Source organism: Sander lucioperca, chromosome 12 (genome assembly GCF_008315115.2).
Source record: "Sander lucioperca isolate FBNREF2018 chromosome 12, SLUC_FBN_1.2, whole genome shotgun sequence".
Lineage (NCBI taxonomy): Eukaryota > Metazoa > Chordata > Actinopteri > Perciformes > Percidae > Sander > Sander lucioperca.
In genome coordinates this window covers 15,078,123-15,150,211 of record NC_050184.1, presented here as the reverse complement: position 1 = coordinate 15,150,211, position 72,089 = coordinate 15,078,123, and the positions used below count along the sequence as shown (strand labels likewise).

At 40.2% G+C, this 72,089-nt stretch overlaps 3 protein-coding genes across 6 annotated transcripts in view; 2 read left to right on the top strand and 1 right to left on the bottom strand.

The window, feature by feature from the left end:
* The window catches only part of krt8 (keratin 8), a 5,776-nt gene extending 962 nt beyond the window's left edge, over nucleotides 1-4,814 (top strand). The window contains exons 2-8 of the mRNA XM_031286365.2: nucleotides 1,427-1,635; nucleotides 2,389-2,449; nucleotides 2,603-2,698; nucleotides 2,866-3,030; nucleotides 3,268-3,393; nucleotides 3,503-3,767; nucleotides 3,927-4,814. Of these exons, the coding sequence (XP_031142225.1) occupies nucleotides 1,427-1,635; nucleotides 2,389-2,449; nucleotides 2,603-2,698; nucleotides 2,866-3,030; nucleotides 3,268-3,393; nucleotides 3,503-3,767; nucleotides 3,927-4,195 (1,191 nt within the window). The 3' untranslated portion in view covers nucleotides 4,196-4,814. The remainder of the gene's footprint in view (nucleotides 1-1,426; nucleotides 1,636-2,388; nucleotides 2,450-2,602; nucleotides 2,699-2,865; nucleotides 3,031-3,267; nucleotides 3,394-3,502; nucleotides 3,768-3,926) is intronic.
* A 39,178-nt stretch (nucleotides 4,815-43,992) lies between these two features.
* On the top strand, nucleotides 43,993-49,241 carry LOC116040792 (intermediate filament protein ON3-like). Of its 3 annotated transcripts, none has more exons than XM_036008073.1 (10): nucleotides 43,993-44,376; nucleotides 44,419-44,651; nucleotides 46,535-46,743; nucleotides 46,863-46,923; nucleotides 47,042-47,137; nucleotides 47,301-47,465; nucleotides 47,597-47,722; nucleotides 47,841-48,061; nucleotides 48,190-48,244; nucleotides 48,427-49,241. In XM_036008073.1, the coding sequence occupies exons 1-10, from the start codon at nucleotides 44,121-44,123 to the stop codon at nucleotides 48,712-48,714; spliced, it is 1,710 nt and encodes a 569-aa protein (XP_035863966.1). In that variant the 5' UTR covers nucleotides 43,993-44,120; the 3' UTR covers nucleotides 48,715-49,241. The 3 variants fall into 3 exon arrangements, with proteins under 3 accessions (XP_035863966.1, XP_035863967.1, XP_031142296.2); XM_036008074.1 differs by having other exon boundaries at nucleotides 43,993-44,651; nucleotides 48,190-48,242; nucleotides 48,428-48,577; nucleotides 48,632-49,241; XM_031286436.2 differs by having other exon boundaries at nucleotides 43,993-44,651; nucleotides 48,190-48,242; nucleotides 48,428-49,241.
* Nucleotides 49,242-55,048: 5,807 nt separating this feature from the next.
* zgc:171775 (STKc_p38 domain-containing protein) lies at nucleotides 55,049-70,318 on the bottom strand. 2 transcript variants are annotated; one of them, XM_031286439.2, is made up of 12 exons: nucleotides 70,075-70,318; nucleotides 67,408-67,537; nucleotides 65,226-65,284; nucleotides 64,829-64,940; nucleotides 61,797-61,826; nucleotides 61,349-61,396; nucleotides 59,045-59,159; nucleotides 58,853-58,924; nucleotides 58,026-58,105; nucleotides 57,782-57,860; nucleotides 56,737-56,910; nucleotides 55,050-55,509 (listed from the first exon to the last, which is right to left on the bottom strand). In XM_031286439.2, the coding sequence occupies exons 1-12, from the start codon at nucleotides 70,206-70,208 to the stop codon at nucleotides 55,448-55,450; spliced, it is 1,095 nt and encodes a 364-aa protein (XP_031142299.1). In that variant the 5' UTR covers nucleotides 70,209-70,318; the 3' UTR covers nucleotides 55,050-55,447. The 2 variants fall into 2 exon arrangements, with proteins under 2 accessions (XP_031142298.1, XP_031142299.1); XM_031286438.2 differs by having other exon boundaries at nucleotides 55,049-55,509; nucleotides 58,853-59,159.
* Between the last annotated feature and the right edge of the window lie 1,771 nt (nucleotides 70,319-72,089).

Genomic DNA, 72,089 nt, shown 5'->3' with positions numbered 1-72,089 from the left:
AGAGAGAGAGAGAGAGAGAGAGAGAGAGATAGAGAAAGCTATGGGTGTGTCAGGGCTTGTGATACGAGTTACCTTGGGAATGGTTCCTCCCTTGGCTGGGGTGTGGCTCTTTCTGCTACCCTGGTGGCCCCCACCCCTCCCGAACACACACACACACACACACACACACACACACACACACACACACACACACACACACACACACACACACACACACACACATACATACACTGAGTACTGAGTGACACTACCCTGAATGACAAAGCCTTCTTTCTCACGGACACATTTTGAGTGTCCATTGGGAGTATGAGTAGATTGACTTTTATTCATTCAAATCAGCATTTGAGTCCAGCATGTAATACTCAGGAGTGTCTGTCCTCTGAGGCCTTAGCAGTGGGTTAATATTTAAAAAGGCTAGTTGGTTTCATGTTCTGGCCAATGGCAGCTCACTGGCTACATATCAACTATCCTTCTCCCGACGCAATGATTATAAGATAATGTGCATTGTGAATGCTTCATCACAAATCAGACACACTTCGACCCTCCATATCTTCCGTTATCTTGTGGTGACATTCCATTTGAAGGCACTTTATTATCTGTATTTACTTCACTTCAAATGAAGACAACATGATGTTCTTGATTAGATCTCACCTGTAGAGTGCAATGTATTAAGGCAAGGTCCATTGAGTCACATATCTGCCTTCACTGCCTTGCCCTTACTGTTCACAAATATGCAAACTCTCCACCTTTTCATCATCCAATCCCTTCTCCCCTCCTCTCTTCAGCTAATACATCCCCCTCACATTTCCACCTCCTTTCTACTCCCTGCTCTCCCTTCATCACATCTATAACACAGTTAAATATTTACCCTTCTGCATCTGCCTGCGGATCCAACTTCACTTCACCCACTTCTCTCTGCCTTCTTTGAACTTCGCTGTACAAAAACAGGAAGCCATGCAGGAGAAGGGTTAACTAGCTTTATTCTGCCTAAACCGGCTTTTTCCAACCTCATCTTGTTCTCCCTACCCTCTACCTCCTGTCAGGATGCACATACGTTAGGCCTTCCTTTTGGAAACACAGCCAACAACTGCTTACAAAGCTCCAAAGTTGGATAAGAACAACAAAGACTGTAGACAATGAATTGGAGGCATGGCAAGGTTGTTCCTGATAATTGAGTATTAGGTGGTTAACCCAGGGGCGATATTGTTTTGTCAGGCAGAGAATGCAGTTACATAATACTTTTGAAGGGAATTTCATAATAATTCATAGCTGATGACAAGGAATCTGTCTTCACATATTAATTACAGTAAACAAGCATGTAAGTCCCTGATTCTTTGTAAAGGCTTTTTTAATGGTACCCTGCTGATAAACATAATAAATAACCTTACTTTTTCCCCCTCTTTCTGTATCATTCTGTACACATCAGGTTCGCTTCCTGGAGCAGCAGAACAAAATGCTGGAGACCAAGTGGAACCTGCTGCAGGGGCAGACCACCACCCGCTCCAACATTGACGCCATGTTCGAGGCCTACATCGGCAACCTGCGCAGACAGCTCGACAGCCTGGGCAATGACAAGATGAAGCTGGAGGCCGACCTGCACAACATGCAGGGTCTGGTGGAGGACTTCAAGAACAAGTGAGTGTGGAAGGGGCTATGAGGGCTAGAAATTAGCTGTTCTATGCAATATCAGGCCTGATCTGTCCCTTAAAGAAGCATAGGGTTGATCTAAGATTCATCTTTTTCATTTAGGTTGCAAAGGATGAGTTTCAAAATGCATAGAAACTTCATTCATAAATAAAATACAGCCAGGACCAATGTACAACAACTCAGATTTGTGCTTCAAGACTAGCCTTGCAGCACATTGAGTTAATCTTTTTGTGGACTACTCCCTACATCTGTCCATTGACTTGCGTCATACAAACTCTAGGGAATTACAGCACTGAGGAAGCATGTTCCGAACACCCATTACATTACATATGACTAGAGGTAAAAATCATTTTACAGAGTTCCCTGTCAGCAATGCTACCTATAGCTTTATACAAGAGGACACAAGTACTAATGCATGCATGCTGACATGCTTATCTCTAACACAAACAGGTACAATGGTGCCACACATATTTGTCAGTTGTCCACAGGCAAATTAATCGTATCAGCTGAGTTCAGAGCAGCCCCAAGGGAGAAATATCAGTACCACCTCTCACGCTTGGCCCTGAGTCAGACTCTGTGTGAGCCAAATGTCCCAAAGGAGTTCAAGAGTTAGGCATGGACTACTTGCACCTCCTAGTGTTACAATGGCGTATAAACACTCAAAACTAAACAGGAGCATGAGATAAGACTCTTTATGAATATTCAAAATCCAACCAGGACCTGTATTTTATTTCCTCTCAGGTATGAAGATGAGATCAACAGGCGCACAGAGTGTGAGAATGACTTCGTCCTCATCAAGAAGGTCAGCATCAACATTAACTCAACTTGTCTTTGAATAGCAAATATGTTACCCTGTCTGCAACTTCTTTTAGCACCTCTCTCCCGAAGACAATGTCAGTTCTTTGCGATGTCTCATTTCTAACAAACTTTTTTATTGGTTGGTTTTATTTTACAGGATGTCGATGAGGCCTACATGAACAAGGTTGAGCTGGAGGCCAAGCTGGAGAGTCTGACAGATGAGATCAACTTCCTCAGGTCCATCTATGAGGAGGTACGGCACAAAATCATCTCAATGGCGTTGTTTGTTTTACTACTTTCTCTCTACGTTAAGCATCTTGACTCGCCTCTTGTGCTATCCCTGGAAGTAAATTAGCTGGATGGGTTTCCTCAGTGCAGTAGGGTTTACTAATCTCTTTGATTTTTTTTGTATTTCTTCAGGAACTTCATGAGCTCCAGAGCCAGATCAAGGACACTTCAGTCGTTGTGGAGATGGACAACAGCCGCAACCTGGACATGGACTCCATTGTGGCTGAAGTCAAGGCTCAGTATGAGGACATCGCCAACCGCAGCCGCGCCGAGGCAGAGTCATGGTACAAGTCCAAGGTGATTGAGAACTTTGTTTACGTTCATGTTTCTGTCATTTATTTATTTAGAAAGGTAAATATGGCGTCTCTTCAAAATCCTACTTGCCATGAGTATAGGTTACATTTATGTTAAAGAAAGGTGAAAACATTTTTCACCCCAGCAATAACATTCATCAGCTCATGACTCAGTGCATGCAGTCTCCTGATCAATAGGGTTTCCAGTTTGTAATGTCTTGTATTGTTGATGTTTATTTAGTATGAAGAGATGCAGACATCCGCCAGCAGATACGGAGAAGACCTCAGGTCTACCAAGACAGAGATCGCAGACCTCAACCGCATGATCCAGAGACTGACATCAGAGATTGATGCCGTCAAGGGACAGGTATGTGTGGGACCATGCTACGCCATTCTGAGCCATCATATATAGTTTGTTATTGTCATGTAACAACCACGAGAGTGATTATTATTATTTTTCAAAAATCTTCTCCCAGCGTGCCAACCTGGAGGCCCAGATCGCTGAGGCTGAAGAGCGTGGTGAGATGGCTGTGAAGGACGCCAAGTCACGCATTAGGGACCTGGAAGATGCCCTGCAGAGAGCCAAACAGGACATGGCCCGCCAGATCAGAGAATACCAGGACCTGATGAACGTCAAACTGGCTCTGGACATTGAGATCGCCACCTACAGGAAACTGCTGGAGGGAGAGGAGGATAGGCTGGTGAATGGCATTAAGTCTATCAACATCTCCCAACAGAGCAGTAAGTCATCTTTGTCAAAATCTCCTTAATTTGCCTTTGCATTAACTGAAGTCATAAATATCATCTTACTCGATTGGATTTTGTTACATTTTTCAGTTTTAACAGATTCCAGACTTTTCCACGTTAAATTGTTCTCTCCTACTTCCCTTCTCTTAACAGCAAGCTACGGCGGTTATCCCATGGACAACGTGAAGAGCAGCTACTCAAGCGGCTACTCCAGCGGGTTTGGCAGCGGATATGGAGGCGGATATGGAGGCGGATACAGCAGCATGGGCAGCAGTAGCATGGGCAGCAGTAGCATGGGCTTCAGCAGCGGCAGCACCGGCGGTTACAGCACCACCCAGAGCAAGAAGAACGTTGTTATCAAGATGATTGAGACCAAGGACGGCAGAGTGGTGTCTGAGTCCTCTGAAGTCATTGCGGATTGAGCTGTCTAGTTTAGAGGTGTAGCTACCTGTCTGCTATGATCTCCTCTGCCTCTCTGTTAGTTTTATACTTACAGTTCACCCCCACTCCCCTCCAACTATGAAGTAAAATGCTTGCCAGCCATTCTAAGATAGAGCCTAAATATTATTTTCATGAAGCAATAAATGATCCTAACACTACCAAAGATCTGAAAGGGACCAAAGAACTTATCGTGTATGTCTGATTTCCGACTGTGTACTTGAGAAGGAGTTTTGTCTCAGAAAGTGAGATAAAAACTGGGCAAATTGCAACTATGAAAAGAATATATATATATGTAACACATCCTTGACAACTATGCAACAGCAATTCCATACACGAAGGGTTGTTTCCTTCAAAAAAGTTTCGCATAGACAGTGGAGTTGTTAAAGGAATGTGAATGTACTGAAATAGTGCTTCAGTGTTGTTGGTCAACTAATGTCTCAAAATTGCCTGCTACAGTAAGTACAGTAGTGCATGTCTTCCCTGTGCGTGTCCTGTGACTGAAACTGTTCAACCCCTTAGGAGGCTGCCCACATCTAACTGTTGTTCTGAGGAGCTGTTTTTGCTACCAAACCAAATAAAAATGTGTTTACTGAAAGATAATGATGTATTTGTTTTCATTTTTGATGGTTGATTCAAAGAGAAATAAATAAATCTAGTAGTGTTAAATTAACATTTCAATAAATCTGACAGGAATAATCCAAAGTACTTAGAGGGAAAGTTCTTAGTCATTTTCTTTGAATCAAGAGGAAAATTATACATTTATATAATCTGATGTATATGTTTGAAAATATACATGCAATGAACACTTCAGTCAAATAACACCACTGTTTTTTCTTTTGTGATGATGTGCCAAAATTGTACAGTGGCAAATATATTTAGATAAATAACACTTAACTGGCCATGTTTAGATTGTGATAATCCATTGCTTTCTGAATGTACAATACACCTACAGTACTGTACATGTAACATAGTGTGACTTTTAAATATCGAAGTACTAAATAGAGGTAAGTTACAAGAAACCTAAAATAGTGAGTAAATTTGTAGCTAACATTAGTTTAAGAAAAAAACAATAGAAAAATTCCCAATAGGTAACGTTGCTTTAAACCCTGGGCATTGCCTTTAATGTTTTATGACAGGTCATTGGCCTAATTAGCTTCTTAACATCTAGTTAGGAGAGTGCTGACTTGTTGACCTCTGTGTAAGGGTAGGCAAACAAGTTGGCACTCGCTCAATTCTTCTACAGGATAGACGTAACCCTATCCCTAACCCGTGGGACCTTATTTCGTAAAAAATATTTATGGTTGTGAATGTGGAGGGAAAAATTATTTTTTGATCCTGTTTGAATTGAGCCATGGATTACACATATGATATTCGTCAATTTAAAAGATAACTTTGCAAGTGAAGAGAGTCATAGTCACAGTTGTATGTTTGTCGTAGTACCACTTCATTTTGTGTGAAACCTAGGGTGACCAGATTTCCTGGAACTGAAATGTATGAATTCATTCATGATTTGTGCATTACTTCATTCCTTTATATCTTATGAATCATTAGGAATTGACATGAGTTCATAGCCTCTCATTCATGACCTCATGCATGAACAGCACATCAACTAAAGCATTAGGTAAGGTGGCTACATCATTATGCACAAGTTGTGTTCAAATCAGAATTTGTGCAGTGATGACCACATTTTTTGGCAGAAAAATAAATAATCATGATCATGCTTAATACATCATAATTCATAATGATGTACCACGTACCTAATGCTTTAGTTGTGTTGTTCATGTACGAGGTCATGAATGACAGACTATAACCACGTCAATTCCTGATGATTCATGGGATGAATGCAGTAATACATAAATCATTGATTACATAATGCATAATAATACATACATCAATTAATTCATGCATAAATTCATGATAATTCATGTACCCTTACCCTGTAAGTAACAGTGTTACCAGTGTTATTCTAACCAACAACACACACACACACACACACACACACATGTAATCTCATTTGGTAGAGCAGATAGCTTCCCTATTGGAAACATTCATTCCGTAAATTTGTTAGAGGATTGAATTTGCTCAAGAATCAATTTGTTGGCTGAAAGCCTACTGTGAAATTGCGCACAGGTGTCAGCAAAATTGGCCCGTGTGACGAGTAGTGGCTTTAACTTGGGAATGGTCATGAGGTTCCTCTCGTCAGTCCATGTGTTCATGTGCGAAAAGATCCGCTAAACGGGAGCATTTGTGCCCAGTTAAAACCCTTTCACTGTCTATGGTTAAAACGAGACAGATAAGAAGAGGCATTGCAACAATGTTTACAAATATACATTGTAAAGCTGGCTGCACAGATTAGGCCTATATAGACTCAGACCGCTACGATTGACTGACACACACACACACACACACACACACACACACACACACACACACACACACACACACACACACATTGTTAAAATCATACGCTGGACGCTTTATTATAATAAACTTTATTGCAGACACAGGTCCATATAACACATCATATAGTATAAATAGTATAAAAAGAAGGCGATATAAGAATACATAAAAAATTGCATATTAGCCTATAGGATATACAGGCTATTACACCAATGCCGTCTTAACCTAGAAGTGTATCTATAGCAGCTTTTCAGAGGGCTGACTAGGGCTTCAATTATGTGGTTCTCTGACTTGTCCAGGCGACACATACAACTAAACATCAGTTGTCTTAAGAGTGCCTCACAGGTTGGTACTCTAGTGGACACAAACAAATGACTGGCACTATGCCACCTGGGGACACGAAGCAGCAACCTCATTGCATCATTGTATGCTACCTTCAGCCTCTGCATACTCTTTTTCTTATAATCAGATGTGTCAGTGTGATGTAGGTTCTAAACAGAGAGCACTTCACAGAGTCAGAGCACATAGAAAACCTTGTTATAAGCATGTTAGCTTGAGAATAAATTTTACATCGCTGTCGATAGAGGTCTTTATCATCCGTCCAGTCATCGGATATGACATGTCCTAGGTATTTAATTTCCTCACACACAGCAAGAGGACTATCTGACAAATAAAAAGTCGGAAAAGTTAATTTCCTGTCCTCAGCGCTTCTGACTATCATTATGTGGCTTTTCTTAACGTTATACTTTATGTCATGATCAAGGCCATACTGAGAGCACACCTTCAGCATTTGCTGCAGCCCAGCACTATATGGACAGAGCAGGACCAGATCGTCTGCATACATAACATGATTAACAATATTGTTGCCCACAGTATTAACCTATTTAACTGATTTGATAATTCATCCATATAGACATTAAATAAAATAGGAGACAAAATTCCTCCTTGCCTCACTCCATTACTAACACAGAATGGAGCAGATACAACATTGTTCCATTTAACCTGAAATCTTTGATGGGCATACCAAAACACTAAAATTCTCACTAACAATTTAGGGGCACCTCTATCTAGCAATTTTACAAACAACTGTTCATGATTAATTCTATCAAATAAAAAAAATTCCATGCTTTCTTTTGAACCCAAACTGATTGTCAGTAGTAAGGACATACATTTCTAGCTTTGTTAACAGTATTCTCTCCAGTACTTTAGACAAGATACTGGCTAATGCAATATGTCGATAATTGTCAATACTGTTGAGCTTACCAGACTTGTCTTTAAGCACAGGCACTAACATTACAGACATAATAGCATTTGGCAGGACACCATGAACCAGACAACCATTAAAGCTCATGGAAAGCAAAGGGCAGAGCTTATGGCTGGCATTTTTTAGATGTTCTGCAGTAATCCATTCCATACCGCAGGCTTTGTTGTTATCCAACATATTAATGGCATCATAAATATCTGCTGCCCTAACTATCATATCTACTGAGAGATCAATATGTTCATGATTGATTCTAGCTGGGTTACTTTTACCACAATTAAAAAGGTCACGGTAGTGCTCACGTCAAAGCTCAGTTATTTTTTCTGGGCTACTAACACCTTCAATGTCAGCTGGTAAGGGTGTTTTATTGTTATTCATTACTTTGACCTCTTGCCAGAAGTCAGTAAGGTTGTTGTTCTGTAACTTTTTGGCTAGTGAGTCCGCTCTCATTGTGTTTTCATTTTTCTTAATAAAACGGAGTGCATACTTAACTCTAGCATTTGTCCGTTTTTTCATATCCAGCAATACCCCATGTCTAGGCCTACCTGCCTCTGACCAGAGTCTAAAGTCCTCTCTTGCCTCAGCATACTGCTCAGCCACAAACTCGTTCCACCCAGGTCTGATGTTGAGTACCTTACATTTACTTTTACAAAAGAGTTCACTAGAAGCATTGAGACATTTCACAATACCATCATACATGGCACCGAGATTTTCAGCATTTTGCACGTCCTTATTATTCATATTTGATCACATTAGGGCCTCATGAGGCAGTACAATATTATTTAAAAAACTTTCCATTCACAGTGAGTATCCAGCCACCACCTCTTATCTCCACATTTACCAGTGAGGCATGAGCATCAGCTGTGGTCACAATATGGTCTAACCAAGATGTTGTGTGCCACGCTTCACTAACGTAGGTAAAACTTGTGTCAGGCAACAGAGCCTTACTCGATAGAATTAATTTAGACTCATTACAGAACTGCTGCAGGTGTGTTGCAAATAAGGATTTGCTATCTGACATGTCAGCATTAAAATCACCCATGACATAGACACAAGCAGGGCATGAAGTTAACTTTTTTGACCACCAGCCACTGTGGCAGGTGAATGTTTAAATCCACCTGCCACAGGGACTTTTTACCAGCCAGTTTTTTTTTTGCGTCATAAAGGTGAAAAACAGGAATTGCTGTGACTCTATGATCCTATCCTGTCCTATTCATGGTAGCCTACTCGTGAACATTGCGCCGTCATCACGTGCTGTAGTAGGGGGGCCCGCCTTGATAATCCTGAATAGGGGCCGGTGTTGGCTCGTTATGCCACTGCATATAAGAGATGAGATGACTGACAAAATCAGGAGTAGCCTACGCGCACCACAACAACAACAAAACACTGGTGAATGCGCACCATAACACATGAATGTTTTTTGTATAGTTCTTAAAAATAAAAAAATAAATAAAAGGAAACTTGTTTTGGGGAGAATAATACTTATTACTATTAGGCTAATTAATTACTCTGGGCTGAGATTTTCTAGGAACCTTACCAAAAAGGCTCAGGATGCTGCAAATGTTGGTAAAATATGAAAAAGGCTGGTGGATTTAAGACACAAAATAATTTATTGGATGAATCCAATATGAACATATCTGTCATTGTCAGTGGCTTGTTAATCTTTACATTGTTAGTTAATTTCCTATCCTGGCCTTGGACACACATTCATACGGTTTAATAAAGTACTTATTGGACTTTAACTTATCATTGCACTTACAATAACGTAGCTGTCCTCAATTTAGGTCATCCTGTACGTCTCATCTGCGTTTTTTCCTGCATCCACCGCGTGCGTTTGTGTGTGTGTCTGTGCGTGCGTGTGTTTGTGTGTGTGTGTGTGTGTGTCTGTGTGTGTGTTTGTGTGTGATTGTGTGTGCGCATCAATCGCGGGGGAAACGGAGCAGTCCCGCCCGCTGCAGAGAGCCGACAATTTGAAACATCAGCGCTGACTTTAGAGTGAAGAAATGTTCCAGTGTACATTAATGTTAAAATGTATACAGGTTGGCAGGACGGTCTGAAATGTTTTGCACGGTCTTTTGCTGTACGTTTTGTTGGTAAATGTGAGATGTTCGAGTCACACACACGACTCGTCTTCATATCAGAAACTAGGAAATTAACTTTACCCGTTCTCACTCCCGCTTGGTCAGTGGCTGCACGTGGGATGCTGGGATTGTGTGAGTAATGAAAATGCGATAGGGGGCCCCGGCTGTCAATCAGTGTCTTCCAGTGATGCGGGCCCCTGATTGGACCAGGCCCGTAAGCAACCGTGTACCCTGCTTACCGATAGTTACGAATCTGAATCACTCAATTCTCATTGGCTACCCGCCAATGTGGCAGGTAGATTGACAGTTTAACCCGCCAATCAGAAAAGTTACCCGCATTTGGCAGGTGGGCGGGTGCCAATTTCATGCCCTGGACACAAGATGAGCTGTTATCCTCTATGAATGACTGAATAAAAGCTAACCTGTTCAGAAATTCGTCCTCATGCTCATATGATTCATACGGTGCATAAACATTTAAAACAGTAAATTTCTTTCCATTACAATTACACTCTAGCCCTATAGCCCAGTCAACATTTAAACGCACCACCTTCACCATTGAGTCATATTTGATGTTCCACAATATAGCTACACCACCAGCTATTCAGTATACAGTTCAACTTATCCAGATCTTGTTTCACCAACCAGGTTTCTTGCAGGCACAGAATGTCACATTCGTCCAGCATTGTGTCCACAACCAGACGTCTTGATCTATCAGTAGCAGTGTGACTTACTCGCAAAACACGAGTGTTGTATGAAACAACACGCATTTAATATGTTTTGTTCGCTCCCTGTGGAGCAGCTGGTCTTCATCCCGTCCTCGCCCACAAATGCGACAGGCACCCCGGCATCGTTACCGTGCAGCAACCCCTCATACAGAGAGCGAGGGGCATCCTGTGGATCAGACGGGCCTCCGTCTACTCCTCTAGGGCGCCGAGGCGAATAGTAGCGTCGGACAAAAAACCCAGCGGGCCAAAGCTGCGGGTCGTACAGCTCCGCCACGTCATTACATTCAGCGGTGATACAGAAGGAGCTGAATCTACTCTGTCGTCTCTATTTTTCTACATGTCACTTCCCGACCCAGCTTCATTTTTAAGTACTCACTGAGAGTGTTGGCGTCTACACTGAGATCAAACTTTGTAGCAAATACCTTTACCATCTTTGTTTTGACAGCCAGTATATTGCTAACCACACCCGTCCCAATTATGCCAGTTTTCTTTCTCACATGCCTCATTGAAGTTTTTACAGTGCGAGGTGTAGGTCTTCAATGGGCAGAGTTATTAGTCTTTCTACATGGGTTTAGTTAATGATCGGGCTATAATAAGACCACGTCAGCTATGTAATCACTGACAACCGGGACAATTTCATAGTGGTTGGTGTAAACCGGGACATTTTAGCGTCTTGACAGGCTTTTATCGGGACTCGGGACACACAACTGAAAATCGTAACTGTCCCGGTCAAACCGGGACGTCTGGTCACCCTAGTGAAACCGCTCAGTGAACTAGATTTCTTGTCTCACACAATATTACCTTGCTTGCTGCTCTGCTTGGTTGCTAGCAAGCTAGCGTAGCTATGTTTCACAACGCTTGTAACGTTAGCTTACCTGACGTGTTTTATCCAGTGTCTTTTTATCAACCAGGAAGGAAAGAACTAGCAAGACCCGCTGCTTGTGTGAGTAAAATTACATCTCGGTACGAAACAGGCATCATTGCTTCAACGATGCTGTCACTTATGCAACTTTGGGGGCAGTATTCTTTCTATTTACGTATTTTCACTGGAAGTTCAGCCTAAATCCTGAACAATGAAACTGACTGGTCACAGAGTTATCAGGAAACTCACCAACAATGTGACTACGTAGTCACAAATAAAATATTCATGTAAGAGGGAAGGTGTTGGCTACTTTCTTAAGAATTTGAATGTGCTGATGGAAGATAAGGGGTGAGATGGTGCAATGTGATGACCTCAATTCTGTGGTCTGTACTACGGCCTTAATCAGAAACTGACTGACAGCTCAATATGCATCATCGCAACAGAAACATATAAAATATACAGTATAATGGTGTTAACAAATCCAATCAAGTGCCGAAACCAAAATAATACACCGTGGAAATACTTACTGGAGCACCGAATGTGTTTTAATCCGCAGCTGAAAATAGTCCCAAATAGATGTGCTAGGAAAGGGCTGGGCCTTTGTGTTAGGGTTAGGGTTTGGGTTTCCCTTAATGTGAAAATATAATGTTTGTGACCAGCTTTTAAAGAGTCTTTAGTAGGAACCAATGGGCTTGAGGCTGAGCACCATAGACAGGGTTGGGTGTTAGATAGTATAAAGAGACAGCCTTTGCTGACTGTAAGAAAAATGAAGAATAATGGCAACCAGATTTTTTTTTAAATTCTTTATAAAGAGCAAATCTAACTATAAAACTAATCAATTAACTAGAATACACAATGATGAAATACAGTACAGCTCTCTCTCTTAACAGTTTTATGACAAACAGACTTTCTTGACTTGGAAAATTATCTTTTAAATTGACGAACATCATATGTATAAGTAATGGCTCAATTCAAACAAGATCAAATAATTATTTGTCTTTCGCCATTTACTACCATACATATTCTTTCCGAAATAAGGTCCCATGGATGGTCCACCGGAAGGGGAGGAACTTCACCTGTCTATTGCAAACAAGATGTAGTCTTGTTTGATGTGGGTATTTCTACCTAAAATATGTGATAGCGTACTTGTACATGTGAAAAAATAGTTTGTCTTGGGTCTTTATAAACAGCTATATGATCCTCCAACTGATACACTGATTGTGCTTTAGAGTGGTTGCAAGTGGTGGGCAGCTCAAGTGTATCTATATGAACAGCATTCAGGTTTAAGAAACACATATTGAATAAGAGTGCAAACAGGCACACAGGCAAGTGTGCCTGGAGAAAATAAAATAACTTGTCCTTTTTTCATCAATTGACCACCAGGGAGCAATATCGCATCATTACAACTGAGGAAGTTACCCTGCAGGTCAGGATGAGCCCTCTCAAAGGAGCACTGTAGTAAATGAGGGGCCCTCTGTGTGTGTGTGTGTGTGTGTGTGTGTGTGTGTGTGTGTGTGTGTGTGTGTGTGTGTGTGTGGAATAGGGCATATTGCTGGTCTGCTCAACAGGACAAGAATAACAGAAACTGAGCTGCACAACAACACAAATTCTGCTTGGTTTTCTAGACCGAAAAGTTTTCATCTGGTTTTATTCGGAAAAGATTGCAAAGACATAAGGCTCGTTCCAGATGAACTGCGCCTCGCCTGTAAAGTGGACAAGAGCAGGCAGCAGCAGCCAGGGCCGTTGACAAAAAGCCGCTGTCAAGTTGGACAGTTTACAGACGTTTCCAGGAGCCTTCAGGCTCATGAGGTTATCTTTGCCCACGTGTGCATGAGGTCAGACCAAGTCGGGATCAAGTCGGACACAAATCTAACCGGCATGCATTGGGCGGTGATCACCGCTGATCAATTATGCGCAGACCTGGCTCATCTCCAACGAGCCTATAGTAAATATGTACGGTGGCCCTGAAGTGCAAATCACAACAGCAATAAGAAAAACACGACGGCAAATATGAAAACATGACGGCGAATATGAAAACACGACGGCAAATAGGAAAACACGACGGCAAATATGAAAACACGACGGCAAATAGGAAAACACGACGGCAAATAGAAAAACACGACGGCAAATAGGAAAACACGACGGCAAATAGAAAAACACGACGGCAAATAGGAAAACACGACGGCAAATAGAAAAACACGACGGCAAATAGGAAAACACGACGGCAAATAGAAAAACACGACGGCAAATAGGAAAACACGACGGCAAATATGAAAACACGACGGCAAATAGGAAAACACGACGGCAAATATGAAAACACGACGGCAAATAGGAAAACACGACGGCAAATAGGAAAACACGCAAATAGAAAAACACGACGGCAAATAGGAAAACACGACGGCAAATAGAAAACACGACGGCAAATAGGAAAACACGACGGCAAATAGAAAACACGACGGCAAATAGAAAACCGCGGCAAATAGAAAACACGACGGCAAATAGGAAAACACGACGGCAAATATGAAAACACGACGGCAAATAGAAAACACGACGGCAAATAGAAAACACGACGGCAAATAGAAAACACGCAAATAGAAAAACACGACGCAAATAGAAAACACGACAGCAAATATGAAAACACGACAGCAAATATGAAAACACGACAGCAAATAGGAAAACACTTCAATAAATCACAAAACACAACGGCATTAACTTCTACCGGAAAAGGTAGGGCCTATCTAGCAGTGGACGGACCCTCCTGATTGGACAGACGCACTGTCTGTCTTTCACGCTCCCAAATCACCCACAATCCTATGCGCGCGGCTTTACCGGCTCGTTAAAAAAAACAACAACAATGGCGGACCTAAGTGGGAGTTGGAGCGGCATCGCTGATGGCACAATTAACATTTAAATGTAAGTATATTTAGTGTTTGCCGTACATTTGTTATCACCGTTAATGTGTTACATCAATGTCAAGTGTTACGCATTAATGCTGGTACAAATTGCTATTATAATTAGGTAGATACACCCCGAGCTGACGTTAAGCTAACTGAACCTATCATTTAACATTAGGCTGTTAGCTAGCTAGCTGTGTTGCTGTCTTTTATGCCATTTGTGTTAGTAAAGTTTAATGTCCGGTGGCATTTTCATCTCTTTTTGTAAGCCGTTACTGTATATGCGTAATGTTAGCAGAGATTTAGAAATTGGTGTGTTTATCAGTTGTAGCTGCAGGATTGGAGGTAAAGCTGCACCTTGTTAACTTCACTAGCAACGTTAAATGAAAGCTAAAATGTATGAGTAGTTTCCCGTGTAACAAGTATAACATTCCGTTATAGCATTTATAATGGTAAAGATCTTTTTCTTGTGTTTGCTGTCTTTTAACAGGGACTAAGGAACAAATGGAGGCTGCACTACAACGCTGAAGTTGGCATCCGATTCGCAGCTTCCGATTCGGCAGTTAAGGGGAAATTTAAGGGGAACTTAAAACTGTCCGATTCAGCAGGGAAACATAATTTACATTGCTAAGTGACTGATCCTCCGTTTTTTGAACCTCTTACTGTATTGAATGAGTGTTAGTCATTAAGGTAAATTATTAATTATGTCTAAAACACACTTTTAGATTTGTGAAAGCTTTATTGTCTTTATGAGAACACAATAAAGGGAGATTTCACCGTTTTTCTAAACTTGTCAAATCAGGACTAAATTATCCCAGAGAGTCTAAGGATTCTTAAAAACACAGTTTGAGATTTGTGAAAGCTTTATTCTATTTGTGAAAATGCAATAAAGGGAGATTTTACTGTATTTTTCACATATAGACTACATTGGACCAGGTCCAGATCCAAAACCACAATACTTAAGACTTGTCAAATCAGGACTAAATTATCCCAGAGAGGCTAAATAAACTGTTTTATTTTATTGCCACAGCATGGTCTTTGCTAATTGACATTCAATGTAGAAGTCCACGTCTCTCCATGTCATTTCTTATATCCATGAGCAGGTCTTCCTTCTCACTTCAAAAGAAAAGTAGAAAAAGTTATTTTTACCTTTTACTCTTCAAATCCTTCTCCTTCAACATAAGTGTTGTTTTCTCACCTTTCCTCAGAAAAAGAGGCAGGACTGGGTATTTATTAAGATTTTTTTTAATTCATACTTCATAGGCCATTGTCTCAGGTGAGGAGCAACCCCACTTCTGGGGAACGCTGGGTCCCGATCTTCTTTGATGATGAAACCCAGCTGGACAGGATTGTGAAATACCTGTCAAACTTCCTCGACAGCTGTGACACACTCTCTGATAAAGTGTGCACCATGGTGTCTTCTGACAGGATCAAATACATCCTAAATGTGTTGCTGTCAGAGATAGGTCCACAGCAGTTCCACATTATATTCATGAAGACGTTTTTTTCTATGACTTAAAGTGGCTATATGTAACTTTCAGATTGTGTTAATCCTAGCGGCCAGTTTGGACAAAAGTGGTAGTATTTTCACCACACTTGCTGTCGTAAAGGTCTTTTCTTTACGGTGCTGTATTGCCCACTGTAGATTACCAAGTTTGCATTACCATGTTTACACAAGTACAGGGGAAGACCTGCTCATGGATATAATAAATGACATGGAGAGAGTGAGTTAATTCTTGTCCAGTTTTGACAAGTTTAGGTATTGTGGTTTTGGATGTGGACTTGGTCCAATGTGGTCTACATATGCAAAAACAGTAAAATCTCCCTTTATGGCATTTTCACAAATAGAATAAAGCTTTCACAAATCCCAAACTGTGTTTTTAAGACTCCTTAGCCTCTCTGGGATAATGTAGTCCAGATTTGACAAGTCTAGGTGGATCTAGACCTAGTCTAATGTGGTTTATATGTGAAAAAAAACTTATTGTGTTCTCATAAAGACAATAAAGCTTTCACAAATCTAAAAGTGTGTTTTAGACATAATTATAAATTTACCTTAATGACTAACACTCATTCAATACAGTAAGAGGTTAAAAAAACAGTTTTAAGTTCCCCTTAACTGCCAAATCAGAAGCTGCGAATCGGATGCCAACTTCAGCGTCGTGGCTGCACTAGCGTCGCCAGAAGGGAGAGATGAGGAGGAGAGGGAAAGCAAAAGACAAGCAGGGAGACAGAGGCCAAAAAGAGATGTTGAATAGATTATTTGCTATATTAGAGATTGCCATTCAAAAAATAAATGCATTAAATTAACTAGTTTGTCTGTGTCTTTTAAGTTTTTGGGTGTGTATATAATATAAACTGTTTTTCAATGTTTATTTTTCCATCAAATTATGACCTGGACACAGGAAACTTCTAACTGAGTAATTATATTCAGATGCTACCTGTTTTAATAACTAGTTAGGTATACAAGCTCTAAAAAGACATTAATGAAACGTGTATCTTTATTATAACATTTATTCAAACATGACTATATACTGTACACAAGTATATTCAACATGAAGCGGCGATCAGACTCAGCTCCCGATGATGGTGTTGCTTCCGGACTGCAGACAGAAGGAGAAAGATTAGGTTAGTCCAGTAGTTATCCAACCTGTCCTGGTAAGATTAGAATTGTATCATAAGTATATTTAAGCATACTGAAACATGAAGGTACTTCATGTAACTGTGTAGTGGTGTAGTTTCTTCATCATGGTCTTAACTGACAACTGTTGACCATTTAACACACTTACACCTTCCTTTACTGTATTAGTGGGTGTTTATCAATGGAGGTATTATGACTTTTCATATGTTGGTTGTAGCCTTGTAGCTTGTGTGTTTACAGTACTATTTACCCTTTCTCACTTGCAGTTTAATGTATATCATACTGCCTGTGGTAGCTCATTAGCTGGTAGCGTTTACCTTGTAGTTGCTGATCATATTTTGCACTGCATTTGTCTGAAAGCTAGAAGCTACTGGACAATGAGCTAATGTTGCATACATGCAGTAAACTACAAGCTAATGTAAACGGTTAGCTACTGCAATTCTCCTTACCGGTAAGTGTTATGACTACTACAAACATGAACTCCCACGAGTTTTTAATTTATTGACATGGGATAAATAAGACAAAACGACTATTGCTTACATTAAAGCCTATCGGTGTCGGTAACGTTACCTACCTTTGCACGTTGCGAGCAAAGTTCCTGACAGAATATTCTCCTCCTGCAAGCAGACTGACGCCGATTCACCAACAGCACAGTTCATAGTTCCACATCCATTTCGTCCAGAGTTTTGAAATGAGAAACGGCTAGTCCGTTTGTTAAATGCATAGACAGTGAGGCACTTTTATTTTTTCACCTCTCCTTCCTGTCAAAAGACAGACAGTGCGTCTGTCCAATCAGGAGGGTCCGTCCTCTACTAGATAGGCCCTACCTTTTCCGGTAGAAGTTAATGCCGTTGTGTTTTGTGATTTGCTGTCGTGTTTTCCTATTTGCTGTCGTGTTTTCATATTTGCCGTCGTGTTTTCATATTTGCCGTCGTGTTTTCCTATTTGCCGTCGTGTTTTCCTATTTGCCGTCGTGTTTTCCTATTTGCCGTCGTGTTTTCATATTTGCCGTCGTGTTTTCCTATTTGCCGTCGTGTTTTCCTATTTGCCGTCGTGTTTTCCTATTTGCCGTCGTGTTTTCCTATTTGCCGTCGTGTTTTCCTATTTGCCGTCGTGTTTTCATATTTGCCGTCGTGTTTTTCTATTTGCCGTCGTGTTTTCCTATTTGCCGTCGTGTTTTTCTATTTGCCGTCGTGTTTTCCTATTTGCCGTCGTGTTTTCATATTTGCCGTCGTGTTTTCCTATTTGCCGTCGTGTTTTCCTATTTGCCGTCGTGTTTTCCTATTTGCCGTCGTGTTTTCCTATTTGCCGTCGTGTTTTCATATTTGCCGTCGTGTTTTTCTATTTGCCGTCGTGTTTTCCTATTTGCCGTCGTGTTTTTCTATTTGCCGTCGTGTTTTCCTATTTGCCGTCGTGTTTTCATATTTGCCGTCGTGTTTTCATATTTGCCGTCGTGTTTTCCTATTTGCCGTCGTGTTTTTCTATTTGCCGTCGTGTTTTCATATTTGCCGTCGTGTTTTCCTATTTGCCGTCGTGTTTTCATATTTGCCGTCGTGTTTTCATATTTGCCGTCGTGTTTTCCTATTTGCCGTCGTGTTTTCATATTTGCCGTCGTGTTTTCATATTTGCCATCGTGTTTTCCTATTTGCTGTCGTGTTTTCTTATTTGCCGTTTTGTTTTCATATTTGCTGTCGTGTTTTCATTTTTTCTGTTGTGTTTTCCTATTTGCCGTCGTGTTTTATGATTTGTTGTTGCGTTTCTCTAATTGCTGTGGTGATTTGCACTTCAGGGCCACCGTAAATATGTTTATCTCAAACCATGTTAGCCAATTAATAGTTTGAACATTGTAGAAAAAACAGGATCTATTTTGCAAGGTATTGTAATACATTTGTGTATGCAAGTGGTGGAAGAAGTATTCAGATAATTTACTTTAGTAAAAGTACTAATACCACTCTGTAAAAATACTTTGTTACAATTAAAAGTCCTGCAATGAAAGTTTTACTAAAAGTATGTAAGTATCATCAGGAAAATGAAGTTTAAGTAAAAGTGCTTATAGACTTATAGGCCATTATATTGTTGGGCAGTTTAATTTATAATAAAACATTGTATTTTATAAACTACATGTGTTTTGTGTGCACAGATCTTAATTTGTAAAGTAACTAGTAACTTAAGCTGTCAAATTAATGTAGTGACGTAAAAAGTACAATATTTCTGAAATGTAGCGTAGAGTAGAAGAAGAAAGTGGCATGAAAAGAAAAGACTCAAGTAAAGTACAAGTATCTCAACATTTGACCTTAAGTACAGTCCTTGAGTAAATGTACTTACTTACATTCCACCACTGCATTTGGCCCCTTCCGTACTTCCTACCCCCCTACTTTGGGCGCCCTTGCTTGGACCACACCTATCTTCTCAGCCTTCATTTTGATCTCAACTACACACCTGTAAAGTTATGTGATTGCATATCAGTTGTGGCACTGCCGTGGTGACAAAATGTGTCCACAGACAGACATATAAATACCTGGCACAATACTCATAACTGTCCCTGTGGTAATTCTCCAAGAAAACGTTTTGCCATGATGACACACACACAGACTCACAGAGTGAAAACAATACTGGCGTCGCTGTCAGGGCTGGTAAAAAGTATCGCCCTTTAATGAAGATACCACCAGGAGGGTGGAGCAGTATGATCCAGCATTTCAGCATGTAGCAACCTGAGCTGGCATCCATTTTACTCTTTCCCACAAGGGGCAGTATAATAGTCTCACCAGCACCCTGGAACACATGACCGTTTTTTTGTCTTCTACTGTACTATAGAAACTGCTTCACATTTTGGTGAATTGTTGTTGTTACAGTAATAATAACACATTTGTCTAATACTTCTTACAGCTATTTACTGTAATACTACTCACTGCTGTTTCAAGATGTGCATCAGAAACGGTCTAAATAGCAATTGAAAGACAGTTTGCTAAAATCTAAGTCATTTCACAGTGCATCATTTTGCATCAGTGCATGTACTAATGCTTATGAAGTGTGCATCAGATGCAGCAGTTCCACCCAAAGTGTCATTCTTTGACGCCATAAAAGTCTGATTCATAATCTTTTACGGGCACCCAGACTGGGCGAGGTATGAAAAGGGAGGAGAACGTGTGAACATGATGGCAGATATTTGGTCTGCCAAGATGCACACCATTTTAACATAAGCAGAGGACAGTGCTGTAAACAAGAATGCACTGGAAAATTGAAGCGGACACCCAAGTAGAAATAAATGCTGCTTTTCGTTTCTTCTCAGTCAACCATGCATCTCTTTGATGAAATGCATGATGTGAAGCTAAGTGGAGGTGTGTCTGTCAGCTCCCTCCATGTGTCTTCATACAAAGATGGTTATGTAACCTCACATATATTGTCGTGGCCCACACTGTTATCTCCTCTTTAAAGTTCACATTTTGCTTGAATGAAACAAGTCACATCCTTTATTAGAAGCACAATGCTGGTAACCTATACTCTTCATATTGAGAGTTTACTATGGGGGAACATTAACAGAAACCGTCCTACAGTATTTGCATCAGTAAGATTTATTGTTGGCTGATCTTTAGATATTCTAATAATTTAAAGTGATCGCTACAACAGTTCACAGTTGAAGTTATCAAGTTGAGATGTTGTTAAAAAGTTGAGTTAAGGCCTGTGGCAAGGCTGATTTTACTACTAATTGTAGTTATTGTATAATGACTACAATCAGTGACGTCTTTTTTGCATGAATACTTATTTCTCTTCATAGAGTATTTCAGAGCCATCTGTCAGCTCTAGAGACTCCATGTTGCTGTGACCCAGTGTCTATATTGATGCACTGTTGGATGTGTTGGCTTCATGGATTAAATAAGAGTAGCCAGTAAACTTCTAACAGGCAGACAGAGTTAGACTCATTGAGGATGAGGGTGTAGGCCTAATAGTATCCATCCTAAAACAAAGATACATGCAAGATTTACAACCTTTCACGCTTGACTTGTACGTCAACCCAGTCTCACGGCAGTTTGTGAAATGGTCACGTTATGCAATTTATTGATTCGTGTACACGGACACGTTAATGTCGTTTATTTCGTGGTGCAGCCATTCCTGGGGCAGACTCTAAATGTCATTTTTTCAAACTGTTCAGTATTTCATGAACAGTACATTTAGTGTTACTTTACTTTGTGTTGAAATGAAAGCAGGTCATGCTGCGGTATTAAGAGTATTAAATGTAAAATCTAGATCTGCAAAGCAAGTAGTAGGTAAGTAAGTAAGTAAGTGAGTAAGTGAGTAAGTGAGTAGTATAGCTGTCAGATAAATGTAAAAGAGTAAGAGGTACAATATTGCCCTATGAAATGTAGTGTAGTAGTATAATGTGGCATCAAATGCAATGTTTTTTGTTGTTTTTTTTAATTGTAAATGTTATACTTGTACCCTTTATTTACATATTTGTTTTGTGTCAGCACTGGGAAAGTGTTCATTTAAAATGTGTCCGAATAATCCTATAATGGAGTGGCCGTGTAATTCAATTCAATTCAATTTTATTTATAGTATCAAATCATAACAAGAGATATCTCGAGACACTTTACAGATAGAGTAGGTCTAGACCAAACTCTGTACTTTACGAAGCCCCAACTATTACAGTGGTTGCCTCAAGAGCAAGCATTAGCAGTAGCTATTGCGACAGTGGCAAGGAAAAACTCCCTTTTTTTGTTAGGAAGAAACCTCGGACAGACCCAGACTCTTGGTAGGCGGTGTCTGACGGCACCAGTTGGGGGAGTGGTGAATGGTGGCAATAATAGTCATAATAAAGATAGTGAAGCAGTGATCACAATGGTAGTCATAGTAGTTCATGTCATAGTAGGGTACAGCAGGGCGTTACGGGGTGTAGTGTGGCACAGCAGCCTGGGTGGACGCGGTTGGACGCGGCAGGACGCAGTCGGACACTGCGGGGAAACGCAGAGCGTAGCAGGGTGTAGTAAGTCCATAGCGTCAGCTGCACCCAGGACCCCGGTGTAGGTGCCACCCAATTCCAAGGCGATGTTCTGGGTGAAGAAGAAGCAAAGGGACTCCGGGGAGAAAACTCCCCAGAGCTAGGTTAGTAACAGGCATTTCTGGGACTAAGATGCACACAAAAGGAGACAAGTGAAAAGAGAGAAGAGGGAGCGGCTCATTGTGTCCTTTGAAGGAGCTTCCCACAGCAGTCTAGAGTTATAATAGCATAACTAAGAGAGGCAGGCTAAAGAGAGGGGCCCTGGACCGGGCTCGTACTCTCCCCTGCCGGAACGGGCTTGTACTTCCTGCCTCCCTCTACTCTACTCTACTATGCTGCAACTCCTCACTCCCTAACTATAAGCTTTATCAAAGATGATGGTTTTCAGTTTATTCTTAAATGTGGCGACGGTGTCAGCCCCCCGAACCCAAGTTGGGAGCTGGTTCCACAGGAGAGGAGCCTGGTAGCTGAAGGCTCTGGCTCCCATTCTACTTTTAGAGACTCTAGGAACCACAAGTAGCTCTGAGTTCTGGGAGCGCAGTGCTCTAGTGGGACAATAAGGTACTAAAAGCTCTTCTATGTATGATGGTGCTTGACCATTTAGTGCTTTGTAGGTCAGGAGAAGGATTTTAAATTCAATCCTGGATTTTACAGGAAGCCAATGCAGAGAAGCTAATACAGGAGAAATGTGATCTCTTTTGTTAGTTCTTGTCAGAACACGTGCTGCAGCATTCTGGATCAGCTGGAGGGTCTTGAGGGACTTATTTGAGCAGCCTGATAGTAAAGAATTACAGTAGTCCAGCCGGGAAGTTACGAATGCATGGACTAGTTTTTCAGCATCGTTTTGAGACAGGATGTTCCTGATTTTGGCAATGTTACGAAGATGGAAAAAGGCTGTTCTTGAGGTTTGTTTTAAGTGGGCGTTAAAGGATAGATCCTGGTCAAAAATGACTCCTAGATTTCTGACAGTAGTGCTGGAGGCCAGGGCAATACCATCTAGGGTAGCTATATATTTAGATAATGAAGTTCGGTGGTGCTTGGGTCCCAGCACAATAACTTCCGTTTTGTTTGAGTTCAACATCAGAAAATTGTGGGTCATCCAGGATTTTATATCTTTAATGCACGCTTGAAGTTTAGCTAACTGACCGCTTTCGTCTGGCTTGATTGACAGATATAATTGGGTGTCGTCTGCGTAACAGTGAAAGTTAATTGAGTGTTTCCTAATAATATTGCCTAGAGGAAGCATATATAAAGAGAATAGAATTGGTCCAAGCACTGAGCCTTGAGGAACGCCATGGCTAACTTTAGCGTATTTGGATGGTTTATCGTTAATATTAACAAATTGGGATCGCTCAGAAAAATAGGACTTAAACCAGCTTAGTGCGATTCCTTTAATGCCAACTAAATGTTCCAGTCTCTGTAAGAGGATGGTATGGTCAATAGTGTCGAATGCAGCACTAAGATCTAATAAGACAAGTACGGAGACAAGTCCTTTGTCAGCAGCAGTTAGAAGGTCGTTAGTGATTTTCACCAGTGCCGTCTCTGTGCTATGATGCATTCTAAATCCTGACTGAAAGTCTTCAAATAGACTATTTCTATGCAGAAAGTCACACAATTGATTAGCGACTACCTTCTCAAGGATTTTGGAGAGAAACGGGAGGTTAGATATAGGTCTATAGTTGGCTAAGACCTCAGGGTCGAGGGTGGGTTTTTTCAGAATAGGTTTTATCACAGCTACTTTAAAAGACTGCGGTACGTGACCCGTTAATAAGGACATATTGATCGTATCTAGTAATGTGGTGTTGACCACGGGTAGTGCTTCTTTAAGTAGCTTCGTTGGAATGGGGTCTAAGAGACAGGTAGTTGGCTTAGCTGAAGAGACCCTTAACATTAATTGTTGGAGGTCTAAAGGATAAAAGCCGTCTAAATAAGTATCAGGTCTTATCGTTCTCTCTAGCCCTCCTGCGCCCAATGGTGAGTCGTTGGAAGCTGTGGGCAGAAGGTGATGAATTTTTTCTCTAATTGTTATAATTTTATCATTAAAAAAGGTCATGAAGTCATCACTGCTCAGAGCTATAGGAATAGATGGCTCAATAGAGCTGTGACTATCTGTCAGCCTGGCTACAGTGCTGAAAAGAAACCTTGGGTTGTTCTTATTTTCTTCTATTAGTGTTGAGTAATAGTCTGATCTGGCATTTCTGAGGGCCCTCCTATAATTTTTTAGACTATCTTGCCAATCCACACGAGATTCTTCCAGTTTGGTGGAACGCCATTTACTTTCAAGTTTTCGTGAGATTTGTTTTAATTTGCGAGTTTGGGAGTTATACCAAGGTGCTAGTTTCCTTTCCTTCATCATCTTCTTTTTGAGAGGAGCAACCGAGTCTAAAGTAGTCCGTAGGCAGGCCGTAGCAGCGTCTACAAAGTTATCAAGTTGGGAGGGACTAGAGTTAACATAACAGTCCTCTGTTATATTAAGGCATGACATTGAGTTAAGTGCTGTTGGAATAGCTTCCTTAAATTTAGCTATAGCACTGTCAGATAAGCATCTAGTGTAGAAACTTTTATTTAATTTCGTATAGTCTGGTAGTAGGAATTCGAAAGTTATTAAAAAATGGTCTGATAATAAAGGATTCTGCGGAAATACTATTAAATCGTCAATTTTGATGCCATATTCTAGCACAAGGTCGAGGGTGTGGTTAAAACAGTGCGTGGCCTTATGCACCCTCTGACTGAAACCAATAGAATCTAGCAGTGAATTGAAAGCAGTACTAAGGCTATTGCTCTCAATGTCCACATGGATATTAAAATCACCTACAATAAGTACTTTGTCTGATTGAAGGACTACGCATGATAAAAACTCTGAGAATTCAGATAAAAACTCAGAATATGGACCTGGTGCTCGGTAAACAACAACGAATATAATTGGCTGTACTGTTTTCCATGTTGGGTGTTGAAGATTAAGAACAAGGCTTTCAAACGAGTTATAATTTAGTTTAGGTTTAGGATTAATTAACAGGCTCGAGTCAAATATGGCTGCAACTCCCCCTCCTCGGCCTGAGCCTCGTGGAATTTGGGTATTATTATGACTGGGAGGAGTGGCTTCGTTTAAACTAACATATTCGTCATGGCCCAGCCAGGTTTCGGTGAGGCAGAATAAATCAATGTGGTTATCTGATATCAATTCGTTTACCAATAATGCTTTCGATGACAGAGATCTAATATTTAATAGTCCACATTTGATTTTCCTATTCTGTTCTATCGTTGCAGTGGTTGTTTTAATTCCAATTAGGTTGTTTAGTATAGCACCTCTTTTGTTAGCGTTTGGTTTAAACGGTCTCAGTCGGGGGACAGACACGGTGGTTATGGGATTATGAATGGGTGATTGCTCTGAAGGGAGCACAGAGGGGCGTGTAGCGCTGTATCTCTGATTATTGACTTTGGGAGAGTGTGTCTGGTCAGTGTGCTTGTGGGAGTGTTTACGGGATGTAAACAGTCAATCAGAGGTCTGGGTATGCAGGGCGTGGTGCAAATTTCCACGTAGCATCTGGCTTCCGCGTGTATTGGGATGAATCCCATCCCTGCTGAACAGGGAGCCACGTTCCCAAAACAGATTGAAGTTGTCAATAAAACCTATCCTGTGAATACTGCATGTGAGCTGGAGCCAGGTGTTAAGGGAGAGTAGTCTGCTAAAGAGGCCTGATCCGCGACCTAGAGATGGAAGTGGGCCCGAAATAAAAACCGACTTCCCAGTGCTTTTTAAAGCCTCAATGAGAGTGGTAAAGTCTCGCCTTGTGCGCTCACACTCCTGAATCCGAGTGGACATGTCGTTATGTCCACAATGGACCACGATGCGTTTGATAGAGGTCGGAAATGAGGGTATCAGGTCCATAACTTTAGCCAGGATGTCTGCAACTTTGGCTCCGGGAAAACAGTGTGTGACAGCATTATGAAACCGTAGGTCTCTAGTGATGGAGTCCCCAATAATTACTGTGGTTAGGGGGAAGAGCGGACGAGGAGTGGGGGGGTGTGGGTAGCCGGTGACGGGAGCAAAACAGTCAGTGTCGGTTTCAGATGGGCAGGGAAAAGAAGAGGAAGAATGCTTACCGTTCGGTTGTGGAGATTGTTTTTGAGGAACGTTGTCATTTGGCCGATCCAGGCAGTGTAGGCCACCGGACCGTCTGACTACCGCATCCCTCAGAAGCTTTCGCCGCGCGGTAGCAATCGTCTTCCGTGACGACGGCTGGTCAGTCTGCTTTGAAGCGGGGCGAGCCCGGTGAGCCGCACTGGCCACCACCGGCTCCGACTCCGACAAAGCATTGAAGCGGTTGGAGAGGCTGAGGGCAGGAGGCGATGGAGCCCTACCCGAGGCTCTCTTTCGGCCGCAAACCACCTCAGTCCAGGGTGGCTTGATAACCGGTGTCGAGCAGGACGATGGGCGTGGGCAGGCAGCTGGGTCCCATGGCGCGGTATCCTGGAAGGCCGCCGAGAGAGATGAGATCCGGAGCGACTGATTATGAGCCACGTCCAAGCAGGCGGTTAACAAAGCATCTTTGGTTTTTAAGTCCTCGGAAAGCCGACGAACATCTTCCCTGAGGTCAGCAATTTCTTTGTTTGTATTATTGAACAACGAGGAAATCCTGAGGGGGAGTGGGGACTCGCCAGGTGTAGAGGTTGCCATGAAGCTAGCGTTAGTTTAGCCGGTAGGCCTAGTCTTGATAAATTAGCGTGAGGCTAATACTTACTTACACGTAAAAATGTATCTTTGGTTTTAAAAACACTTTATTAGTATAATAAAAACTAGGCGATAGAGCCGACTGTTAGGTAGGAGGTTGAAGGCAGCTGCCGGCTGCCTCGTCCCCGCCGACTGCTGTCGCTTGTGGATGACGTGTAAGCAGCCTGACACGAAAATACACAAATAATTAATTAATTTGTTTATTTATTTATTTATTTATTAATTCATTCATTCATTCATTCATTCATTCATGCATTTATACACAACTAAAGTCCATGTATTTTAAAAATTCTACATCAGTACACTACTTGAATGAATTGATTTAGCTATGTTACACCACTGGCCTACACTTACTGGTAGTGAGGATTAATATTATATCTACCTGTCCTCCCAAGACCTGAAAAAGGTCAATGCACAGTTTTAAGATAAACTTTATCTTAATCTTGAATCCTTATCAGTGGCAGTATGATCAGCTGGAATTCTTCATGAGGTCTAACTAACAAATGGGGCTTCAAGCGTGTGGGGGCAAGGCAGCAACCATCGCAGTACTTTCATTGTCATTTTTAAGACTGACTCACCCCACACAGTTATTACAGCTTTGCCCTCTTTTTTGATTGGTGCCTTTAGGCAAGGCTTGTTTTTACCATTGCCAGCATAAAACAGGTTCAGACAAGGCATCAGCATAACTCGCCAAGTATGAAACCAGTCATATTTGACTTCCATTTACAAAAAAAGTAAAGTAAAAAGGTTATGGGTAGATTTAGTTATTGTCAGAGCTTGTCTTCGTGGCCAAGGCTCTTGGTGCTGTAAGTAGTGTTACAAAAAAGAATCCAAGACTGATCCTCAAAAAAAGTAATTAATTAAGATCCCATCTGAACAACTAGTAGCAGTTAATATTAGAGAACAGACCACAGAAATCCATATTTAGTAAACTCTAGTCGTTTATAGTGCTTTTTTCTTTTCCTTTCAATCAAAGGGCAAAAGGATTGTGCCAAATAGTCTCAGCGTGCAGTGTTGGTGCATGTTTGAGGTTGCGTGTGTGTGTGTGTGGGGGGGGGGTGTGAAAGGGTGTGGAGGTATAAATCACAAATAAGAGATGCTGACTCCAAACCACCATGAATGTGTAGTAAAATACAGAAACTCAAACAGGTTATGTGGGGAAAAAGGGTCTTTCCTTGATGCTGCAGCAACTCTGCTTTACTATCACAGGGAAATCTCAGATATCCATCCAAAAAGTCACTCAATTTATTTCAAATATTTAACTATTGATGTGCAACTGATAACACTTTATTTTAAGGGTAGATACAGTCTCTGAAGTGATAGGCCAGGCATTTCATGCACCTATACCTGCTGTTTGATGGGAGTTGACTGCAAACAGAGAACCCTGAATTTTTATATTTTTACCCTTCTTACTCGTCTGGTGTTGTAAAACAATGTTGGCATTGTCTGCAACGCACTAAAAAAGCACAGCTCTGCCTTATGACTAACACCAAACTTTGTCAGCTGCCAAAGGAATGAGTGACTGATGAGCTTTGTTGAATGTCAGGTGTTAGTGGTGTTTATTTCCCATGAAAGGGATTGGAAGAATAAGGAGGAGACCTGCTTTACATTCTTTATAAAATCCATTAATTCATATACAATGATACACTAAATCAAAGATCCCTCCATTTGATGCACCTATGTTAATAATAGTTATTGTCAGCTGTGACATTTTAGACATAAGACTAATCTGTGAAAGTGACTCCAGTAGCATGCAGTTAATTGCTCACTATCTGTAGTAAAATCTTTCTGAACTTTTGTAATGTGTTACAGGGAAATGAGTGGAACAGGTTATGATTGGAAAAAGGAGAGAGTGAAAGATGCAAAGCGTCAGATATGCATAGAGGTGTGGTTTTACCTTGAGGTGCTTGGCATTCTATTCTGACAGATTAGTTGCCCCAGGTAACTAAGCCTTAACATAGGATTGAGGTGCAGAAAGCAGAAATCAAAACTGAATATAAATCAGTCAAGCACCACCATTTGAAGGGGTACGATAAGGTAAATGCCAAAGTAAAAGATGATGGGCTGAGATGACAAGTCATAAAACAGGGAGAGAAAGTGTATATGGTGGGATGGGACTATGAGTCGGTTTTGCGTTTGACAAGTTGTATTACTTAGTACGCAGTATCTGCAGCACTTATTCTTAGCCCTTTTTATCCTTTCCTCAGTGGCCAGTGGTCAGATTGATCCTTTAATTATTTGTACTGCACAGTTTGGTCTTTCAATGATAATATCCAATGTTGCAGTACAATGGTTTGTGTTTGGGTAGAAATGCATATAGAGATGTGAGAGCAAAACTGACAGGACTAGCAAAATGACCTGCAGAACATACTAGTAACGTCAGTTATCGATACACAATGTAATGTGCCAAAATTTGGGTGAGCATTCTATAATAAAGGTTCCATATCATGCTCATTTTCAGGATCACACTTGTATTTTTGGGTTTCTACTAGAACATGTTTACATGCTTTAATGTTCAAAAAACATTATTTTTCTTATACTGTCTGTCTGAATATACCTGTATTTACCATCTGTCTGAAACGCTCCGTTTTAGCACTTGTCTCTTTAAGACCCCCTCCTGCAAAAAGCCCTGTTCGCTCTTATTGGTCAGCGTTTCCAGGTCTTCAGCATCTGTGCTCTTGGCATCTCTGCACCATTATTGCAGCCTGGAAATGACTGTAACGGCACTGTAGCAGCACTTTCTACCTATATACAGTATAGTTGTGACATCACAACCGTACTGAAGTCCTGACTTAAAGGCAAAGTTTCAGAATACGGGCTGTGTGCATTTCTCTGTGGGTTGAGCATTTTGATTCTTTAAAGCGCTCATATTATGCTGATTTTCAGGTTCATAATTGTATTTAGAGGTTGTACCAGAAAAGGTTTACATGGTTTAATTTTCAAAAAACACCATATTTTTGTTGTACTGCACATTGCTGCAGCTCCTCTTTTCACCCTGTGTGTTGAGCTCTCTGTTTTAGCTACAGTGTGAGGCATCTCACTTCTGTTCCATCTTTGTTGGGAGTCGCACATGCGCAGTAGCTAGGTAAGGACTACTAGCCATTAAGAAGCAGAGTATGAGGGCGTGCCACACTAGCAGCTAGGCAAGTATTATATCGTGTGTTACAATTCCAGTAATTCCCCCAAGAACAAGCATTTAGTGCGACAGTGGTGAGGAAAAACTCCCTTTTAGGGAGAAACCTCCAGTGGTGAGAAAAACTTCCTTTAAGGGGGGAAACCTCGGACAGACCCAGGCTCTTGGTAGGCGGTGTCTGACGGTGCCGGTTGGGGGTGTGATGAACAGTGCCAATAAGAGTTACAATAAAGATAATGTGTGACAGTGTTTCCAGATTTTAAGCAAGTGTGGTTTATTAAAAGAGACTAGTGCAGTGCCCGTTGAAAATGTGCCTGTTTGGAACGGGCCAATTGCTTGGCCTGTGATATTGCTGCTTGTAGAATTCATCAAAACCAAATTGTACCTCACAATTGCTAACAGAAGGACCCCAAACTACTTAATATGCAACTCCCCTGTATGTGTATGTGTGTGTGTGTGTGTGCGCAGAGAGAGAGAGTCAGTGTTGTCTCTTGTCGTAGGATCGTTAACAAATTTAACATTTCAGCAGAGGTGTTCATTTCCATACAGGTTTAGTGGCTTGACAGTTAACGGTGAAAAAGGGGATTTGATTCGCGGGGGTATTTTGGCGACGGTAATGTTATTAGTTAGCAGTAGACTTAATTAACTCAGGGTGAGTCTGATGAAAAGTGCTGTGTCTGCCCGGTTCAGCTCTGAGATTTTCTCACATTGCACAGCGCTGGAGGAAGGAATTATCTGAAGCGCCTTTTTTTTGCCAACCTTATTCCACACAACAGTCGCGATGAGGTGTATTTCACATTTTAGCAAAGCTCCACTGCTTTCTTCGACCCTCTCTGCCTCTGGTCCTGCGCTCTGCTCAGTCAGTGTGCAGTGTGAGAGGGGGAGTGGCCAGCGGCTAGGGCAAAAGCCAATATGTGCTTCTTTTACCAATATATATTTAACGATATCTTTTGCATTTCTAATCCGAACAACGTCAAACTTGGCACTGCACTTACTTGTGCCCGTAGCAAGACACCTGTCAAGTTTGACTAATCGGACTAACGGTTCGAGAGATATGCGCATAACACACACACAGACAGACAGACAGACAGAAAGACAGACGTTCCTACAATTTATAGATAGATATGTCGCCAGCCCCATCCAACCACATTCATCCAAACTGTTATTTGCATATTGTACTTTTGAGAATGCCACATAAATTACCTTCAGGTATTTTAGTGAGTGACATAGTGACAGCCTTGAATTAACGCAATGTGACGAATTGATAAAACTAACCCAAGCAGAACGCTGAACACAGTAAACACAAAAAAACAAATCCACTCTCACACAGCCACCAGGCCAGCCTGCTCTAGGGAACAGTTTGATTATGCAGCTGCACACTAGATGAGAAAAGGTATGATATAACAGCTGAACTGTGGCAAGCTGCCTCATGCTCCAAAGTGAGCAGCTACACAGAGGATGAGTCCCTCTCGAACACATCTCTGGGGTACAATAAAATGATAGCTTAATAAATTATCTCCATCTGTAGTGTGTGCGTTCATTTTAAATCGCATGCAGTGTCAGGACATAATGCAACATGATGAATGATGTGGAACATACTTGTCAGAATACCTGAAGAGGTAATAGTTATATAAGCTTTAAAAAAAAATGTTGCATGTTTGCATGCCTGGTCTTCCTTTTAAAACAGTTTGTAAGGGAGCTTTCACACCGACAGTACAGTATAGTTAGGTAGACTCTGTGCGATTTAGGGATGTAGTTGCCACATTGTTGGATTTTTATTTGTTGGTGTGTATAATATTTTAGAAGAAGGTGAACTAAATGAGCAGCTGACAAGACAGCAAGTTTTTTTTTTTATTTTTTTTTTTTATTGAGTACATAACAAGTATACAGCCACAAGTGTATACAATTCAAACAGGTCAAGTACTCCAGAGGCCTATACTACGAATCAAGATCAACATGCCCTGGATTTATTTCAGTTACCGGCTTCACCTAACCTAACAAACGCGGTCTCGCATAAGCTGTGTCACCACGGTGGTTAACAACTAGTTCAATCAACCTAGGGTTTCCCAATCCAGCGACGTGTATTCACATAAAAGAGGTGGTGTTTGCACAGCAAGACCAATCGCAAACATCTACCAGAGCCGCATAGTTTAAATAAGATGAGCAAACTATAATTCTACATAAATATGAAGAACAGAGACACGGTTTTGCAGGCAAAACGCAATACAGTCGCTGCTTCCTAAAACAGGAGGAAAGCTGGCAAAAAAATAGCCGACGCTGTAGATGCGTAAATCACAACGCTTATTAATATCACTTCCCCATCAGTCAGGCACAAGATCTGACCATAATTAAACTTGAGCTTTCCATAAACTGCCGTTGCTTTAGCCTGTTATTTCAGTTGCAACCCTGGCAGTGGTAAGCGATCGTGAGAGCAAATAAAAAATATAAAAACATAATTCAAACCGATGTGTGCATAGGCAACACATGGCTCAACAAGCCGACAAATAGCCTATAAGAAAAATCTGTATCTTTAATAAAAAAAACATCAGGGAATGTTAACGGGGTTGTCAGTCTCTAAATGTTTGAACTTTTCTGAGCGCGTCTCTCTCTCTCCGCGCACCAAGCTCCACCTGATCTTCTAAGAACGGTGACGCCGTTATCAATCGAGTGTTGATTGGTCAGTGGGCGGTGCTTTTACACCGGTTGATCTCTAATCTCCAACATAACCTGCTCCCGAGCAGGTTAGATGTTCAGCATAAGTTACCACGGTGATTTAACCCGGTAACAAGCGATCATCATATCATTTGTAAGGAACATGCATTTGTGGAATGAGCAGCAGCGCTGAGTATGTGGGTTGCGGCCATGAAAGATTTGCCAAATCTTCTCTGCCAATGCCAAACAGCTTATTCTGCCGTTGACTCGTTTGGTGTTTGGTGGATTGGATGATTCTGCCTACGGCAGTTGGATCGTAGGGTCAAAGTGTGGAGAAGACGCGGAGAACACTATGCTGATTGCTGCACCGATAGAGCAACACCTTTTGGTGGAGGCAGTGTAATGGTGTGGGGCGGCATCTCCCTCACTGGAAAAATGAGGCTTGTCATCATTGGAGGCAATCTCAATGCAGAGAGATATAGAGATGAGATTCTGCAACCAGTGGCAATCCCATATCTCCACAGTCTCGGACCGAACTCTATCCTCCAAGATGACAACGCTCGCCCCCACAGGGCGGGGTTTATCAGAGACTACCTCCAGAATGTGGGAGTGGAGAGGATGGAATGGCCTGCCAGCAGTCCTGACCTCAACCCCATTGAACACTTGTGGGATCAGCTTGGGCGTGCTGTTCGTGCCAGAGTGACCAACACAACCACGTTGGCTGACTTGCGACAAATGCTGGTTGAAGAATGGGATGCCATCCCGCAGCAGTGTATGACCTGGCTGGTGACCAGCATGAGGAGGAGGTGCCAGGCTGTTGTGGCTGTGTATGGTTCTTCCACACGCTACTGAGGCTCCTATTTATGAAATGAATAAATTGTTAAATTGCCAATATGGCTTGTTTCTTCAAACTTCAATCATCCAATCCACCAAACACCAAACAAGTCAATGGCAGAATATGCTGTTTGAGTGGAGCGGAAGGGGAGGGGAATGATTCTACAGAGAATCATCCCCTTAAGCCACCTACACATGATCTGTGGTAAAACCGCTCTCCGTTGGCCATTTCTATTATTTTCCTATAGGAGAGGAATTAGGGCGACACCAAGACCTGGGTCTTGGGTGCAGCTGTGGCTATGGACCTGCTACACCCTGCTACGCTCTGCGATTCCCTGCAATGCCCGGCTACGTCCTGCTGCGTCCACCGCGTCCACCCATGCTCTGCTGTGCCACGCTACATCCCGTACTGTCATAACCCCAACCGTCAGACACCGCCCACCAAGAGTCTGGGTCTGCCGAGGTTTCTTCCTAAAAGGGAGTTTTTCCTCGCCACTGTTGTAATAGCCACTGCTAATGCTTGCTCTTGGGGGAACTATTGGAATTGTTGGGGCTTTATAGAGTGTGGTCTAGACCTACTCTATCTGTAAAGTGTCTCGAGATAACTCTTGTTATGATTTGATACTATAAATAAAATTTAATTGAATTGAATTGAATTGAGAGCGGTGCCGCCCAACTAGGTGCTGTGCTGCCCTCGGGGTAGCTTACCGCTCGGAATTGCCGTCGAGCACTGCGCTCAAAATTCAAATTATTTTAGCGTTAGGCTCGCATTGCCAGACCTTCCTCCACAGTGCCGCAGAGGAGGGTCTGGCTAGTCCACACAGCATTCCAGGATGGGAGAAAAACATGCTCTGGTGTATTGGCATTTCCTTAAACCAATCAAAATCATCTTGTGCAGTGCTAAGCACCAGACAGAGACACGGTGCCGCTGCAAAATAGTATCAGGAGGGAACTTCTTTTGCTGGAACATGTGCGTTTAAGGTTGTTTTAGTCGTGCAACAGAAAACTCAGATTGGACAGATAGTTTAGCTAGCTGTCTGGATTTGGTATGGTTGCCAGGGTGTGGTTCTTCTTTCCCAGCTCACCGCTTTGATGCTGGTTTCATTATTAACCATTCACCGTCACCTACACACTCACACACACACACACACTCACACACACACACACACACACACACACACACACACACACACACACACACACACACACACACACACACACACACACACACACACACACACACACACAATGTAACCCACACTGTAAATGTTTGTTTATGTGCAAACAAACACATGCACACACACAAATCCTTTTGCTGGTCAAATATGTAAGCTCTTGTTCTGCACTGCCATCTTCAAGTTCAGCAGTTTTCCCTCTGGCTATTGTACTACTGGGTGTGGTGGCAAAAGATTAGAGCTGTATAAAGGTGTATCCAAATGAATGGCACATTGTCAGAATGTTTCTTGTGCCACAATAATGGCTTGCGAGGACATTGAAACATTTTTGTTGCTTGGCACCATATGTTGGTTATCAAATAAAAGTGACAGTGATGTCATACCTCAGGTTTTCAGAAGCTGCTTTATACCTAGCAATGCAAATGCATAAGACATGCTTAAATAAAAAGGGGTCATTATATTTATAGTTAGGTTACAATTAGGCCCTGTGTAGTCAATGATTATCTGTAAATGTACAACCAATACACATGAGCAGATACTTGGTCTCTTCCCTAATGATACTCTACCAGACCTATACTGCATGTATTTTCACTTTTTGCTTTTTTTCTGGAATTTTTGCCTTCAGTTTGGGTCTTCAGACTGGGAACTATATGTTCAGTTGAGTTGAGAACATGGCCACTGTCTGTCCCAAAACCCGGTTGATTGGGCTGTATGTTTAGGTAATTAATGGCTACCTGCTGCTGTGTCATAAAATTGAATAAAAAGGGTATAGATGTTACACAGTGGGAACATGCACTCTTGCATGTTGCAGTCTTGCACTGAATCTTCCTAATTCATCTAAAGGTGTGGCAACCATCGTAATCTTCCCTTTATACAGTCTTGTAGAAATCCCCTCTGGCTTGATGTACACTTACAGTAACACTCCCTTGCAGTGGCTTTTGTAGAACATGGTACTATAGCTTATAGAGGGAGTTGTAGAACTGTGTGCAGATGTAGTCAGCGCCACACCTTAATCATAGAAATTTACTGTAGCACTGACTGCACAGACTATTAAGAGCTCAGCTTTAAAAAGTGGAGGAACACAGCTCCGTATGTGTTAAAATATAAAGCAAGATGCAGATGAAAAAATTAGATATTGAAAACACAAAAAAGTATTTTATTATTGATAGGCATTTGTCATTTCACCTGTGATTTTGTTATTAGAAATTTGCATTTGGATTGTTGTATGGGTATCAGAGATTGACCTAATACAAAGCTTTTCTTAACATCAATTTTCAAATAAAACCTTTACATGTGTTACCACTGCCACTTTTAAAAAAAACTAAAATACTTGATGTGTATGTGTTACAACATGTTGTACCCTTTAGCAGCTGCTGTGAACCCTTTTTTGTGGTTTAACCAACTCAAAACACAAATAGTTGCTATAGTAGAATATGAAAAAATAAATTATGCTTAGATAGTTTATCAAAGTAAAATTAGTATAAACTTCAGTCTTGATTCATATTCAGCTCTTTTTGTATTCACTAAAGAACTTGTGTTATGGAGATGAAACAGAATTGTGCTAAGTGTGGTGCATGGTGTGAGTATGTTACCAATTAGATAATGTACAAGGCACAGGCTTTGATTAAAATATTTGGACAAAGCTAAAACATATAATTATTTGCTGATGATGTATTGTTATAAATAGACAATGCCACCACTTCCATTCCACAAGTCTTGGACACTTTGAAAGAGTGCAGTGCTTTGTCGGGTTACGAAATCAACTGACCTGTCATTACTACTTCATTCAACTCATTACTTGTCCCTTCCACGATACCATCTCACATTCAGTAGTGAAGTCCTTCAAATACCTGGGTGTGGTTATCTACCCCTCCCTGTACTCTACTTAAATTAAAAACTTCCAGTCATAATCATCTTAAGTAGAGTGAAAGCTGATGTAATAAAATGGTCACCACTCCCAATTTCAGCACTTATTTCCTTTATAAAAAATAATATTTTACCAAGGGTACAATTTTATTCCAATAGGTTACCCATTTCAACCCCGAAAGACTTTTGGGGTAAGATCCACAAACTGATCTTGAAATTCATTTGGAGGGGCCTTGCCTCAAACTGTCCAACGCTTCAAATTCAAACTGCACCCCATAATGTCTTTCCTTTTATCATCTTGGCACACTATAGAGAAAGCTACTCGCTCTGTTAAAGTGGCACACCCATAGTCCCCTTTTCCATAATTTTGCTCTTCGTACAAGAAGAGTGCCTTTTTCATTTCCTTAATGAAGCAATAGAGGTATCCATGTTTTGTCCAATATCTGTTATGAGGAGGGTCTTAGAGCATTTAAGGACTTGTGAATATCATTCGATTTACCTGGCTGTTCATTTTTCCTATACCTGCAACTCAGATCTTCCATGCTTGCTTATCGTGTACCCTGGGGGCATTCTTTACACACCCATGAGCTTTAAGAGATCTTGACCATTGCAGTAGTAAGGTGGATTGGTTTACTGTTTGGGACAACTTTACATCTAAAAATCCTAGTTACAAACTTTTTCATTTTATACTTTCCTCTCCCAGGAAACGTCACCTTCAGTCTGACTTCTGTGTACTATGGGCCTTGTGGGCTCATTTATGCGTGTGTACTGTACTGCGATAGTCCTGATAGTTTGAAGATGGAGTTCTCCTCATTCACTGGCTGATATCTTTTCTGAATATAGTACACATTGAACCATCTATAGCTGGAATACATGGGGCTAGAGAAAGGACTGTTCAGGTATTAGGCTTGTGTTGATTGCTGATCGGATCGTATAACAATGCTCGAAGGGGTTAGGGACTGTTCGTTATTTAATTAAGGGGCCACCGGAGGAGTTTTGTGGCCTCTAACCTAAAAAGACTTGACCCTCCCCTTGTCAGTAATAATTTTCCTATGACCCTCCCCTTGAGTGCAAGTTTGCACTTAGCAAAGAAGTACAGACACCATTTGATTTTTACAGCCATGACATACACGAGTTAACCTCTGCATTCTCATCTTACACATCACACTACTCTGTTATGGTGTGGTGGCCATTTCAGTAGATTTACTCACTAGAGAGAGTCAATTTCACTGTCGGTAACGTATTCGGGACGGATCAAGCATAGAAATCAACGGGAGTGGGATGGAGCCGGAGATTAAATTAAGAAATGACGCTGCAATGCGGTGAATGCGCCCAAAGATTGTGAGGCATTTCGTTTTCGAAAAGAGAACCACTCCCAATACGTTTGTTGATTTGGAATACCGTGACCCGCGGGAGTCTCGATAAATTGTCACTACCTAACCCCCCCCAGCAGTGAGAGACACACGGCTCTGCAGCGCTGCATTCACACAACATCAGCACAGCAGAGCAGAGGAGCCGCTCTCACTCCCTCGGCCATCGCAGCAGCTGTACACACACACAAACACACACACACACAGAGTCTGATAACTTTAGACAACATAGGGAACGAAACGGGAGCGGGACGGGATTCGGGAGTCTTTCTCTCGGGATTTTGCAGGACAGGATTTTTTTTGGGGGGCAGTCCCGTGATCGGGATGTGACGGGAGTATTTTCGCGGGATCGGGATGGGATGGGAGCGACAACTAATTCCCGTGTCACCCTCTATTACTCACTAACATTGTTGTGGAAACACAATAAGCATGGAATCTAAATGCACACTTCATGCATTACTGCATTACTTCAAATACTAAGTTACTCCTCTAGTAAACTAGTATTCACATGAAATAAAACAATAAAACATTGAGACTATTCAGCAAAGTACTCTGCACTGGTTGCTATGGACTTGTCACTAGGCTTCGTCATTGTATATTTTAGCACATAGGTAAAGGTGCCGAAGCTGAACATTATATTCCAAAACACATATGTTTATTTTTAAAGCAGATTTTAAATTACATTGTAACAATTTAACAATTCGCCCTTATAAAATCCAATCGCAGCACGGCTGTTTTGGAACGCAATAGACAGACGCTTAAATTCAACTAAAATGTAACAGTGAACAATCAGTGTTGGACCTACAGTCTGTTGAGATGCCTCTCCAAACTCACCATAAAACGTTAAGACACGTTAAGAAAAAAGATCCATATTTTGCCCTAATCCAATGACACGGAAAAAAAGTAATCCACAGCGATCAGTAGATCCACAAACAGAGTCACGGTGTATCCAGCAAGGCCTATACGAGCGTCACATTCACCAGCCAGCTCCAAACAGGTGAACGAGGCCTCTCCACTTCGCCGTTTAAACAAAGTGGAATAAACGTATACAAGTCCAAATCTACACAAAACCCGCAATCAATTAGTAAGCTGACATCACATTTATATACATGGCATTTAGGAAACCTTTATTGCAAGGTTGGCACGGCAAGATGTCCAGACTAACTTTCGTTTTTTTGCGTCCTGCTGCTCCCATCGTCAGCCAGGTAATATTTTTTTTACTAAAGCAGTATATGAAATCAGATGTATTACCTACCACCATTTAGGTGTTTTGTGTTGTTTAAGATATTTATAAAATATCTGGTCGTAATTATTCCACTCATTTTTTAAACAATGAAATTACTCATTTGAGCCACCAGGGGGGCAGTGCTCCTCCTGCCCCCCCAGCAAACTCCGCGTATGCGGTCAGACCCATCTGCTAGGGGGCTGCTATGGATAAATATGCACCAAACAAGCCACTTTGAAATTTTGCTCTTTTCATGAATAAAAAAGTTGGGTGGAAAAAAAAAATCTTTGTTCCGGTATTAATCGAGAATGCTGTAACCGTCAGCCACGAACCGAGCCGCGATGTAATCCTACTGGGCAAATGCGCACCGTCAAGGTACGTCCACTAAAAGTGCTTGTTTTGGCCACTGACAGGCTCAGATTGTTATTATAAGTGTGGAGTTGTGGGGATGACATCTGCCAGCCAAAGAGGAGAAGAAATCCTATACCAAAGCACATTTTCCTAAAGAAAAATATTTTCCAAGAGTGGAGACCTGCAGATAGATCGAAAGTAAGCTAATTGCTATTAGCTAAAGTTACGATGTTGACCTGGCATTAGTGAGTTACACTCAAAATCATGGCAGGGTAATGGCATCTTCTCCATCTCTTCATGATGTAGTCAGACACTTATAATAACAATCTGAGATTGTCAGTGGCAAAAACAAGCACTTTTAATGGACGTAAACTGACGGTGCCCATTTGCCACAACAATACTTGACCAATTTCAAAGATTTTTGTGGTTTGTTTATTAGTCACTTAAGGCACTGACACACCAACCCGACAGAAAAGGCAGTCGGACTGATCAGTTGGCTCCCCGAGGGCCAAAAAGTGCCTCCGAACACACTGAAGTGACGCCGACTTGAGCATACATTCTGCGCATGCGCAAAATGAAAACCGGAAATGATGAACACGTCATGTGGGTCTGGCTTCTCCAGCCGACCATAATGGCGGCTCGTTTGAAATACGATTTCGTATTTTACGAAAATAGTTCACTGAAACGGGTTTCTGAAAACATTTTAAGCGAGAAATAGGCCATACAGTTGCTGAATCTGTCTTCATTTCAGATCGACAAAGGTCAGTTTAAAAGATTTTCATCCAGGTTAGCACTCCACCAATCAGATTGGTCATTTAGTCCGACTGCCCGCCCTCCGTTTCAACATGTCAAATCGGCCAAAATGAAGGCAGACGGCCCCTCCGACGGATGACGGCACGGAACACACCGAACAGACTCGAGTCACTGATCTCGCCAGACTGTCCGACGGCCGATTATCGGGTTGGTGTGTCGGGGCCTTTAGACACAAATGCATTGGAAAACAGGGTCCAGGTTGAAAAATACCAAAATTCCCCTTAACAAGCTCTGGTGCACTTGTAATTCTAAAGTAAAAATCTAAACAAAGCAAATACAACAATAATAGGGAAGGTTTTCCAATTGATTATTAGTGTAAAACACGCTCGAGTCACTACTTGTGTTTTAGATATGACATTGTGTTCTCCACTGTATCTCAATGGACTTGACTCACCTGTCTTGACCACTTAGGTGTGGCACACAGCACATGACTGAACATACTGTTTGTCCTTGTCTTTGCCAAGACAAACAGCAAAATCATTTCAAATTTTTACTAGAGCACAATACTCACATCAACAACATCTTATAATACAGACACTGTCCTAATTGGCACTAGAAAATAGCAAGTCTAATTACTCATTTTTCAGCAGTTCTTCTTGCCAAGTTTCAGTCAAGTAACCTCCCATCTCAAAGTTGGTTCTCACAGAGAGAATAAGCTTGTGAACATTCCACTACATGCGCTGACTCGAAAGTCTGAAATGTCACCTGTCGTATCATGTGAGATCAAATACAAACGATTACAGATTTGTGGGTACTACTGCCTCTAAGGAAAGGTTAAAAGCGTTAATTTTATAACTGGTTGAAAAGTGATGATATTTATTTTGATGACTGTCCATTTTTCTGAAAAGGTCACAAAAATGTAATAATGTGAGGCCCTCGTTATAACACATCAATGAACAATCAATCAACATCTATTCCTCGGATAGCTATTGTTTATGCAAGCAAAATGTGCAAATGAATGTTTTATAGCTTTTCTATGCCGTTAATCAGATTATTGACACTCAAATACTATGTTGTTGACACAAATCGTTACTGTTACACGTAGTGTGTCTTGCAGAACAGTATTGACATGACAGTTGTTCGAGGCTATGAGGTAGCCATGACATCAGTTCTTTTCATTTTTAAAAGGTTCAACTGTCTACAATGCTGTAGGTCTTACTTTCCCCACTGTTTCTGATCAATTGATCTACCTCACACTGTTTATTTACACAAAGTGCTCACTACATTTTGGTGAAGTGTAAAAGCTGCTGTCAACTGCTGGCAACTCAACACAGTGTTCTGCGGTTCACTTCTTGCAAGCTATGGTGCAATTCCCTGCAATCTGCACCAAATGTGTTACCAATTTCTCCCCAAACTAAAAGTTGAAAAACAGGATAGCTTTGGAATGTTAGATTACTATCATCTGTACCATGTATCAATTTAGGCCTAGTTAGGCAAAACCTATTTGACACTAAGGATTAATACATTTTTCATGAAAATGAAAAATTCTATGTCCCGGGAGCAGGAGCACATTATCCCAGGGATCCTGGGAAATGTATGTTAAAGTATAACTTCAGTCAAAATCCACTGGTCACATTTCATAACTAAATCCAAAAACCAGAAATGTGCATAAACCTATGGGTTCCCAACCTGACCGCTTTAGGGAATTATTTGGTGGTATTATTAATTAGTAGGGCAAAATAATGCCATTTATGTTAATCAAAATTAGAATCAGTGGTGGAATGTAACTAAGTACATTTACTCAAGTACTGTACTAAAGTACAAATTTGAGGTACTTGTACTTTACTTGAGTCTTTTCTTTTCATGCCACTTTCTACTTCTACTTCGCTACACTGTAGGGAACATTTTACTTTTTACTCCACTACATTCATCTGACAGCTTTACTTACTAGTTACAAATTAAGATTTTTGCACACAAAACACATGTAGTTTATAAAATACAATGTTTTATTGTAAATTTAAATACACAACAATATATAGGCCTACAAGTACAGCTGAAATGATTAGCCAATTAACACAGAACTGTTTGGATTGTTTCCAGTTTCTAAAATGTGAGGACTTTTCTGCATTGAGTACTTTTACTTTTAATACTTTAAGTACATTTTCCTGATGATACTCACATAATTTTACTTAAGTAAAATGTTCAATGCAGGACATTTACTTGTAACAGAGTATTTCCACAGTGTGGTATTAGTACTTTTACTTAAGTAAAGGATTTGAATACTTCTTCCACCACTGATTAGAATGAAGATAGCATAAACTTTGAATGAACTTACAGAATGATGCATTTAATGTAGTTCTCAGACTAAAGAATGTTGGAAGTGAGAGTGAAGTAGTGGCATATTATTTTAGGGTGTGACTCAGTTGTGCTCTACAGCTCATTTAGATGTTACTACAGGACAGAGACTGGATAGCCAACTCCTATGTCAGAGTTACTGAGATGGGTTTCAACAGGTATCAACAGTTCCAATTCTGTCAGAACGAGGAATCTCCTCTACTTTTAACTCCTAATGTTCTTTTAGCTGCAAGCTGACATTAATGCAAAAGAGATTGTAAGTCATAGATGCAAATGCAAGTTGAAAATGACCTTTTTAAAGGTAAAACATACAAGTGTTCAATATGTGTAACTAAGTTAAAAATGTAGTGCCTTGGTGATCAGAAAAGTCACTGTATGAATATATGAGTGTTGAAGACAGTATGGACAGTGTCCTCAAGCACAAACATACTGCAGGCCTGAATGCATAAATAACACGATGGAAACAAATAACTCTGGAATTCTAGATTTAGTTTAGTTCTTTACCTATTTATCCTTAGATCACTTTATTATTCTCCTCCACTCACCACAAAAACAATTGTGTTTTCTTTGAAATAAGCATTATCTTAAGTCATCTCATTCTTAGCTCTACTCTATGTGTATCCATCAAGTTCTTTGCAGAGGGTAGGTACATTGCTAATTTTGGGTATTGAAAGATGTGTCCTGTTTATGGTCAAGTGCTTCCACCTTCTCACTGTATGTTTAAAAGATCAATCCACCCAAATGAAAAAAAATATGTTGTCACTCATCCCTGGTGGTATTTAGCCATACATAAAGGTTTGATTTCTCTATTTAATGTATTTGACTCAGAGATTTCTGCCTTGGCCCCAATACAATGGAAGTCAGACCAGATTTTTTAGCGTGGTGCAGTTTGAGCATTTATTTCTTTATTATCATCGTGCAAACTTCCATGTTTTTGGAAATCGATGCACATATGCATACATATAATATATACATTACACATAATACATTCAAACATATAAAAGGTCAACTTTAACAGCAACATGGTCAGAATGTGTTTTGCAAATCCAGTGAAATTTTTTAAATTTAACCTTTAGTTAAAGCTCTAAATATTCACATTTAACTATCTTGCAAGATGATAGAAAGCAGAAAATGGTGAATCAGTGATGTTACTGCCCCACCCTCCCAAACCTCTCAGAAAGCCCCTAGCTAATCAAGAAAACATGCCATTGCCAACATGTCTTTCCTCCCCTCTCAGCCCTTTGCTCTGATGCCATTCCTCTGCGAGCACATGGGTGTGTCAAGCGTCAATGACTTTACAGGAGTGGCACTGTTACCTGTCTGACAGGCTGAGCTGCCCTGAGCCAATCTACCTGCCTGCAAGTGCACCTTCCAGGTTCCAGGCAATTGGAGGAAGGTTAAGGGGGAGATGCAGAGGAGGTGGAGCTCACTGGTACCTCCTCCACAGTTGACATATAAAAAATCTACCACGGACAGGGAGAAGACACTTAGAGGGACTTGACTCTCCTCTTTGTGTGCTCCACTGCTTTGCCAAACCTCTCTTTCTCTGCTCCCCCTTTTCTCTGTGGATTCTTTCCTTTCAGAGGAAACAAAACCGGCCATCATGCTGTCGACCAAAACTACGAGAACGAGCATGCAGTCCAGCAGTGGAGGCTTTTCTAGTGGAGGAGGAGGTGGCAGCCGTTTAAGCTTTAGTAGTGGTAGCTATGCCGGTGGTGGTGGCGGTGGTGGCGGTGGCCGCCAATTTTCCTCAAGATCTATGTCGTTCATGCAGCCAGCCAGAGTGTCAAGTGTCTCAGTGCGACAAAACTTTAGCAGTGGTGGTGGTGGTGGTGGTTTCGGTGGTGGTTTCGGTGGTGGTTTCGGCGGTGGTTATGGCGCTGGTGGTGGAGGTGGTGCAGGTGGTGGCGGCGGCGGCGGCGGTTTCAGTGCTTATGGTTTCAGTGGTATGGGTATGGGTGGTGGTGGTGGTGGTGGCGGTGGTATGGGAATGCCCATCACAAACGTCCAAGTCAACCAGAGCCTGCTGGCCCCCCTGAACCTTGAGATCGACCCCAACATCCAGACTGTCCGAACCCATGAGAAAGAGCAGATCAAGACTCTAAACAACCGCTTCGCCAGCTTCATTGACAAGGTATGTCCCACACCATTTAAAATGTTCTTACATGTCATAAACTCTATTTAAATGCAGTGTGTTTTTGATATGTTAACTCTAATTTGGTTAAATAATGGATGTTGCTATGAATGAACTGGGGAACGTGATATATGAGGAATAGATAGTGGATGCACTGCACACAGAGTTCATTGGTTTGTGGAAACATATACTGTAGCTGCAACAGACTTTCTCTAAGGGGCCACCTGGGCTCATTAAATATTACACAGTAACTGATCCAAACCTGAATAATGTGCACACAAAGGGACTAGCTAGAGCTTACTCTGAAGACTTCTACTACGGAGCACAATGTTATTAGTATAAATATGATTTTGCCAGTCGTCCAAAACTTCTCTGTAGTCACCTCTCATCTTACTCGGTGTTCTCAAAGCAATGCTCTGCATCAGCTAGCATTTGCACTGAAACCTGACCTTTAGCTTCTCTTTGAACAAAAATGGCCCCTTGTCAGCTGCTCTGTGTAGAGAGAGAGGTAGGAAACACTAGAGTGATCGTATCCAGTGACTGGTGGCTCTCAGTATGAGGGAAAGAAGGGATCAGGTTATCACCAATTCCCATGGCAGCAAGGACTTACAAGCTTTCAACTGTTCTGCAGAAAGTGGACCCCATCTTTCCCCAACTATTTTCAATGCATTGCATAATACAAGTCTTTACATGAACTTGTCATTCATTTTTCCTACGATGAGTTGTCATACAATAATTAAGTTTAAAATAATTCACGCATCTACACTTTCATGTATAAATGAAGACCTTGTAAAAAAACGTGAGAGACCTTTTCTCTCAAGCAGATAGGAGAACGAGCTAACCACACCCTGCGAGAGAAAATGCTAAGTTCATACCACACCTCATCTATCTTCACATGGGTAATCTGATCCCATCCTGTCCATTCAAAGTAGACTTCTGACTATTACATCTAATATATATTGTGCAATGAAACATTAGTTTCCTGTTATGTAACATTTTAATTTAGTATTTCTACGAAATAAAATGCTTGTACACAAATGGTTTATCTCTAAAGCATCACCACTCAATCAATGGGACAGTTTATATCTTCAGGCATTTAGCAATAATGACTAAGGGGGTGTGGCAGGCAAGTTCACTCAGTGAAAGTATGCATCCCGGAGGCGAGGGAGTGGCATGATAGAAGGGGCTAGGCTGAGGTTTGGCATGGTACAACTCACCTGGCCTTTAAAAAAAGAAAGAAAGCTTACAGACATACGCACTGTACACACCCAAAATGGAGGGATGGTCTCCATATTCTCCAGGGTTCAAAACCAGATGGCAGAGCAATGAACTCTGTGCCTCACATGCATTTTCTGTTTTATGGGAACAGGCTTTGAAACGTGTTCATCAGGATCAAGTCAGATGTTTAAACATAATGATCTGATTAGAACAAGTACAGTTCAACTATACTGTGCAGAGAGACTGCACAGTGGATTATGTCTGAACCATCCCTTCCCCAGGGGCATTTTAAAACAGCAGCTGCCAGTATTGTTGCATACAAGAGCTTGTGTGGTAAAGCCACACAAAGGTGTGGCTCTATGGATCACCTGATCAAAGTAAAACAAAGAAGACAAACATCTTTGTTACCTTGCAGTTAGCATGCCTGATCACGAAGAAAAGCAACAGTAAATATAGTTTGATTTGTAGTTTGCTGAAAGTGATCACATGAAAACAGACATTGACAAGCACACAACTCTATAATGTGGATTATTTCCAGTGTTTTATGTGGTCCTATTATTGAATTAATTACATGATCTGATTAATATGGTTTTGCATTCAAATTGAAATTAACACATTTCCCTAAGTGAGAGTGGATCTAAACATGAAATGATTTTCCCTTTTAGGTTCGCTTCCTGGAGCAGCAGAACAAAATGCTGGAGACCAAGTGGAACCTGCTGCAGGAACAGACCACCACCCGCTCCAACATCGACGCCATGTTCGAGGCCTACATCGCCAACCTGCGCAGACAGCTGGATGGGCTCGGCAATGAGAAGATTAAGCTGGAGGGAGAGCTCAGGAACATGCAGGGACTTGTGGAGGACTTCAAGAACAAGTGAGTGAATACCAGCGCAGGAAATCAAGCTTATCACATCTTCTCACACAACGGCTGGCCTACATTAGTTGATAGTTGTCATTTTCCATCAGCTAATTTTTTTCCACTGTTTGTGTCAGATATGAAGATGAAATCAACAAGCGTGCTTCTGTGGAGAATGAGTTTGTGCTCCTTAAGAAGGTGAGAATTGATCTGCGATTACAAAGCTCCACCATGTCCTTAACAACAGTGGAATGAATAATTGCTTTTCCTCTGACCAATCACCAATGCAGAGCATTTCCTTCTTCTCAACTTACAGGATGTAGATGGCGCCTACATGAACAAGGTTGAGCTGGAGGCCAAGGTTGACGCCCTGCAGGATGAGATTAACTTCCTCAGAGCTGTCTATGAGGCTGTAAGAAAAATCCACCACACCTCAGTCCTATCATCTCTATTTCTGTGCTTTTAAAGGGGACATTAAAGGGGACATTAAAGGGCACTGGTGGGCACGGATACATAACAGAAATACATACTGTTTTAATTTAAAAAAAATTTAAATACACATATCTCTTGTGCAGGAACTTCGTGAGCTCCAGGGACAGATCAAGGACACCTCAGTCATCGTGACGATGGACAACAGCCGCGATTTGGACATGGACTCCATTGTGGCTGAAGTCAAGGCTCAGTACGAGGCCATCGCCAACCAGAGCCGTGCTGATGCTGAATCATGGTATCAACAGAAGGTAGGTAGTGAGAGAAAGCATGTTCACCAACACCTCCAATATGGCACACACGTCCTGGAATGTGAAATACAAACAGAGAGCTCGGTCCATGCAATCTGCAATAACAATTATTTGTAATCTTATTCCTTCAGTACCAGGAGATGCAGAGCACTGCAGGCCAGACCGGAGATGAACTTCGCAACACCAAGAGTGAGATTGCTGAGCTGAACCGCATGATTAGCCGCCTACAGAATGAGATTGAGGCAGTCAAGGGACAGGTATATATTATAACAGTTACATGGTTATATGTATGTTAAAACTGCTGAACAGAAGACATTTTGAATTACATATATTATGTACACTTCTGAAGCTTCTGCTAACTTTCCAACCTGGCAGCGTGCCAACCTGGAGGCCCAGATTGCTGAGGCTGAGGAGCGCGGTGAGCTGGCAGTGAAGGATGCCAAGGCCCGCATTAGGGACCTGGAGGAAGCCCTGCAGAGAGCCAAACAGGACATGGCCCGCCAGGTCCGCGAGTACCAGGAGCTCATGAACGTGAAGCTGGCTCTGGACATTGAGATCGCCACCTACAGGAAGCTTCTGGAAGGAGAGGAATTAAGGTGAAGGCTTAGCTACTTTGGGTTCCCATACGTTTAATTTTCTGAAACACTAAGAGATTGCATTGCATTACAATGTGCGAGAAGCAACACCAGCAGCTAAAATTGCTCATTTGTGTACCTCTCTGCAGAATTGGCCATGGCGGTGAAAATGCAACCATCCACATACAGTCCTCAAGCAGCGGTATGTATCAGCATATATCTTCACTGTTAAAGTAATTTCTAAACCAGTTCATAAATATACAAATGACAAAAGCTTCAGTTTGGTTGAGTTGTTTAAGTTGTTGTTGTTTAAATGAAAAGAGCATAAAACATAACGGAATTCTCATTCCTGTCATCTCTAATAAAATGGCTTAATCTGATCACTAGGTGGCGGTGGCGGAGGCGGCGGCGGATATGGTATGGGCTTTGGTGCCGGTGGCGGCGGCGGCGGCGGTTATGGCAGCAGCAGCTTTGGCGGCGGGATGTCCGTGTCCGGTGGTGGTTACAGCAGCGGCGGCGGCTTTAGCAGCGGCGGCGGCTTTAGCAGCGGCGGCGGCTTTAGCAGCGGCGGCGGCGGCGGCGGCTTTAGCAGCGGCGGCGGCGGCGGCGGCAGCAGCAGCAGCAGTTTCATCACAAAAAAGACCACCAGCCAAGTCTCTAGCCGCCGTTATTAAAAACAGCAGTTGTCTTTATTTCACTCTTCTTCTATTTTGTTCTTCTCCCCTGTCCCTGACAACCACTTTTAAAAGCTTCCATAAACCCCATCATTTCTCTCCTTGGAATACTTGTAGTGTCATGACAGAGAATCCTTACAAGGCAACAATCATTGCACATAAAATGCCAACAGCAGTTCTTAGATTTGCACAGAAGGAGGTCCAAATGTGGTTGGCCATTTTAAAGCAAACATGGGATAACTCCTCCTATCTGCAATGTCTCATCTGTTGTCTCACATAGGTCATTTTGTTGTGCATTTTGACATTTTGACATCATCAAAAGCAGCCACATACAACACTTTCATATTTGAAATTTGGAATCCTCTTTTCTTCTCCTGTTCAGAGAGAAAATGAGCTCTCCACTACAGTAAATAAATGGTGTTTTGATCCTCCTTTACCTCCATTTCCACTCTGAATAAAAAAAGAAACCAGATTTATTGTGAATTTGTACCACTGAAACATCTGGAATAAACCTGATTTCATATTCATTTGGGTAGTTCTGCTTCCTTTTATTGATTTTTGGTGTAGTCTTACTTTTAACAATGGATAGAAATGTGGGTTAATAATTGACGGTTGGATAAGCCCCACCACTCATACATAGGCTACTGTTGCTATAACCGTCAAGATTTCCATTCAGTACAGCACATGGCACATGGACGGTGGCAGAGTTGCTGATGAAATTCAAAGTACTTTTTGAAATTTCACGATTTCACACAGAAGTTGGCAGGCTTTTAATTTCTGAGCTGACTACCGTGAATTTTGTTGGCTGAATGAAACTGTTGCCAGGTGATTTTATCAGCTGTAGCTAGCTAGCATCAGCTAATGCTTATGCTTAAACTCAGTGAGCTGGCTGAAGGGTTAGGAGACTTTTTAGAGAAAAGAGACTTTTTAATGTTTAAGGTGGATTCTTTTTTTAAACCAGAAACCATAAAAGGGTCTGATGTAGCTGTTGATGGTGCTGATATACACTGTAGTGGTAAATGTCTGAGGCTAAAACATCAAGCAAAACAAATCTGCATCTTCACTCGATGATCCATGCAGAGGACATAAAAAAAAGAAACTGCATTTTTCTTGTATTGCAGATTGGACCAAGTTATCCACAGTATTATAGTGGTAGGCTATTATGAATAAAAATGTAATTGAAATGTTTTTTTGTTCTAACATAAGTTGATAACGTTACTCTAAAGTCTGATAACAGTAAGCTTGTTAGCGGGGCATGATAACAATTCACAAACAAACTCACGTCAGAGCACATATACTCACATTTGAATCCATTCCTTACACTTTTGATCGTGCTTTGGGAATTTTAAAGGCTAAAAACACTACACCTTAAGTATTCCGAAAGTACAAAGTACTCTTAAGAGCCCACTATTTTAGCATGTGTAAAATTACAATTGGGTCAGTATTTGGAGGGTTCAATGTCTGATCAATTGTAGTCTCCACAAATGCAAATTTGAGAATGAGTGCCACAACAAAATAGTTGCAATAGCATTAGGTGACGAAAATACTCACTCCTAATTTTTTTTTTACTTTTGTGGAAAAACATTTAGACACACATTTATTCAAAGCATAGTATATTTTATGTGTTAAAATTTGTTTGGATTAAATCTATAAGAATTTCTTGAAATTTGTATTAGTATCAAAAATACAAACAAAACTAGTTAGATAGGTAGATAGATAGATAAATCGATAGATAGATAGATAGATAGATAGATAGATAGATAGATAGGTGTTTGAGACAAGTAAAGTAGTAGGTAAACTTGGCTGCTGCAGCTGGCTATGGCAACGCAGCAATCCTTGGCAAGTGCCTTGGATATAACGAACATGCCACACCTATGACTAATAAGTGAAAACAGGACTACAAAGGTAAGGGTAAATGCATCTATATAGCCTGCCAACAATGAAAGCATGGAGAGATGAATGCAACATGTCCATGCAGAAACATGAAACAAGGGAGCTCACAGGAGGATGTTGGGGATGTGGTGGGGTGTGACACACGGGGGATTATTTTGTCTGCAGGATGTAGACTCAATGAAGAATGAAGAGTTTATGATATCAGAAGGTGGAAATGTATTACAGTTTTTTCTGATTGCTTAAGCACATTTTTTGTAACTATTGGCTATTTTTGCAAAACTCTAGACACAAATAAGAAAACCTTTCACCCAATTATCAAAACATTGTAGTTCTCTTGCAAAAGCGAACACAGCTAGATTAACTCTTCACACCTTCGTAAAAATGGTGTTTTCGTGTCAAAGAGTAAACACAAGCCATCATCTACTAAGCACACAATGTGGCAACTACACACTGATGGTATGAATACAAAACACATCTGGCTTTTGCTTTCTCTGTGTACAGATGTCAATTTGAGGTCATACTTTTGTCATAGTGTCATGTAAACATACAAGGATCCAAACTTCAAGTATTGGTGTTTATTCACACTCATCAAAACCAAGACAAAGTCAGAACACAAAATAGTAATTTCACAAAAAAAAAAAAAAAGTATAAAAGACAATCAGTCTACATCATGTCGTCTTTCTGGGTCCGACCACAAAATTTCATCCACATCGCATGCGATATCCTCCAGTCCAAGGCACCGGGGAAAATATCTCCTTGAATGCCGTATCCAGGCTTGACATGATGCCTGATCAATATCTCCACATGCCTCCTCCATTGCCTGTAAAAGGGCTACCTGTTGATGAGGATGACGGTCGTACACTTTCCAACGCCTGGCAGAGAAGAACTCCTCGATGGGATTTAAGAATGGAGAGTATGGAGGGAGGTTGAGTGCCATGAAGAATGGGTGGTCCGTAAACCAGTTGCGGACCAAAGCAGCCCTATGGAAACTTACATTGTCCCATATGATGACATATCGGGTATGCTCTGGTCTCTGAACAGTGAGCATGTCATGTAAGGTGTCCAGGAATGCAATAATATGTGCAGTGTTGTATGGGCCTATGGTTGCATGATGGTGAACAACACCATTTAGGCTTATAGCTGCACACATGGTTATGTTACCACCACGTTGTCCTGGGACATTGATGATGGCACGGTGTCCAATAATGTTCCTACGTCTCCTGGTTTTACTGAGGTTAAAACCGGCCTCATCTACAAAAAGTAGCTCATGTCCCATGGCATCTGCTTCTAGTTCCATCACTCTCTGGACAAGACAAAACAAATGCAACACATCAGGCCCATGCACAGCACTACAGTATGCACTTCCAAATTCAGAACCAATGACACTATAGCTTACCTGCACATAGTCATATCGCAGTTGCTTTACACGTTCTGTGTTTCTCTCGAAAGGAACTCTGTAAATTTGCTTCATTCTTATTCTGTGGCGCGCAAGTACACGACTTAGTGCAGAAATGCTTACACTGTGTATATTTTGAAAGATGGTGTCATTATCAATTATGCGCTGCTGTATTTCGCGCAGTCTTATTGCATTTTTGGCAATCACCATGTTCACTATATGGGTCTCTTGCTCTGGAGTGAACATTCTTCCTCTGCCCCCAACATCTGGACGTCTAGCAATTCTGTAAAGTAACAATTTCAGTATTTTTGCATGTATGGTACTGTTGTGTTTCTCATTAGAGTATGGCAGTGCTACAAAGTACTTACCGATTCTCATTTCGAAATGTCCTAATGATGCTTGCCACAGTGTAGCGGCTCAAATTAGGCTGAACGCGTTGGCCAGCTTCCCTCAGGGTCATCCCATGGTTGATGACATGGTCCACTACTGTAGCTCTGATGTCATCAGTTATTCTATTTCTTACTCTTCTTACCCTTCCTCTTTCCCCTCCTCGTCCTCTTCTTGCTCCTCCTTGTCCTCTTCCTCTAACTTCCTCTAACCCTCTCGCTTCTTCAAGTCCATGTCCTCTTGTGCTACAAGATTCACGATTAGCGCTTAAGCAATCAGAAAAAACTGTAATCCCAAAAGAAATGTTGGTGCCCAAGACGCTCACATTAGTCAAATGAAATGAAGTGTAGATTTATGTAGAATGAAATGAATGAAATTCAGGTCCAAATAACAAATGCTTGTGGAGTGCATGTTGGCTCTGTGAACATCTCCATGCTAACATGCTCATAATGTAAATACAGTACTATATGGTAAGACAGTGGGGGAATATACCAAGTACTTTTACTTAAGTGAGTTTTCTCTCCACTACATCTTAAAGGGAAAAATTGTACAAACCCCAATTCCAATGAAGCTGGGACGTTGTGTAAAACGTAAATAAAAACACAATACAATGATTTGCAAATCCTTTTCAACCTATATTCAATTGAATACACTACAAAGACAAGATGTTCAAACTGATAAACTTTTGCAAATATTTACTCATTTTGAATTTGATGACACGTTCCAAAAAAGCATGGAAAAAAACAAAACATGTTTGCTTTTTAAAGACGTTTTTGAAGCATTTTTAGACATTTTTCTCAATATTTTCAACGTTCCTTTACCATGTTTTTTTTTTTTTGAAATGCAATAAAAATGAATAAAACACCCAAATCCAATGAAAATAGTGAACTGATTATTTATTTTACTTGTGAAGAGTGTTGAATGGAACCACCCACGTTATTATTTTGACAATTTGGTTGAAAGAAACCCAAATTTCTGATATAGAAACTTTCAAAACGGGTCAAATTTGACCCGGGGACAACAGGAGGGTTAAGAAATTTCTCATACGTCTTGAACTAAATAAACTATTGAAAAACCCTCTTAGATTAGCTGGAATATGCATCGTTACCAAGCTGAAAACAATATGTAAGACCTGGATGTGAAGTCCAGGCACCGGCCGCCATGAGGCCATCTCTTAGTTGGTGCAAACTTTACTGAAAAGCCACCATAAATAAATACATCTAATATCTGACAAGCTCATTTCTGAAAAGAAATCCTACAGTATGTGTATTCTTTTATCCTGTCTTCATTGTACCATTGTTTAAAATACTCATAGACATCCTGTTGGTTTTCCAGTCTTCCTATGACGAACACGTTCAACCCATTCGTCGTCCTCATGAAGGAATCTTTACTATGATATAATGCTGCCCTCTAGTGATGGATTATTCTATTACACTTTGTGACTGTTTCATATTTTTACTACTATCCATCTTTTATTTATTGCATTCTATCAGTCATTCTAACATCATTAAATTACAACATATCATTTCATACAGAGGTTTATTTGCAAACAATTCCAGTGTGTTCCAACAGTAAAAATGGTGATCAAAAATAAAAATCCCACATCTTTCCAAATGAGTCCTTAAGTAAAATTGCACTATATGCCCTTTGCATATTACAAATATGTGACACAAAACATACAAAATGAGACAATTAAAGTCCTTGTGAAGTAAGATGAAATGTAACTAAGAATATTGTTTTATTCTAAGCCAGGGTTATTTTTTTATGTACTACGTTCTATGTATACTATACAAGTTATTCAATACACACAACACACACACAAGTGTGACTCTATGTCCTTGTATATCTCAGCTACACGTATTGTATTTATGGTAATTTGATTTAATATTTACTGAAAGTAAAAGTTACTTTGTTACTTTTTACCAGCGGGGGGAAATATAAATTTTTGAAACTTATTTAAAGGTGCCCTGCCACACAAAACCGTTTTTACTTGAATTGTTTGAAATATGTCAGGTCCATATGTGTTTGTGTTATGTCGTGAATGTGGAAATGAACTGCTACCTCCTCTGTCAGCTCTAGCCACTGAAAAGAAATAAGTGGAGAAATCAGGCCAGTTACAAAAGCTGGTCAGTCTGACATGGTGTTGCCTGAGCTCATTACTATTCATGAGCTCGCCCAGTTGAGCAGTAAAGAGTAAAGAGTAAAGGATGCTGATAGCCAGGCTCTCATTGGCTAGCTGTTAGCCAATCAGAGTCAAGCAGCTTAGCTCGTTGAATATTAATGAGAACTGGCACAAATCGAGCTGAGTCTTCCTGCAGGCTTTCTATACCACGCTAGAATGGCTTGAAACAAGGTAACCAAGGCATTTTTTCCACAAAAAATGTTACAGTCCATGGTAGAACTTCAGACATTACCACGAAGTAATGAAATAGGTGTGGCAGGGCACCTTTAATATCTAATTTATACTTACTTATTTGATTAAATCACCGTCTTTTGCAATTTGATGAGGGCACAAAGCAACAGTGCTAAACAACATTAGAGACCTTTTTTATTCACCTTTTTTTTTTTACCCAGTAACAGATGTGATTTAAAATGTAGCAAAGTACAACACTTCAAACAAAACATACTTAAGTTAAAGTAAAATTTTAAAAACTACTCAATTACAGTAACATGAGTAAATGTAATTCATTACTTTCCACCTCTGGTCAAGACCTTGAGTTAAGATTATTTTGTCAATATATTTTATACTTTTTGAAATGAGAAGACAGCATTTTATAATTCAGTGGTTCAGTGTTTTGATCAAGTTTGAGGTAATGCCATTTCTATTCAAATTAGTGTCTAAATATTACAAAACAACAAACCTTGTCCTGTACAGGCCGCCATACAAAGTAAAGCTGCCGTTTGGAAAATGCATTTTAATTGCAATACATATCAGATGCACCAAAAATACTTTTGATGTTGTTTTGTATATGTTTGTCTTAGATTGACAGTATTGACCTTTACAGTTGGTGTCCGTATTATAACCAAACATTGGGAGGTGCCAGCACGTCACAGCGTCTACATGGCTGTCTTGCTGGGGTTGTCGGGGTCGAAGGTCATGATCTCCATGTGGATAAGACCTGATGAGATCAAAAAAAAAAGAAAAGTAGTATTATAACAAATCCTGTAAAAGCCCCAAAGTGTACATTCATTTGAAGAGAATATGGCACAGAGCCAACTTTGGCACTTTTCACAAGTATTGATCATTTCCAATATACTGGGCATTGTGTGTAGAGCCGGGCGATATGGAGAAAAATCAAATCTGACGATATTTATGACTACATGAATACATGAATGGTGCTTTCCTGAAAACTGATGATTTTTGATAAATAATCATCAGTAATGTGGATATAATGACTAAGTGGGTAGAACAGCTAGAACAGTCTGGTATGTTCAGAAAGTGACATCACTTTACTGGAATGCAGCCTTTAAAACCAGGAAAAGACTAAACTTATGTCATATTACAATATTACAATATCCAAAGAATTTTTTTTATTGACATTTTCTATAAAATAAGCAATAACAGTGAACAATGGTGTAACAGAAGACCACATCATTTTAAACCCCCCCCCCCCCCCAATCCCAACCCAGGCCTGGCAGTTCCCCCCAAACCATCTTAACAAAGAGGCGTAAGCCTGCATCCCATGACAAAGGATATAAAGACTAGAGCCCGACCGATAAAGGATTTTTAAGGTCGATCTTGATACAAATATTCGGTGATTTAAAAATCTGATATTCCAATATATCGGCCGATATATATTTAAAAAACAAAACAGAAACGCGTAACAAAACATAAACAGATTTCCCTAACATTAGTTATTTGTAGTTATTTATAAGTCCTCACTAAAATAATATGATAATGCAGTTTAAAAATAAACTTGTTTGTTTTATTGTCACAACAGAACAGAGGAACATCAAAATATATTAAAGTTCTGATAAATAAAATGTATAAAAATACAAACTTAAGATATGAAATTTGAGGGGTTAAACATGATGTTGCCAACAGGGACGCTGTAGAGCGCCATCTGGTGGACAAACTATGCAACGCCAACACTCATAACATGGTTGAAGGGGGTTTCGCCCATTTTTATTTTATTTTTTAAATATTCATTTATTGGCCATTATAAATGCCAATACCGATACTTTGGGAAATGCCTAATATCGGCCGAAAATATCGGGCTCTAATTAAGAGAAGTAATTGCAGTTGATATCCAAAATTTAAGACGATATCTAGCCTCATATATCCATTTCAATATAATATCGATATACATTGCCCAGCCCTAATTGTGTGTATTGTAAAAACTTACTCTTCCACTCCCCGACATCGAGATCCCGGTTCTCGAAGGAGTCGTCATACGGCTCAGAGTCTGGCTCGCTCTCTGGGTCATGATATTCAGCCAGGAAGGGGTGCGACAGTCCCTGCTTAACTGTCAGCCGTGTCTCCGGGTCCAGCAGTAACATCCCCTCCAGTAGGGCTACAGCTGGAAGCATCATAATAGAAAAAACATGTTTGTTGAAATATATATATATATATATATATATATATATATTTCTTTTTTCATTTTCACAACAGTCACTTCGCCAGTTAAATCTACCAATCTACCAAATCAGCAGAACCATTAAAGGTCCCATAGCATGAAAATTCCACTTTATGAGGTTTTTTAACATTAATGTGAGTTCCCCTAGCCTGCCTATGGTCCCCCAATGGCTAGAAATGGCGATAGGTGTAAACCGAGCCCTGGACATCCTGCTCTGCCTTTGAGAAACTGAAAGCTCAGATGGGCCGATCTGGAATCTTCCCTTTATGTCGTCATAAGGGGAAAGGTTACCTCCCCTTTCTCTGCTTTGCCCACCCAGAGAATTTGGCCCGCCCATGAGAAAGAGAGAGACATCATGGCTTGCAAACAAGCGAAGCATGGCAGTTGATCAAGGCCACACTCCCACCCTCCACCTTGCCCCCCCTCTCTCCTCCTCAATAGCATTTAAAGCTACAGACACAGAAATGGCACTCCTAAGGAAAGCTCATTGTGGGACTTGCTCGTAGTGGCTGTAATTCTGCACCAAGGCTGAATTTCGGGAAAGAGACTTCAGATACAGTATTAGGGGACCACTAAGGCCTATATAAAAGCATCCAAAAAGCAGCATGTCATAGGACCTTTAAATCTCCTATTTATTATATATCAACAGCAAAGTGAAAAAGTATGTACATGACTTTAGAGGCATGAAGGTAGAGAACATTTTGTAAAGTCTGCAAAGAGGTATTAGGTAAACTCAAAGTAAGTTGTAATATATTTTGATGATAAAAAATTCAGTTTCAGTTTGAAGTGAATAAGCACAAGCAGTTGAGCGCACCATTTCCATCCATGGAGGCAAACACTTCCTTGAAGTTTTTCTTCTTTTGCGGGGGAAGACCATTCACATAAGATTGTGCCTGGAAAACATTTAAGGGTGGTTACATTTCATTCTAAAGCATGAGCTTAAGTAAGGATAGGCAAAAGATATATGTATTTGGAAATACACACCGCCTTTATAAGTTGGCCAAATAAGAAATATGAAAGCTGCAAAGTGCTGATGTTAACTAGCATAAGAAACTTACATCTTTACTCTGCATCTTCTGGACCAGGGAGGAGTCTGGTGTTCCTGTCAGATGGAGGATCCTCTTCAGCTGATCAATACCTAAATAGACTGGTTAAGGAAGCCTCATAATGCACAACATACACCACATGGATCTGGCGTCAGAGCAGTCACAAGCATTGACGACATTGCAATTTCTGCAAGATTTTCATTCTACATACATGACAGAGCGGTACTGCATTTCAAAATATTGGAGCTCTTTTTTCTCCTTTAACTTTTTGTAATCGAGTTTTGGTTGCATTTCTGTAACAGATGTAGGAAGTGTGAAATACGGATGGATATATTCAATTCAATTAAGTATCTACATTTGTTAAATGGGCACTCCGGCGATTTAGTATTGTACTTCCACAAAGTTGGGGAACTCGTTAAAGACATGTTAAATAAGCAGAATGGTTAGAATTGAAGAAGCATAGAATGAGATATCTCCGTTGATCCATTTCACATAAATCAACCAACCTCCTTTTCTGGTAAATCCCACATTTTTCTAAACTTCATAACTCCACTTTCCAATGAAGGCACATTACCAAGCCTGAGCTGAGATAACCCTGATGATAAAATCAGTCATTTCTTTCAGATTTTTCAGAAACACTAACTCGAGGGCCACATAATAAACTGACCTTTACGTATAAAATCGGTGGAGTACTTCTAAATCTTACAATGCTGCACCTGTTTTCAAAATGTTCTATATTTTAAACATTAAAAACACCGGGGACAGTATGAGTTTCTAGCTATTATAATTGAGCATACACGGCTTTATTACAACACAGTGAGCCAAATGTGTGAGGATACTGTCATCTCCTGGGAAAAGCACCTGGCCAGTAATCATCTCAGCCAGGATACAGGCAGCTGACCACACATCCACTGTGAGGGAGAGAATTTTAATAACAAAAATGTAATACTTTTGCCGTAGCATACTGCAATATTCTGTTATTATTTCTAACAAACTGTCTCTTTGTATTAAAGGGAAGGTAATATTCTTACCTGTTTGACTGTAGTGCATCCAGTTGAATATGACCTCTGGTGCTCTGTACCAGCGCGTCACAACATAACCAGTCATTTCACCTTCTGTCTGTCTTGCCAGGCCGAAATCCAGGATCTGAGAATAGCAGTGGTGGAATGTAACTAAGTACATTTACATTTAAGTACTTGTACTTTACTTGAGTCTTTTTTTCTTATGCCACTTTCTACTTCTACTCTGCTACTCTTTCTCAGAGAGAAATATTGTACTTTTTACTCCACTACATTCATCTGACAGCTTTAGTTACTTGTAACTTTACAAATTAATATTTTTGCACACAAAACACATGTACTTTATAAAATGCAATGTCTTATTATAAATTAAACTACCCAACAATATATAGGCCTATATAAGTACAGCTAAAATGATTAGCAGATTAAACATGTGTTTGATTGACAGAACTGTTTGGATTGTTTCTAGTTTTAGTACTTTAATTTTTAATACTTTAAGTACATTTTGATGATGATACTAACAGACTTTTACTTAAGTAACATTTTCAACGCATGACTTTTACTTGTAATAGAGTATTTTCAAAGTGTGGTATTAGTACTTTTACTTAAGTAAAGGATCTGAATACTTCTTCCACCACTGGAGAATAGTTACAGTTATGGAAGCTGAAGTGATGTACATTCACTTTATAATAACTTTCATTATTAAATGGTAATTTGATAGTCCCACCAAGAGCCAGGTGCTGTCCGAGGTTTCTGCCCGTTTAAAGGAAGATGTTCCTAGCCGCTGTGTGCAATTGCTTTTGGTGAAATTGTTTGGTCTCTGTAAAGCTAAAGGCCGTAGATTTAGAGTACCCCGGTTCAAGAGCAATAGGAGTAAAAACTCCTTTGTTCAATAACTCAGCTAATTTGCACATGGAATGTAGAATTTTTTAGAGATTACTCCTGTGGTGTAAAATTGGGTTGTATATATTATGTCACATATAATATATGTCTTTGTATTGTTATCTTGTTTATTTGTATGTTGTTTGAATATGATTTTTTTTAATCTTGCAGATCAAGTTTCCCATTTGGGATAATAAAGTATCTGAACTGAATTATAGAGTGTGGTCTGGACCTACTCTTTCTGGAAAGTATCCTGAGATAATGTCTGTTATTATTTGACACTATGAATAAAATGGAATTAAATTAAGAAAATTGCAAATAATGCTTATAATAATTAGTTAATGATTAAATAGTGGTTTATAAAGCATCAAGTAACATTAATTTGGCCACAATAAATCTTTTTTGGTGATCTATAGAAGAGATGAATATTTGATTATGTGTGCACTGATAATAGCTAACGTTTATAGATGCTTTACAAAGTATTTATTAACCATTAACAAGGCATAATAATCACCAGTTGTGACTATAATAGCCATCCAAATAAGGTTTATTCGCGGTTTACAAACGATTTTTGGTTTACAAACTATTTGGTAATAGGGATACTAATTAAGATTTTTTTTCCCTGACTGATAGCCAACCGTTAGCCAACAAGCAGGCAAAGGAGTCCCAGTTCACCACAACGGGAGGCACGATCATTATTTTTTTTACGAAAATTAAAGGGAGCCATCTAGGGCCACTCCTAAGGCCACGCCTACAATGGTGTATTGATTGGTCAAAGTGGCCGTGGTCAATTGAGCACCCAATAGAAATACATTAGTGCCATTACAACGCATGTATAAATGAATATAAATGGGACATTAGGGTTTATACTTTAAGACATTGCAGCTCACGCATTGCCATATTTCCTGACGTTTCCCTAGCCGCCGTCACGCTTTAGGTTACACACTTGAGACTCCGCAAGTCGTCGGGGGCGACTCGCGTCGGGGAGGCTTGGACCCTGTCATAACTGCTTGCAGTTCTAGTTTTCTTTTACAATGAAAAAAATTTGTTTTTGTTTTAATAATAGGCTATTGTTTTTAACTGTTTAAGCGTCTTATTGTTGGTTAACAGTTGAACAATAATCATTAACATCCGTATTTGGTAATCATTAACACATACTTACCATAAAATAAAATGTTATGATGTGTGAAACAATAAACTGTTAAAGAATTATAGCATTACTAATAATTAGTTCATTTATAAATAAATAAATATAATTTCAACAATAAAATAATGATTTTTCAAGTGTTGTTGCATTTGCTGTGTTTTAGTTCACTTGTGGTGACTCTTTTGCAAGTAAATTATAAAAGAGTTAAATGTCTAAATGTTTTCAGATTTAACAGCCGAAACTCATCATCATCATGACCAGATTTTTTGTGAGACTTTTAAACTTACCTTTAATTCACAGTTCTCACTCACAGCAAGGTTACCGGGCTTCAGATCCTAAAATGCAACCAAAAGAGGTTTCTCAATAACACAAAGCCTATTATAACTTTGCAATAGTTAAAGCAATAGTTCGCCATTTTGGACAGTATGCTCACTTGCTTTCTTGCTGAGAGTTAGATTAAAGAGTGCCACTCTAATGTCATCAATATGGAGATACAGTCAGCAGCCGGATAGCTTTGTTTAGCATTAAGAAAACCAGTCAGCATATATATATATATATATATATATATATATATATATATATATATCAGCTTAACTCTCAGCAAGAAAGAAAATAAACGCAATGTTTAATGTCAAAATGTTGACTATTCCTTTAAGTGTACATATTGATTATGAGTGAGACATACATTCTTCAGTAAGTGGTGTACATATATTAAAAAAAGGTTCAAACACCAACCCGATGAACGATCCCTGCAGAATGAATATACTGTAAAGAAGGAGAAAATATATTTAAGCACACAGTAAGTCTGTTATGGTTTTGGGATATTTCTGTTACCAGTTTGTTCTTTTCTGTTGTCTTTATTGTTTATTTGTGCATTTTCCCTGTGTTGTATATTTATTCTGTTACCTGTTTGGATATTTCTTTTGCCTTGTTTGTAGATTTCTGTATGTATCTTGTTTTGTATATTTCTGTTGTGTGTATTTGTATTCCCTGTTCATTGTGTAGTTTGTGTACCCTGTTGACTGTTCTGTTCTCTGTGTATATTTCTGTTTCCTGTTTTATTTTGATAGTCTGTTTTCTGTCCTGTCATGTCTAGTTTTACTTTTTGCCTTTGTTGATTGTCCTGCCCCGCCCTGATGTGTTTCACCTGTCGTGTCACCTGTTCCTCATTTGTTCATTACCTCTTGTATTTAACCCCTGTGTTCCCTTTGTCTCTTGTCAGATCGTTTTGTATTCCCCCGTGTCAGTGTGTCTTCGTCAGTCTCTCCTTTTTCTCCCCGGTATTAGTTTTTGCCTGCAGCTCACAGGACTCCTTGTTTGGTTTTTGTTTTTTGAGGAAATAAATCTCTGAGTTTCAACGCTGCTCCTGCCTGCCTCTCTCTCTCTGCGTTTGGGTCCACTATTCCTCACTCATCATAACAAAGTCAACACAAATGGACATAGCCTACTGCACATACACAAAGTCCAGCAGAGCATGCAGACTCACATGGCTTAATGGCTCTCTAAATGGCATGGTGTTGACTTGTGGATTTTAAAAATACACATTACACATCACAAAGTCTCCACCCTCAGCCGATTACGAGGGCTCTGTTTTGTGTATTTTCCAGCCCTTAGAGCAAATCCAGACTGCTCTCACAGCACAGAAGAGTGCTTAAAGCACACATACACTGATATGAAAAGGGAAAACATCATGGGATCAAAGAAGTCTGCAGCTAAATTCAAAGACAAAAGGGCATTTATGGTGAGGTAGTCTTGTTTTTTAGTATAAAACGTGCTTTCTCTTTTGTTTCCATTGAACACTCTTCTTTACACATTGACTAGTATTGCGTGTACAAGCATAAATAAGGGGAAAGCAATCAGTCAGTAAACTGAACGTACTTCATTTAATATACTGGTAAGACATCTTACCTTGTGCGTTTAAAGCTGCAGTTTGTAACTTTTATAAAAAATATGTTTTTGTCATATTTGCTGAAACTGTCATTGTATCCTGCCAGTAGTACATGACACAGATAATCTGTGGACATAATCATGTTTCTCTGCCTAGTCCTACTGCTCCTAATGGGAGTTGCAAGTTTCCACTACTCACGAAATAATAACCGACCAATCAGAGCAGAGGAGTTTGAAACACAGCGTCAATGACTGCTCGTGAACTGCGATCAAACTGTCAAACTAGGCAGCGCTGAACAATCAATACATTTTATTTGTCACATGAAATCATACGAGTTACAATCAAATATGAATCAAGATTCTGTTACTGCATTGCCAATTTCTCGCCTCAAATATTTTCAGACACATATTTTAGTGTACTGTGTAGCTGTAAAATGAGGAACATGATTTTTTTTCACAGATTATCTGTCTCATGTAGTAGTAGTACTGGCAGGATATAGTGAGTTTTAATAAAAGTTACCAACTGAACCTTTAAAGGGAGAGCAGAATGGGACAAAAGATAAGAGGTCACCACATTGCTCTGCCAAGCTGCTCCTTTGTACTTTTTTTGATTATAACTGAAGATAATGTCAGATTATGCATCCTGCACTTAATAATTATATACTTTCCTAAGTGTTTAATATAGATCCATTGTTATATCTAGCCTCATATAAGCCCTAAAGCCACAAGAGACCCCAAAATAGCATAATACATTTGTGAAGTTCTGCAGGGAATTTTGTTTTTTTCTACATACTTTAAGCACTTATTTAAATGTGGATTGCTTTTTCTGTAGCTGTAAATATAACCTTGCTATACAGTTTTATCACCGTGTTAACAAACAGTTTCCTATTTACACATTCAGCAGATACAGAGCAACATTGCATTCATTTAGAGTCATGTTTGCGCCCACATATACAGTCATGTGAACAAATTAAGACAACCATGCTAAAGTTGACTAAAAAGAGGAATAAAAAAATCATCTTTAGGAAATTGATCTTAATGCCTTAATTAAAAAAAATGAGGAAAAATACAATCTTTAAGGACACCAATTTTCTTTGTGAATGAATAATGTATCGTAAATAAATAAATGTTCTTTAGGGGGCATAAGTAAGTACACCCCTATGTTAAATTCCCATAGAGGCAGCCAGATTTTTATTTTTAAAGGCCAGTTATTTCATGGATCCATGATACTACGCATCCTGATAAAGTTTGGAATTAAAATAGCCCCACATCATCACATACCCTTCACCATACCTAGAGATTGGCATGGTGTGATTTCAGTTAGCCTAATAGCTGGTTTGATTTGCATTGAGAGATGACCTTATGGAAAGTACCCCATGCCAATCTCTAGGTATGGTGAAGAGTATGTGATGATGTGGGGCTATTTTAATTCCAAACTTTATCAGGATGCGTAGTATCATGGATCCATGAAATAACTGGCCTTTAAAAATAAAAATCTGGCTGCCTCTATGGGAATTTAATATAGGGGTGTACTTACTTATGCCCCCTGTATTTTAAGGAAGAACATTTATTTATTTATGATACATTATTCATTCACAAAGAAAATTGGTGTCCTTAAAGATTGGATTTTTCCTCATTTTTTAAATTAAGGCATTAAGATCTATTTACAAAAGATGATTTTTTTATTCCTCTTTTTAGTCAACTTTAGCATGGGTGTCCTAATTTGTTCACATGACTGTAAATTATATATTTAAGTCAAATACTCACTCTTCTTTAGCTCTATGTCTATGCTAAATATCTGTCTCTAGCTGCTAAAGATTAGAGAAGCTTTAAGTAATATTATCTAATGTTATTTTTACATTAGACTTGCATACACTTACCTTGAGTCCCCTTAGAAGCTGGTAGAACAGGTATGTGATGATGCGATCAGTTAATCTCCGCCTCTTCATGATGTGGCCCAGATCCTGGGCTACTAATGGCATTACCATATAACTAGAGAGAGAAAGAGAAGAGCGAGAGATAAGGAGAGTATAGAAAGACATAATCAACACGTAAAGTAGGCTACATAAAGTGGGTCTAAAAACTGTTAACGACAAGAGCTCATTGCTATGGTGAGGAAATACAACCGCACAAATCGACCAAAACAAAACAGGAGTCAGCTTGCTCTCACACCTCCTTGCTTGAAATTTTCAAACATGCACACACATGAACACAGGGTCTCAACAAGCTGCAACAACAAACAAGCAGAAGAATGTAGTTCCTGAATCCCTAACTCACAAGGTTTGGAATTTTTCCAGTGTGAAGTCAGGTGTGAAGACGTTGAGGAGGCAGATCACCTTTAAGAAAAAAAAAAACACAGTGAAGACATTAACATACACTGGTAGATTCAGAAATAAAGAGCAGCAAAAATGCCCTCTGGGATGCCTCTATGGTAGATAAAACATGATAAAGTGCCCTCTAGGGTGCCCTTTCAGTAGAGAAAACATGATAAAGTGCCCTCTCCGGTTCCCCTTCCAGTAAAGAAAACACCATAAAGCGCCGCCCTCTAGGGTTTCCCAGTGCAGAAAACAAGATGCAGTGCATCAAGGGTGTAACTTTGGTTTGAGAAGTAGGGGTTGGACACAAAAAAGAGGGTCTGGGGGGTCCTCCACCAAAGAAATGTTTTCTATTTGCATTTCTACATAAGTTTAGGGACTATGGTGATACAAAATCCAGGAAATAATTAAGTTTATCATAATGATACATTCTTCCAGAAAGAATAGTACTAAACTATGTATAAGAAAAATATGTCTTATTTCCTTTATTTTTTAAAATAGGGGCAGATCACAGAGACTTATAAATACAATAATATCAAACGAATTTGAAAGTGGGGGGCACAAACTGGATTTTAAAAAGTGGGGGTGAAGTGGGGGTGACATGTCCCCCCTGTCCCTAGTGGAAATTATGTCCTAGCAGTGCACTATTGGGTTTCTACTTTAAAAATGGAGCAAACTGGGCGCCTGGGTAGCTCACTTGGTAGAGCGGGCACCAATATGTAGAGGTTTACTCCTAGACGCAAAGGTTGTGGCTTCGACTCCGACCTGCTGCCCTTTGCTGCATGTCATTCCCCCTCTCTCTCCCCTTTCAAGTCTAAGCTGTCCTATACTAATAAAGGCCTAAAATGCTGAAAAAATAATCTTTAAAAAAATAATGGAGAAATCTTTTATGCAGTGCCAAATAGGCTGCCCTACATGCTAGTAAACTTGCTGCGTGCCCCTCAGACAGCCTGAGTCTGCCAATGTTAACATACAATATGTTTGTTTGTAAAACAAACCTATAAAACGCTTGCATACGTTTCTCGAGCTTGACGTTTGTCAAAAGAGGTCACATGCAGTGCAGAGTTAACACTTCACAACCCAGGAGTAACACCTACAGCAGTGGTGTCAAACATGTCATGTTTACAGTACGGCCGTTTCTGTGTCATTGCTGTTATGTTTCTGTACTGCATTTCCCAGAGATCACTTCTAAAGCATCCGTGCATCCAGTAGTGATATTAGTAATAGTACTTATAGTAATATTACTTGGATTTGCTGTTTAAGTCGTTTGAGCTCATGCTAAACAGCTAGTTCCTCCATTTATTCTAAACACAAAAACTGAAACTGTCAACACAAGATACAAAAATGGGTCAATAGTCTTTTGTAAACGCGTCCATTTGACAAACACGTTAAAACGCATTGAATATGGTGCCTTCCAAAGATTAGCCGAGTAAAAGGAGGTTATGTAAGTGTTCGCATTTCCTCAAAGGTTTACGGCGAAAATACGGAATGATGAGGGTTCCAACAACACACATCACTTCCAGCATTGATGGGATTATGGGCCCTTGTTGAATGGTCAACAAAGTTTTGCTTATCCTCAAAATCATCTCGTCTTATTTTTGAGATTGACCTTTCTAGTTAAATAAGGACTGTACAACTACACTGACATGACACGGAGTCTCAACAAAAAGAAGACCTTTTGGCAGGCTGTTGTACTGGCTGCATAGGCATAATTTATGGGTGGGTGGGGGGTTGGTGGGGTTACAACCCCCCCCCCCCCCTATAATCAAACTGGGCTTTTTCCAAAGGTTTTGTTCCCTTTCAATGTTTTTGTCGCCTTTTTTTGAGTTTTTTTTGGACACTTTTTTCAACGTTTTTGTCACTTTTTTTTCAGTTTGTTTTATTAAAATCTTTGGTGCTTTTTTCGAAGTTATTGTCACTTTTTCCAACATTTGTCGCCTTTGGCGTTTTTGTCTCTTTTTTACGATTTTTTTTTTTCAGTTTATACAATGTTTTTGCCGCTATTTTTTTTAAATACATGCATACATGTCCCGGGACCTCCCTAGATAGTTGGAGATAAGGGAAGTTATTGTGTCCACCCTCTAACTAAAAAGAGACTGCGCACTCACTCCAGATTCACATCCCACTTTTTGTCAAGTTCCTACATTTTCATGCTGTATGTGGCGGAGCAGTCTGAGTTCCCTGTAGGCCCGTTTGGTGTGGATGAGGGACTGGAAAGGACGATACAGCTTCTTGATGGCCACCTTCTCCTTGGTCTTCTGGTCTACGGCAGAACTAAGTGGGAATAAAACACAGTGTAAAGTGCATGTCCCACAGTGGGAGGTAGGGCTGCGCAATTAATCATATTTTTATCGAAATTGCAATATGGACTACTGCAATATCCAAATCGCAGGGGAGGGGGGCGCAATATTTGTTAAAGGCAAAATATGTGTCAAACCATTCTTAAGAATTGGTGTGCTGAGAAGTCCCAGCCGACAAATCCTATCCTACAAGAAAAAATCTTTTTCTGGTACAGATACTTACAAAAATTACTCTATAATCAGTTTAATTTGTTTTTTTTAAATATTTTTCAATGATAATAATGATACAAAAATGATCACTCCCTCCAATACCGTGAATCATATTGCAATCGCAATATCAGTCAAAATAGATATTTTCCTCATATCATGCAGCCATGAAATCATTCATAATCTATAGGCTCCAAATAATCTTTTTTTGACATAGTATAATTCTTTATTCATTGTAAATAGTTGATGAATAGTTCAATCTCTAAAATGTCGGAAAATAGGACAAAAATGCCTATGACAATCTCCCAGAGCCAAAGGTAATGTTTTCAAATAGCTTATTTTGTCAGACCGTCAGTCCAAAATCCAAAGATACTCAATTTAGAAGCATATAAACAGAAAAACAAATGTGTGCAATCATCATTGTTTTTCTGCCAGCTGACTAATCCACTGATTGACTAATAATTACACATTCACACTCCCATCGCGTAAAATACAGATGCTTGGTCAGGTGCCTTTGACATTGGTATTGACGCTAAAAGTCTCCTTTAGCGTCATATCTAAACGCGCTTTATCTAACCGCGTTTGGTCGGGACTATTGGCGTCACTTTTGACGCAGTTAGGTTAATAATAATAATTAATAATAATAATAGTTTATACTTTATTAATCCCGCAAGGGAAATTACAATGTTTTCACTCTGATGTTATTATTATACACATTACACACAGGCCTGAATTACACACACATGCTCAGTACCTATACATGCACTAATGGAGAGAAGTCAGAGAGAGGGGGCTGCCCATGGACAGGCGCCCCGAGCAGTTATGGAAAAGGTCGTGGGTGGGCTTATAAAAAGGTACGTTTCCATGATAAGTGGGACAAGAACGGGACGGTTGGGTTTAGGAAAAGAAGAACGGGACGGTTGGGTTTAGGAAAAGAAGAACGGGACGGTTGGGTTTACAAAACGTGAAACGCGGGACACAAACCCCAGCCTCCTGGGTGAAAGTCCTGTGTTGTTTGACCCATCCACCACCCCAACCAACCTCCCTATGCGGATTTTCGGCCTTTCATACTACTCGCTACCGTTGTCGCTCTTAATGCTACGTAATATTCAAGTGCTGCTCTCCCTCGTGCGTTCGACGCCCACGCTGAAGGGTGCTTTTTGCACAGCCACTGCCCAAGCGTCCGTATTTTACGAGTTCGGAGTGAGAATGGGTTGTAATTTCAGCTCCTCTGTTTAGAAATTAGTTTTACTTTATATTTGCTTCCTATCAAGACTTGATAGTATAGCCTACATTGCGAGTCTGTGTAGGGATTTTTTGAAGTTTCTGTTGATGCTGTTCTGTAGGTGATCTGGTACTTGTAATTGGGCATGTTTGATACAATTCTTATAGTGCTTATGGAAAAAAGAAAAAAAAATTTGCGAGAAACCTAGTCATAAGTAGCCTATATCTGAAATAAAACTTTCTAATGAATAAACTAGGGCAGATGGCTGACATCCCCTCTTTTATAGACCGACCAAATATGATCATATCAGTAATGAGATCTTGTCTGTCAGTGGCTTATCATTAAATAGAAGTGTCTCTGAGATATCTTGGATTCCTGTAGGCTGGGGTTTCTCATGTTGGTGGAGGAGATTCTTGTCATATCGCAAGACTTGTATTGACTTGCTGACTTGCCTCAGGTGGACAATAGTGCTTCTGTTAGCAGATGTCAGAGTAATCTCGGCCTCTTGCACTGCATGCAGCATAGTCTGGGAGTGGAATGCAGACTTAAGGCTATAAACCAGGCTACATGTAGAAACCACTTGTGATGACAAACGTTTAAATACTGATAGTGAACAACAAAGGCAGGGACCTTTGACCATTTACAAAACAGCATCACTTCAATAGGCTATAACAATGGCAGAAACACTGGGCGACAAAAAACGTTATGTCCAATAAATAGCCAATTTTAAACAATTGTTAATTTCTTATATTGCACTGTAAACTTTATTGTCGTATTTTATCTGTTTTTAATTTTTTAATCGTTTTTAACTGCTCTTTAATGTTTTATGGAAAGCACTTTGAATTGCCCTGTTGCTGACATGTGCTATAGCCTACAAATAAAGCTGCCTTGCCTTGCCTTATTTTATGACTTCAGCCCATACAGCAGGATTAACATGTATTATAAGATCATTGGACTAAAAGATCCCAATACCTTGCACTTTTCTGTACAAAATACGAAAAGACACAAACTCTGCAGCACTTTCCGCGTCAGTAGGCCGATACCCGAAGTTGTGCGCCCGCTCCTCCGGGTAAACTCACCAAACTGTCCCGTAGGCCCCGGAGCCAATCGACTTCAGCGCCGTGTATCTCTCCGGGACGTCCCACGTCGTTTTCTGGACCTCCAGTCTGTGGTAGCCCGGTCTGACGGGCGAAGTCTTCATTGGAGACTCCATGGCGCTGTTAAGTTTTCAATTTCCAGTCAGGGTTTAAGTCCTATAGTACCGTTTGTAGCCAGCTCTGGAGTTTCAACCTGACAGGTAAGACCTTGCAGTGAAGGTATGAGCAGCGCAGGGAAACGCCCCCCCCCCCCCACTCGTCACAATGCGCTGTCACTCCTACCAGTGATGAAATGTAACTAAGTACATTTACTCAAGTACTATACTTAAGTACAAATTTGAGGTACTTGTAGGCTACTTTACTTGAGTCTTTTTTTTTCATGGCACTTTTTACTAAATATTGTACTTTTTTATCCACTATAATCTGACAGCTTTAGTGAGGCTACTAGTTGCTTTACAAATTAAGATTGTTGCACATTAAACACATGCAGTTTCTAAAATACAATGTTATATTATAAATTAAGCTACCCAACAATCCATAGGCCTACAAGTAGGGCTACAGCTGAAATAATTAGCCAATTAATTAATTAGTTGATGGACAAAACTGTTTTGATCGTTTCACTTTCCAGTTTCTGAAATGTGAGGATTTTTCTGCATTGAGTACTTTTACATTTATTTTAATACTTTAAGTACATTTTCCCAATGATACTTCCATACTTTTACTTAAGTAACATTTTCAATGTAGGACTTTTACTTGTTAGAGTAGGCTATATTTACAGTGTGGTATTAGTACTTTTACTTGTGTTACTGTTACTTGTTACTGTGTGTGTGTGTGTGTGTGTGTGTGTGTGTGTGTGTGTGTGTGTGTGTGTGTGTGTGTGTGTGTGTGTGTGTGTGTCAGAGACCCATAGAGATACAGCAGTTTTCCTCTATAGGTCTATATTTAGATTATGTTTAGATTTGTGTTATCCTAGTGGCATTACTTATATTTGGGGTCACACCTCAGAGAGGTTAAACTCCGTTAGACATCTTTTGTATGAAAACGGTTATGAATACAGTAGATCTGTTTGGGATTTGGGATCCCAAATAGTATGTATAAGTATGTTTAACACCAATCACAGACATAGAGTTTACAAAAATCCACGTAACCCTGTTTTACGGCTTAGATCTCTGAGGCTACAAATGGAATTTAGGCCTATGCATTGTTTAAGGAAACGTGTCATTTTTAAAATGAATCATGTTCATAAGCAATTGTCATAGAATTAGGAGAAGTCGTCAAGTATAAAATATTGCCTATATGTATAAAATACTTTTTGCCAGCCTACTGAGACTGAGTGGCCAGTTCATCAGGTACACCTGTACACTATAATGCAATTAAAGACAACAACTTTGCAATAAAGTCTACCTTTTCAAAGTTTATATTGCTCATTTTTATTGACATGGACGTTGACATTGTTGTAATTGTGGAAATTCAATGATATGCCTATTCACTGAGGTCATAGTTAGTGTTATACTGGACTCTATAATATTGAGAGGTGTTTCACATTTTTTTTGTCCTGCATATTTACAAACACGAAGGGGTCAGAATATTAGAAACCTCTGAATATACTGACACCACCATCAGCCCTGCGTGCTGAAACATAATTCAATTAACACCTATGACAGTGTCCAAAAACAACAGCTGGACATTATGGGCATCATAAAAGTAACTTTATGGCAGAACAACGATTAAAGATTATGAGTAGGCTAATTGTGTCAGTTTTTGGTGTGTTTTCGTAGTTGTGTGTCATGATGGATGGCATACTCTTGCTGCAGAACAAATCCAGCTATGGGTACAAATAAAGTAACCTGAACCTGAACAGTTGTGTTGGATTACAGTAAATTGTAAGGTGTGTGAGTCTAATTAAGTGAATGTTGACTGTCTTCATTATTTCTCTCTTATGGTTTTATATTAGCCTACTAAAAACTTAAATTATTTGACCCTTTCATAAAGCGTCT

Bases quoted from the DNA above. Each gene is read 5' to 3' on its own strand.
- LOC116040792 (XM_031286436.2), top strand. From the start codon at position 44,121: ATGCTGTCGACCAAAACTACGAGAACGAGCATGCAGTCCAGCAGTGGA. The intron at 46,924-47,041 runs GTGAGAATTGAT...CTCAACTTACAG, and splicing joins AGTTTGTGCTCCTTAAGAAG to GATGTAGATGGCGCCTACAT. The intron at 48,062-48,189 runs GTGAAGGCTTAG...ACCTCTCTGCAG, and splicing joins CTGGAAGGAGAGGAATTAAG to AATTGGCCATGGCGGTGAAA.
- zgc:171775 (XM_031286438.2), bottom strand. From the start codon at position 70,208: ATGGAGTCTCCAATGAAGACTTCGCCCGTCAGACCGGGCTACCACAGA. The intron at 65,285-67,407 runs GTAGGAACTTGA...TTTTTCTTAAAG, and splicing joins GCCACATACAGCATGAAAAT to GTGATCTGCCTCCTCAACGT. The intron at 61,827-64,828 runs GTAAGTGTATGC...CCTTCTTTACAG, and splicing joins AGCTTCTAAGGGGACTCAAG to TATATTCATTCTGCAGGGAT.